The sequence below is a fragment of the Mauremys reevesii genome, linkage group 12 (assembly GCF_016161935.1).
Source record: "Mauremys reevesii isolate NIE-2019 linkage group 12, ASM1616193v1, whole genome shotgun sequence".
In the NCBI taxonomy this organism is placed as follows: domain Eukaryota; kingdom Metazoa; phylum Chordata; order Testudines; family Geoemydidae; genus Mauremys; species Mauremys reevesii.
The window spans coordinates 46,350,573-46,420,543 of record NC_052634.1 but is presented as its reverse complement, the minus strand read 5'-3'; the positions used below and the strand labels follow the sequence as shown (position 1 = coordinate 46,420,543).

Here is a 69,971-nt window from a genome sequence, read left to right as displayed (position 1 = left end):
TTGAGGAGCAGCGTGAGGCGGGGGGGCCTGTGGATTGGGATTGAGGGGCACCGGGAATAGGAGGGGGCTGTGGGTTGGGACAGAGGAGAAAGGTGAAGAGGAGCAGGCTCTGGTTGGGATTGAGGGGCGCTGGGAATAGGAGGGGGCTGTGGGTTGGGACAGAGGAGAAGGGTGAAGAGGAGCAGGCTCTGGTTGGGAGTGAGGAGCAGTGAGCATAGGAGGGACTGAGGGTTGGGACTGAGGGGCACTGGGAAAAGAGGGGACATGGGTTTAGGCTGAAGAGCATCTTCATTTGGGGATCCAGCAGGACAGGGGAAGGCAGCAGGTGATTCTAATTCCTTAGGGATATTCTGTGTGTTTGTATGTGTGTGTGTGTGCAGGGAAGGAAGATGCTCTATGCCCAGAGGCCTTTATTCCTCCAGGCTGCAAGGACAGAGGGGCTGTCAGGAAGTTGCCCCTTCAAACTCACACACAAAAAGGCCCTTCTGAGGAAAGGGAAAATCCTGCAGAGAAAAAGTAACATCAAAGAGGATGTGAGAAAGACAGGTTAAGGTCTCGGGGAGTAGTTTATTATGTGGCCAGGGACTTGAACCCTGGACCCTCAGATTAAAAGTCTGATGCTCTGCCAACTGAGCTAGCCAGGCTCACAAAGGGATAGAGCAAGTTGGTGCAGAGGAGAAACTAGTCAAGAAAACAAGAGCAGGAAACAGGGGAAACCTGCTGCTCTCTCTGGCCTGGTCAACACTACAAGTTTATATCAAATTTAGCAGCGTTAAATCGCATTAACCCTGCACCCGTCCACACAACGAAGCCCTTTATAGCGATATAAAGGGCTCTTAATACCGGTATCTGTACTCCTCCCCGACGAGGGGAGTAGTGCTGAAATCGGTATTGCTATTTCAGATTAGGGTTAGTGTGGCTGCAATTCGATGGTATTGGCCTCCGGGCGCTATGCCACAGTGCACCATTGTGACTGCTCTGGACAGTAATCTGAACTCGGATGCACTGGCCAGGTTGACAGGAAAAGCCCTGCAAACTTTTGAATTTCATTTCCTGTTTTCCCAGCATGGAGTGCCGATCAGAACGGGTGACCATGTAGTCCCAGAATCCAAAAAGAGCTCCAGTATGGACCATACAGGAGATACTGAAGCTGATCTCTCCATGGGCAGATGAATCATTTCTATCAGAACTCCGTTCCAAAAGACAAAATGCCAAAACATTTGCAAACATCTCCAAGGCCATGATAGACAGAGGCCACAACGGGGACTCAACACAGTGCTGCGTGAAACTTAAGGAGCTGAGACAAGCGTACCAGAAAGCCAAAGAATGAAATGGACCCTCGCGGAGGGAGGAGCAACTGATGACTGTAGCTATCCCACAGTTCCTGCACTCTCCGAAAACCATCTGAATTCTTGGCTGAGTTCCCAAAGCCTGAAGGGTCACAAACATTGTCGCGGGTGGTTCAGGGTATATGTCGTCGCCCCACCCCCCGCCCCCCCATGAAAGCAAATGGAAAAAAATTGTTTCTCGCCTTTTTTCAATGTCACAGTATGTCTACTGGATGCTGCTGGCAGACGTGGTGCTGCAGTGCTACACAGCAGCATCGCCTTTCCTTCCCTTGCGGACGGCAGACGGTACAGTAGGACTGATATCCGTCATTGTTGTCCCGTGAGTGCTCCTGGCTGGCCTTGGTGAGGTTGCCCTGGGGCGCCTGGGCAAAAATGGGAATGACTCCCAGGTCATTCTCTTCTTTAAGCTTTGTCTAATGGAGATTCAGTCCTGCCTGGAATATCATAGCAGCTGGAGGCTGCCCTCCTCTCCCCCCTTTAAGCTCTACTTGCAGAGGCAATAAAGTCAGTGTTGTTTCAAATTCCTGCATTCTTTATTACTTCATCACACAAATGGGAGGATAACTGCCACGGTAGCCCAGGAGGGGTGGGGGAGGAGGGAAGCAATGGGTGGGGTTGTTGCAGGGGCACTCCCTAGAATAGCATGCAGCTCATCATTTCTGTGGGATGTCTGGGGCTCTGACCTGGAGCGGCCGTTTGCCTCTCTGGTTCTTTAGTAGGCTTTCCTGATAGTCTAGACAGGACTGACTCTCCCTTTAGACAAAACTTAAAGAAGGGAATAACCTGGGGAGTCATTTCCATTTTTGTCCATGGGCCCCCGGCCAACCTCACCAAGGCCAGCCAGGAGCACCCATGACAGCAGTAGATGGTACAGTGTAACTGTCACTGTCAACTTGCAAAGCAGCAGACAGTACAATATGGCTGGTAACCATCTTTACTAACTTGCAGAAGGGAAGGGAATGCTGCTGTGTAGCGCTGCAGTACCGCATCTGTCAGCACCATCCAGTAGACATACAGTGACAGTGTAAAAAGGTTGAATGGACTCCATGGTTGCCGTGCTATGGCGTCTGCCCGGGCAATCCAGGGAAAAGGGCGCGAAATGATTGTCTGCCGTTGCTTTCACGGAGGGAGGATTGAGTGACGACATTTACCCAGAATCACCCACGACACTGTTTTAGCCCCGTCAGCATTGGGATCTCAACCCAGAATTCCAATGGGCGGGGGAGACTGCGGGAACTATAAAAGCAGCAAAGAATCCTGTGGCACCTTATAGACTAACAGATGTTTTGCAGCATGAGCTTTCGTGGGTGAATACCCACTTCTTCGGATGCAAGTAGTGGAAATTTCCAGGGGCAGGTATATATATGCAAGCAAGAAGCAAGCTAGAGATAACGAGGTTAGATCAATCAGGGAGGATGAGGCCCTGTTCTAGCAGTTGAGGTGTGAACACCAAGGGAGGAGAAACTGGTTCTGTAATTGGCAAGCCATTCACAGTCTTTGTTTAATCCTGAGCTGATGGTGTAAAATTTGCAGATTAACTGGAGCTCAGCAGTTTCTCTTTGAAGTCTGGTCCTGAAGTTTTTTTGCTGCAGGATGGCCACCTTAAGATCTGCTATTGTGTGGCCAGGGAGGTTGAATATCTGATTTGCGTCCATTTATCCTTATCCTTTGGACAGTCTCTACGGAAAAGGATAAATGGACACAAATCAGACATTAGGAATGGCAATATACAAAAACCTGTAGGAGAACACTTCAACCTCCCTGGCCACTTCACTGGCAGAGCAACATCTCTCAGGGTGTGACCCCTCCCCAAACCTATAGAGTTCAGGTGACCTAAGCCCTGGTTAGATAGTGCTAAAGAAAAGGAAGAATTGTTCTGTCCATGTAGCTATTACAGGGATGGGAAAACCCCTCCAGTCACTGTCTACTCCAAAGTGCTATAGCAGTGCCACAGCAGCATTTTAAGTATAGACAGAGTGAAATTAGATCTGGCTCCAGTTTGCACTGTGGATGCTCAGCTACTAATAGCGACAACAACAGCACAGCGCTTGCGTAGTTGGCAGGATTTGAACCTGTGCAGGGAGACCCCAAGGGATTTCTAGTCCATCGCCTTAACCACTCGGCCACAACTACTTAACATATAAAGCCATTTTACTGCATGATGATTCTGTTCTCACTGAATTGTCACTTCAAATTGTTTGCTCAGACCAGCTTCCCCAGCACACTCATGGCTGCATTAGTGTAAGTGTGTCCTTGGCTGAACAGCGAGAATTCCTGCCCATTTCCCTTCTGGTTGGAGCATGATTAGAGTGTGTTTGTGTGAACGACATTGCTGTAGATTGTTGTTCATTCCCCACTCTGACAATTCAGACAGTCCCTTTCCTAGTCAAATCTCCAGCACATCGTTCCAATAGCAGGGGGCAGGATTTCTCTGGGGCACTGAGGGCTGCTGCGTGAACTCAGCCTTGCATTCCACCCTTGGTGTTTCATGGACTAACAACAGCAGCAGAAAGAAAGAGCCGAGCCAATATCTCCCTGGCAGGGATGCAGGTGCCACGTCCCCTCTGTCTGACCATCGCCATTGCAGAAGAGAAGGGTTCACTGGAATCGAATGCCCTGGCTCAGACCAGAGACACAGGAAGATTTTGCTGTTCATGGATCTGTGCAAATGAAATTTTGTCTCTGTGTGAAACTGAGGTCGGAAATGAAACATCCACATGGTGGCCCAATGCTCTAGGGAAAATGGGTGAAGGACTCGGGCTGAGAAATTATTTAACAGGGGGTTGTTTCAATTTATTGCCCCAATTAAAATCTATGGCAGCCATTGTTGTTAGTATTTGTACCTGTGTTGGGACACCTCAGTGGGTGTCAAGTCCATTGCCTTCACCAGGGGCAGTCGATTATTTTATCAGGGTACAAATTTCTTGGCCAAGGTATAGTCAAGGCCTAGACTCCAGAGAAAACAATACGCTGCTGCTACGAAGAAGTACCTAAAAAGATTTTGCAGCCACCAGGGGCATAACTATGATGTGTCGTGTTTCTCTCTTTATATCTGGCACCACCTCCTTTCCCTTTAGCCTTGTAGTTGACCAAGGGCAAAAATGACCATCTCCTCAGATACCAGGGAGTGTTTATGTCCATTCCTGCGAGCTACACAGGGGTTTGATGTTGCTGCTTTCAATCCTCCGGCTCTGCCGGGATAAGGAACAATTCAGGCTGTAACTGAACTGAAGGAGGAAGATCATTTTTTGACAGGGAGAGGGATGCCTCCTCTTAAAGGTGTTTGTCTAGCAGGCAGTCCTGGTCCCCAGGTCTCGCCCGTGGGGCTCCAGCAGTTTTGGGACCAGGTCACTCCCTTGGCCCCACCTGGCGCTCCCCCTCAGGGGCCTCAGCAGTGCAGCGGAGTTGAGCACCTCCTCCCCCTTCCCACACACCCCCTCCCGCCTGCCCACAATCTCCCTCCCAGAGCCTGCAACCCCACCCCTCCTCCTGTTCCCACTACCCCCTGCCCCAGCCCAGAGCCTGCACCCTGCACCCAAACTCCATCCCAGAGCCTTCACCCCAGAACCTCTCACCCACACAAACTCTCTCCCAGAGACCAGCCTCTCACCCCTTCTGCACCCAAACTCCCTCCAGAGCCTGCATCCCTCCTGCACCCCAATCCGCAGCCCCAGCCCAGGGCCTGCACCCTAGACCTCCTCCCCCCACCCAAACTCCCTCCCAGAGCCTTAGGCAGGTGAGGGGTGGAGTTTTGGGAGGCGGGTTCTGGGCAGTATGAGTGACATTATTGGCCCACTGGGAGGACTGGAGGACTGGCCCTGGCCCTAAGGTAAATTGAGGTTGAGACCCTGCTTTAAGGGATTGGAGCAACACTGGAGAGACTGACGGGCAGGGAGCTGGGGAGCTGGTGACACAGAGCGGGGGTGGGGAGTTTGTAAACTATGGTGTTTGTATAGAGATAAAGTTTACTAACCCCCAGGTTAAAAACTGTTCCTGCTGTGGGCTATACAGGACCCTCTCTGTTGTGAGGGTAGCTCAGTGGGTGAATGTTTCCCTGCAGGGTGATGGGTTCCTAGTTCCAATCCAAGTGATTCCCTTTAAAAACTTTTTTGAATGAAAATCGATTTCCAGACCCATCTCCAGTATGTTCAGGAGTTCGCTGAATGGGGGCAGGGGATTTGAAATGAATTTAATCACTCAGCATTTTCCTGTGCAAATGAATAAAGACCTAGCAGAGCTGTCCAGCAGCTGAAATCAGTTCCAGCCCTCGGCGTCTCTAAGAGGGACACTCGGTAGCTGAGGCGTGTGGGACACCTCTGTGGTGAGGACAGGTGAAAAAATGCTGGATTCAATGAACGCTGAGCCCATAGGAGGGGAAGGTGAACGGCAGCACCACACAGGGTCATAACACTCAGACACGGGGCTTCACTGTCCCTGCCCCTGTGTTTTCCATCATTTCTATCCTCAGGACCACACCCTCCCCATCCCCCCCACACTGTCACACACAACCTTCTCCTTGAGCCCCATCCCACCCCTACCCCTCTCCCCACCCGCCATGGGACACAGCCTCTCGGTGACTCTCCCAGATGGGGGCTTGTCTCTGCATCTCCCCAACAGGGGAGCAGGGAGCCAAAAGGGCCACAGGAGACCAATGGAGCTAGGCAGGGATAGAAGATACTTCCCCTCCCTTCCCAAGAGTCCCGTTAATCTCACCCATGGGACATTCCAGCACCAGGTGGGCTCAAAGCACCAACCTTCCCCTCAGCAACGGAAGGGGGAACCAGCTCTATGACATGGAATGAGGCTCCCCACCTCTGCTGCTGCCATCCTGCAGCCTTTAATATGGATTTGTTTTAGCTAATGCACCCCCCCCCAACTCTGCTAATCCATCCGTGAAACATGGAGACAAGCTGCTGAAAGCAGGGTCCAGTGGTGCAATGGGTTAGTGCCCAGTACTTACAGAGCAGTGCTGAGTGGAGTCATGCTGAGGTTGTGAGTTCAAACCTCACCTACAGCACTAGTTTCCTTTAAGCAAATAGCTTCTGCCAATCATTTTGCCTGCAGAAAATACAAGTGCAGCTCAGAAGACACCGAGGTCCCCTTGCTTTACAGAGAGCAGGGCAGATTCCACAGATCTACCAGGCTCTGCTCCCCACCAGCCGCCTGTGTCAGGAGGGGTCGAGCAGAGCCCAGAGCACTGCCCCCGACTCCCCCTCAGTCTTTGCTCCCCAAACCAACTGTGTGCTCACCCTCTTCGCTGTGAGACTCAAACCCTGCCTGGCTTTCTGTATGTTGGGGGTTTTTTTTGTCTGTCGTGTTGATGTGCATGTGGGTCCTGTGTGATTTTTGTGGATGCCATATAGTTTTGTGTGTGTGTGTGTGTGTGTATGACTTTTGCATGCAGATTGTTTTTGCTTAGTATTCTTTTGGTATGTGGGTTTTGTGCTTTCCTGTTGTGGGCTTTGCTGTACTTTTTGGTGTGGATTTGTTCTATGTTTTGTGTGGCTTTCCCTTATGTGTCTATGGCTCTGTGTGCTGGGTGGGTTTGGTTTTTGTTTATGTCTGTGTGGGCCTGTGCAGTCTGTGATGTTCTCTTTCTCTCTAGTTGTCTCTCTGTTTGTATCTTTATGTGTAAATTCACTGGAACTTTTCAAACTCTCCACAGCTTTGCCAATTTTCACCAGGAATTTTACTCATTAACAAATTCTCACTTGTTCCCTACCAGTTGGTGACCATTGCCCCAGGGGCCTGTCAGTCTCAGGGGCCTGATTTCCCATTGACCCTTCCCCCTTCTATTGGGACTGGGAACTAGCCAACCAAAAAAAACCCACTCAGTTTTAGTAAAGGGCCAACAGTCCCTTACACAAGCTGACCCTGTGAGAAAGGAAGAGCTCAGTGGTTTGAGTTTTGGTCTGCTAAACCCAGGTTTGTGAGCTCAGTCCCTGAGGGGGACATTTAAGGATCTGGGACAAAAGTCTGTCTGTGGATTGGCCCTGCTTTGAGCAGGGGGTTGGACTAGATGACCTCCTGAGGTCCTTTCCAAGCCTGGTATTCTATGATAGGGTCACCAATGTTCAGAGAAACTAGCACAAGCTAGTCCCATGGTGTAATGGTTGGCATGCTGAAATCTAAGTTCAAATCTCAGTGGGACCTTGTGGTAAATCCCTGGAGAGCCAAGTGCTTTCCTGTCTCCAGCTGTATAAGAATGAGTTGTTTACCTTGTGCTGAGTGATTCATACCCACTGGAGCCAGGTCTTTGGTTGGAAGGGGATCTAGAAGTGACTATGGGTTGACTGGGTGTTTGGGATTTCTGATGTCCACAAGTTTGGCCCTTGTGTTTTCTACCACACTTTTCCTCTTGCCCACATGGCGCTTGAAGAAAGGAGTGTCAGGGCCAGGTTTCATAGTCAGGGAAAGGCAGGAGGGAGGCAGAGTCCCAGGCTGGAGCCCAGCACCTCTCCCCCTCTGGGCACCTAGGACAGAGGCGGCTGGTGCTGACAGCCCCAATGGAAGGCTTAAAAGCCACAGAGCAACCGAGGGCAGGGCAAGAGGAGGGGAGAACCATGCCTATGCATGGCCAGCAGACAGCCACAGAGACACCCAGCCAGGCTGCTCCCTGCTCCCTGGCATGCCGAACCCCAACTGAAAACCACCCACAGCCAACTGCTGATGCTCTGTGGCCAACATCAGAAGATGGTAGGAAAGCAGGGCCAGCCCCCCTGGTGGGGCCTCTTACCGTTCCCACTCAAGGTGCTCACTTTGGCAGTGGGGCAGGAGATTTTACCCCAAGAGGCTTTTCCCCAGCTGGCGAGAAGCAGAGAAACACCCAGGCTCCCCAGGTGCTATGTAGCAAGTACCCTCCAGCACAGGGACAGGCGCACACTTGGAAGAGGGAAACTGCTCCACACGCTAGCCCGGGCAGCCGCCCATTTTCTTTGGCAAGTCAGGAAGGGCAAAGGCGGGACTGGAAGCACCTGGGACTCAGGTCCCAGCCTTTGTGACGCCCAACCCCCAACTCCTTCCCGGGGCTCTAGCTGAAGCCAGAGCATTGGCCTGAGCAGCCAAGAAGAGGTTCCAGCCCTGAAGGGAGCAGGACTTTCAGCTCAAAGGTAAAATCGCACAAGCACAACCACGAAGGGACTTGAACCCTCAATCGCCTGATCCGAAGTCAGACGCCTTATCCATTAGGCCACGTGGTCACAAGAACAAAACCTTTCCAGGCACTTATTTGGAAAAGGCAGACACTGTGTTTCTCAGGTCCTCTGCTGAGTGGGGCCGAGACTCTGGGCACAAGAAGTCGAGTTCCCAGCGAGATGTGAGACAATTCTCTTGAGCCAGGTACAGGACTTTGGCAGGAAGGCTCAGGCATGAGGGATTGGGGTGCAGCAGACAGACCAGCTATCTAGGTGCTTAGATTTGGTCTCACTGAGGAGAAGGAGGAATCCTGCTGACAGGCAGTGGCTGTGGAGAAAAAGTGGGATGTCCAGGCTGCTCAGGTCTCCTTCTTCCAGCTCCTCATCTGGCTGAGCTTCTCCAACGGCCTGGACAAGTCCTCTGCATGCTCAGCAAATAGCCCAAGAGCCATTGCTGCCCAAACCTGTGCTGGGGGGTGAGCGTCTGTCTTCCCTGTCCCATCTGCGCTAGAGCAGACCACTAGATTGAGAGAGACAGTCAACAACTATTAAGGCTAAGATTATATAAAGGGGGTCACAGAATCTGTGACTGTCAGAGATCTCAGTGACATTTTCCGCCTCAGCCCTGGGGCAGCAAGACTGGAGCTGTCGGCCGGTGGGGGCCCCACAGCTATTAGCCACCAGTGTCGGAAGGGGCTCCCACAGGCCCATGCCACCACAGATGGACCCCACAGCTCTCAGCTACTGTGAGTGGATCCCAGAGCTCCCAGGTACCACATGTGACAGGGGGACCCTGGAGCTCCCAGTCGGGTGACTGCGTTATAAGTCCGGTCAGCGATGCTGCGGGGCTCAGGCAGGCTGGTCCCTACGTGTCCTAGGGCACCGCACTGCGCCCTGGAAGTGGCCAGTAGGTCCCCCCTGCTGCACCGCTGACCAGGAGCCGCCCGAGGTAAGTCTGCACCCCAACCCCCTGCCCCAGCCCTGAACCCCCCCAGACCCAGAGCCCCCTCTTGCACCCCAGAGCCCTCACCCCTCTGCACTTCAACCTCCTGCCCCAGCCCAGAGCTTCCTCCCACACCTGGAACCCCTCATCCCTGCCCCCACCCCAGAGCCATCACCCCGTCCTGGACCCCAACCCCCAGCCGCAACCCACAGCCCCCTCCTGCACTCTGAATCCCTCGGCCCCACCCTGCAGGCTGGAGCCCCCTCCTCCACCCCAAACCCCTCATCTCCCCACAGCTCCCGCAGGCAGACCCTGGGGCTCCCAGCAGCCATGGGTGGCCGGGGAGCCCCCACAGCCCCACCCCACTGCCTATGGACCCTGCAGCTCCTACGAGCGGACGCCAGAGCTCCCAGCTGCTGCGGATGGACCCAGGATTTCCCAACAGGCCTTGATGGCGGGAGGACCCCGCAGCCCCACGTCGTTGCTCACAGACCCTGCAGCTCCGAAGCCCCGGGAGCTCCCGGCTGCCCCGGGCAGGAGAGGAGCCCCCGGCGCTCAGACACCGCAGGCAGAGCCCGGAGCTCCCAGTCACCGGGGGGGGGGGGTGAGGAGAAGCCGCAGCCCCGGGAGCTCCCGGCCGCCCCGGGCAGGAGAGGAGCCCCCGGCGCTCAGACACCGCAGGCGGAGCCGGGAGCTCCCAGTCACCGGGGTGAGGAGGAGCCGCAGCCCCGGGAGCTCCCGGCCGCCCGGGCAGGAGAGGAGCCCCGGCGCTCAGACACCGCAGGCAGAGCCCGGAGCTCCCAGTCACCGGGGTGAGGAGGAGCTGCAGCCCCGGAGCTCCCGGCCGCCCGGGCAGGAGAGGAGCCCCGGCGCTCAGACACCGCAGGCAGAGCCCGGAGCTCGCAGTCACGGGGTGAGGAGGAGCCGCAGCCCCGGAGCTCCCGGCCGCCCGGGCAGGAGAGGAGCCCCGGCGCTCAGACACCGCAGGCAGAGCCGGGAGCTCCCAGTCACCGGGCGGGGTGAGGAGAAGCCGCAGCCCCGGGAGCTCCCGGCCGCCCGGGCAGGAGAGGAGCCCCGGCGCTCAGACACCGCAGGCAGAGCCGGGAGCTCCCAGTCACCGGGCGGGGTGAGGAGGAGCCGCAGCCCCGGGAGCTCCCGGCCGCCCCGGGCAGGAGGAGCCCCGGCGCTCAGACACCGCAGGAAGAGCCCGGAGCTCCCAGTCACCGGGGTGAGGAGAAGCCGCAGCCCGGGAGCTCCCGGCCGCCCCGGGCAGGAGAGGAGCCCCCGGCGCTCAGACACCGCAGGCAGAGCCCGGAGCTCCCAGTCACCGGGGGCGGGGGCGGGTGAGGAGAAGCCGCAGCCCCGGGAGCTCCCGGCCGCCCCGGGCAGGAGAGGAGCCCCCGGCGCTCAGACACCGCAGGCGGAGCCCGGAGCTCCCAGTCACCGGGGTGAGGAGGAGCCGCAGCCCCGGGAGCTCCCAGCCGCCCCGGGCAGGAGAGGAGCCCCGGCGCTCAGACACCGCAGGCAGAGCCCGGAGCTCCCAGTCACGGGGTGAGGAGGAGCCGCAGCCCCCGGCCAGGGCGGGCGCCCCCGCCGCGCCCCGCCGCCGCGGGCGGGCGGCCGCCCGGGCCCCCCCCTGCCATCCGGCCCCCGCGGCCGCCCCGGGCAGGACCCGTCACCCCGCGACCGGCAGGAAACAGCCGCGCGCGGAAGCGCCTCGCGCCCTGTGACCCCCCCGGTGCTGCGGCTTCTCGCCAGGCGGGAGGCGGCGCCGCTGCTGCGGTCTCGGTCCCTCCGCCCGGCAGCGGGACCCGCCCCGCGCGGCCTCGCGCCGCTTCTCGCGGGCGGCGCTGAGCTCTGAGCGCACAAGGCCCTGGCGGCTCCGCCCCGCATCGCTGTCAGACAACGTCACCAATGGGAGATGAGCCTGTCATAACCGTCAGTTGGGGAGGGCCCAATGGGAGACCAGCTTTCAGAGACCCGCCCCGCACGAGGGCCAATGGGAGATCAGCTGTCAGAAAACACTAGGCAGGCCAGCACCAGCCAATCAGGAACCGCCCCTCATCTCAAGGACCCAGACAGCCCCGCCCCCACCTGTCCTATGCCCCCCAGCAGCAGCCAGCGCTGGGGGGCTTGTGTCACACCTCACAGCAACCCCCAAAGCAGAGTCTCAATTCCCCTCCCCCACCGTTGCTCTGCATTAGATAACAAGAACCCAGCCCAGACACCAAAAAAGAAAGAGAGAGAGATTTTCTACCTTCCACAACGGTCCCCGCAGCCCCCTCCCCATGTCTGGCCACATGCTCCCAGCTCAGGGTGACCACACACACACCCCCCCCTCCGTCGGGGCAGGCTCTGCTCAGCCCGGCTCCCCACAGCCTGCACTAAACATGTGGGGCCCAACCCCAAAATTTACTCCTATTTTACCCCAATGGCCCCAAACTGCCGCTTTTAATATGCAAATAAGGTGCTGCCACACTCAGGCCACGCCCCAGCTCTCCAGTGGAGCCACCCGGCAGAGAACCAGGTGATATTTAAATTAGCCAGGACGTCGCTCAGTCATTGCCCTCTGCTCCCAGCAGGTGGCGCCGGAGAGCTCCGAGCTCGCTCACTTCCCTTTCTCGCGTCGGCTTCAGCCCCCGGGTTACAAACGCACCAACCGGGGAGCAGGAGTGCGGGGCTGCTCCAGGGTGACCAGATGTCCCATGTTTCAAGGGACAGGCCGGTTTGGCTGGACTTTTTCTTATATAGGGGCCTATTACCCCCCACCCCCATCTTGTTTTCCACAGTTTCTTCAATGTCACCCTATGGGGCTGCTCTGCGGGGACGGACTCGCACACTTGGGATGTTAGTGCAAAAAACTCCCCCTGGGCTGAGTAAAGGGCAGAGACCCGCCCTTAGCCTGCCCTGAGTGGGGGTCACCCAAACCGACCCTCACTCGCCAGGCAGGTGTCACCCTGCTGCCTGGGGAAAAGGCAACACGCCCCCACTCCCCAGCTCTGTGTGGGCAGAGAGCCAATGAGAACTTCTATTAAAAGGGGAAGAGAATCAAGCCTGAGTTTGGGAAAACCCCACAACCACATTCAAATCTACACTCATCAGCAACCCCCTCACCCCAGAGTACACTGGGCAGTGCTGTGCCTCAGTTTCTCACCTTGCGGTGTGACAGGCCAATCTAATGTTCCTTTAACAGACCCCTCCGCTCTCCTTCCCCCAACCCCCACTCCCCTTGGGCAGCAAAGCCCCAGGGGTGGGGGAGGGAAGGGAAGGCATTAAGAGAAACCTCAGCTTCTGCTGCTGACACTCCTTCAACTGGCTCTCGGTTTGCCCTGTTCACTCTGCGTCGCTGCCGCTCCACGGCATTGTCCGTCACCCTGCTGCTGAGAGCTCCTGTGTTGCCACTTCCCCTGCTGCCACCTGCCTGTCTCCTGCAGCCTCTGTGCGGCCACCTAGTGGGGGAACCTCACTACAAGTGCAGCCTGGGCAGCCTCTGTCATTGCAACACCATGGGCAGGGCGTGAACCGCCAGCTGGGGGAGACTAACGCCCTGCCCCGCCCCTTCCACCTGAGGCCCCGCCCCTTCTGCAAACACCCCTGTGCCCCGCGTACACCAGCCCTTAGATCCCTCTTGGTATTTCAATGCAGGCACTGACCTGTGAGAGGAAAACATCAGCTCACAAACACAGAGACTGAATTCCCCACATTTAATCTCGCTGCACTTTCCAGAAAGTCAGAACATTCATTTAATTCTTCCTAGGACAGAGAAAAAAATAAGTGACACTAAGTTTTTGGCTTAGTTAAATAAAATTACATGTTTAATTAACATAGTAAAAATATGTCCTGATTCCACTAAATAACACCATAACATGAAATAAGAAGAGACAAATCTTGTCAGTGACGACTAATTTCACAAATGATCTTCCCATTATTAATTTCCATGCCGCCCCCGTTGGAGGTCTGGGCACCTCCAGTGTCACTGCTCTGCATTCACCTTCCCCTTAGAATTGTTCTCGGACATTCCCAAATTTGGAAAATTGTGCAGTTCAGAATGTGAATAGTGACCTCATCTCCTTCCTGCACCTGCTCTACATTGCTCCACAGCAGCTTCTCCCCCTGCAGAGTCACCCCAGCACTGCAGTGCAGCCGCCCAGGGTTTTGCAAAAATTAATAATACAGAGTTTGGAGGAAAGTAAACATTTGTGAGTTGTGGAAATAGTAAAAGGCAACAGTTGTGGTGTTACAAGAAGGGCAGTTTTTGGTTTAATAATAAAACCTAGTTATATAAATGTAACTGTATGTGCAGCTCTGTGCACTCACGTTGGATGGAAGCTTAGTAATTAAATTATACAAGAGGGTCAGGTAAAGTGGCTGCTACCACCACTGTGTTTTGTCCCAAGAAGCCTTTACAGACTTTCTGAGGGGAAATGGGCCCTTTGCCCACAGAAATGGTCTATGGGGGATGGCTGCAGGCAGCAGGCGGAGAGATAATCTCATCAAAATGATTTGACTCCTGGGTAATGTAAGCAAAATCACTAAAGGAATGTCCGGGGTTTCTATTGGAATTTAACTTGGCTACCCCTGGCTGGCTCTGGCTGTACAAGATGGACGTGTAATTGGGGTTCAGTTGTGCAAAAAAAATTATTGCAGTGCAAGGGATGTTACACAAAACAAAATGTTGTGTGTAATTGTGTAAGGTTTTAAAACCTAAACTGAGACTTATGGTTTGTAATATAATGTTATGAAGGTTAAACTATGGAAGAAATGTGCATTTTCCCAGGACGTGTGCAGTGTATATTGGAGAAGGGGTAAAAGAAATGCAAACAAAACATGGTACTTAATTCAAACCCTATTAGGGCTCCAAAGGAAGCCACAATAGGTTGTGGTTTCTTTTTCAGATCTGTGTGTTTTGAAGCAGAAGATGAAAGTGGAAAGTAATCAGAACTCGGATGGAAGTTGATTGTGTCCCTTTTAAGACAGTCTCTGAGCTGCTGATGGCTTTGGATCCAAAAGCAAGCCCGAAAGCCGGTGTGAATGCAAATGACCTAGCTGATGGGGGAAGGAGAGAACTGCCCATCAGTGGCTGCACAAAGGAGCTGCAAATAATAAATACATCTGGTCAGCAAACAAGCTACTGGAAGACTCAGATTGTGCCCTCCAGGAAAGGGAGGTGAAAAAACAAGTCAAGCCTGAAAATAAGGGGGACAGGTTAACCCTAAGGAGTGTGTGGGTGTGTATACAGTGCTAAAGCTAAATCTAAAGCTGTCTCTCAGCTATTACCTGAGGATAAACTTAAAGCTTGGTGCAGCAGAGAAACTATTGCAAACTGGGTCTGTTGTACAAGAGGGGAAACTGAGGCACACCACCTCATGAATTTCATAAATGACCAGTGAGTGGGGTAATTCACTATCTAACTATAGAACAAAATAAGGACAGCCTGGAGGTAATTCTTCTGTTTTTCCTGCAATTAGCAAGGAAATTTGTAAAAGGAAGTGGTATTATTATTATTAAGCACTAATCTGTCCCCACTGGGGGTGTGTGTGGAAATTGTTTCTTTTGTTTTTCAGACACTCTACAAGCAAGCTGGTGCCAGCAAAAGACTAACCCAGAATACCATGAATCTATGTTTTGTGTTGTTTGTCTGTGGTGTTTGTCTTGTTGTTAGCATTGTTGTGTTTCAATGAACAGAAAACCTCATGACATGGATGGGGATGGCTTCAAAAGGCTGACCTGGGGGAAGATGTGTATGGAAATTCAAAATGCTCGACTAGGAGGCCAGCACCTGTGTAATAGCTACCGTGGTATCTGGAAGTGAATCGGCAGCTGAGGTGGGCCCCACAAGCCCTATGGGAATAATGAGAAGGGGATTTGCTCGCTGGGAATCAATGGAGGGGTGTGTAAAATGGTGTAAATCCAGAGAAGATGTTTGAATGTGCCCCTCCCTGATGGCCGTGGAGGAGCACACCCAATGGCCCATGGCAAGGGGTGGACAATTGCGTGTACTGTGTATGAGGTGTTTTGCTGGAAATGTACATATTACTGGGGGCACAATTACACCAGCCCCTAACCAAATTCCACACTACACGCTGCTCTCTGGGCTTTGGCACACAGATAGATCTGTGAATCTTACTGCTGTGAATAATCGAACCAGCGCATACAGCCTGATTCCACACCATGTGGTTAAGTTGGTTTTGACAATAACCCATTTCTCTGTGGACATTCAATGGACTTATGCTATGGACAAAAGCACGAAAACCTGCAGCGGCAGCGTATTGCAACTGCCAGCAACTGGACATGTTAAGGGCTTGACCCCGTCGAAGGAGGAGAGGAGGTGTTTCGGTGGTGGCCAGGATGTTGGACCATGCGGCTAGTGCTCAGGTCTCTCGGTGTTGCTGTGGATTGTTACAGCGGCTGGTGTATTGCTAAGTATACTTGTGTTACGTTGCCTATGAAAATAACCTAGAAGTAATGGAGTAAGCCCCTCCCCCCTGTACTAGACAACCTGGACCCAACCTTCCCAGGCCCACTATAGTGGGAAGTCTGGAACACTAATTGGAACAGGTGTGGCAGCCCCGTACGAGAGAAGGTGCAGGGCACTGCACTACGCACGGGGACAAATGGAATATCAACACCTTCCACCTTGAGGCCTGGCCCTATCAGGAAATGTGTCACCATATGTCCTATGTTTTGCTAAGGGATAGAATGGGAACAGGGACACAGGCAAGGCTCTGTGGCGTCAGGGCTGGGATGGGGACACTGAGGAAGGAAACTGGAATCATTGCTTGCTGGAAATTCAACCCAATAAACATCTAATTGTTTGCACCTTCGGACTCTGGGTATTGCTGCTCTGTGTGTATGCAAGACAGACCCAGTAATTGGAGGGTGAAGGGATAAACCCTCTAACACTAACTTACATCTAACACCCATTTGAACCCCTTCTTTTCACACTGCTGCTCATTCTCAGGGGCTGCTTTGTCTCTAGACAGATCCATTCACTGTCAGAACAGCCTTCCTCTTTCTGTCTGTTTCACTCACTGAAGTGTCAGAGTAAACACTCCCCTTCCTAGTCTCAGACAAGCACTAGTATTAACTGTTTGCTACTGATGGGTTTAGAAAGCATTTGTCAAGATGCCATTTCTGGGGGATTGTTCCCAAGATCCAGTATTTTGTGTTCAAACATCTCCCAGCTTCCTTGGTGAAAATAAGGCCAAGGTTTCCTTGCAATGTAGAGGGAGTTTTTCACCCCAGATGGGACTTGAACCCACAATCTCTGACTTAGAAAGCCATTGCCTTGTCCATTAGGCCACTGGGACCCTGTGAAAAAAGGGAAATTCCATCTCCTAAATGCATATTTCTCATATTAACTTGGAAGCCAAATACCCTCTTTCTGCACCTTACAGAAATGTCTGCATCCCCTGGCAGCGAGGCTACTGGGCAGGTCACTTACAGAGCTGAGCACCACCTTTCTGCCAGCCATCTTTAGAGAAGAAGGCTCTTTCCCCTGACAGCCACACACACAGCGCTGCCTAGCATCCCGAGAGCCTCCCTCGTGTTCTCCCGCAGCAGCCGCCTGCCTGTGTGGGTGGGAAAAGGGGACCAGGAAGCAGTGCGGCCTCATTACGGGACAGGAGGCCCTCACCACACCCAGGCCTGCCTCTTGCCTTCAGCCCAGGCAGCCAGAGGTGCCAGGGAGCTCCCTGGCAGGCCGCCGCCTCAGCCAGGAAATAAGGAAAAGGCGATGAATGAAGAAGTCAGGAAATAACAAGGAAATGAAGAGGTTTGTCGAATGGGTTTCTGCCCGATTTACCATCTTCTCAGCTACCGCTCAAAGTTAAAGACCTAAAGTCGACCTATCGGCATAAGTACAGATGGTTGGATCGGAATTAAAAGGAGCTGCTGTCGCAAGTGTTAGGTGCCTGCAAGCAGCATGCAGACTGTTTAAAACCGCCGCAATTAGAGGCTCAGATGAAACGTTTGCCCTAAATCAGAAACGACAATAGAAGGACCAGCAGAACGCCACTCTAGGTTCATGGCAGAGTAATGGAGGCTGTTAGAGGCAAAAAGTCATTCCTCAAAATTTGGAAATCAGATCCTAGTGAGGATAATAGGAAGGTGCACAAACTCTGGCCTGTTAAGTGTCAAAGTGTAACAAGTCAGGCCAAGAAAGAATCTGAGAAGCAACATGCTAAAGATACAAAAGCTAAGCATAAATCCGGTCAATGCGAGTCCTGGCCTGTCCCCGCAGAAAGGTGAACCCCCTCTGTGGCTGGAGTGAGCTCCTCTAAGCCGACCTCACCACAGACCTGTGACAGGTAGTGCTCATTGTAAAAATGTTTCTTCTGAAGGTTGGAAAAACGGGACCAGCGGTGCTCAGGCCGGCTGACACAATTAAAATCCCCCCCAACACCAAACATCATGCAGTCCAGAGGAAGGGAGCCTTTGATCTTCCCTCTCATGCCTTAACTGGGGACCATACACACTAATATAGCAGTAACCAGTGCCACAGAGCACAAAGCCCACCAGTAATGCCCTCCCTGGTTGGAGCTCCAGCCCCTTCTGTACTCGCACCGCCAACGTGAAGAACAAGACTCCAGCCCCATCGTTCTTCCCTGGCCAGGAGGCCCTTCCTCCAATCACCCTCTGCCCATTGATCTACCCTAAAGTCATGAATGTGCATTTCCTGAACACTCACCATGTCCAAGTCCAGCTGCTCCAAGGCACTGAACATCAAGCGCCTCCTCCTGGGCCCCCAAATCCCTGCCACCTTCCACAGGGTCACTTTTACAGATGCCCCTTCCCTGGTACTGCCCTCGCTCAGCTGCACAGAGGAGCTTCCATCCCCAATCCCTGCCTGTCACTGCCCAGCAGCCCTCTGGCACCATTCCTGAGGGTCACCCTGCCTCGCTCTCTTCCTGCCATGTTGGGAAAGACAGCTCCCATCTCTCCTTGTTAAAGGTCAGGTGGGCCAACTAGGGGCAGAAGCCCATTCTGTGTTTTCCTACTGCAGAGCCCAAGATCAGAGACTCACCTTCAGTGCCACCCACAGGGGAGGCAAGTGGGGCAATTTGTCCCAGGCCCCACAGGGGCCCCATGAGACTACAGCATTGCAACTTTTTTTTAATGGAAGGGGCCCCCAAAATTGCTTTGTTCCAGACCCACTAAATCCTCTATGGCAGCCCTGCTCATCTTCGGTGCAGACACCACTGTGCTCCCAGAGAACAAACTGCCCCTGCACAAAGAGGGATGAAAAGACCTGTTAAAGCCTGGGATTGAACAAGGAACCTTTAGATCTTCAGTCTAACGCTCTCCCAACTGAGCTACTTTGGCAGCTGCGTGTGAGCATTTTGGCCTGTTGCCTTTCTGCCCAGGAGGTTTTTGCAGCAGTTGCACACAAAAAGGATGTCATTGGGAGCGGCCCATGAAGACAAGACTCACTTTTGCCTGCCTTGCTCAGCTTGACTTGCTGCCTCACCACGTTCCTGCCCTAGTGCCTGGGTTGACCTGGTGGTGGAAGGGGACTGGGGGCCAGTGGTGCGGGGAGGAGGTTGAGCTGGACCCTGAGCTAGACTAGACCCTGGCGGTGAGAGTCTGGCCACCACTTGCCACCCCACCCTGTTGTCCTGGCTTCCCCCACTGGGCGTCATGTCGGGAGGGACATGGGGCTTCTGCCTCCCCTCCCCGATTTTCACACCGCAGAGGAGTGCGAACAGGAAAACGAACGGCTGCTCCACACCCCCACCGGAGGAACCCGGCGCCCTTAGCTGTGGGGAGTAAGAAGTGGCTGTTGGCTGACAGGGCCTGTCCCCGAGGAGCTGGAACAGCAGCTGCCGCCTCCCCCTTGGCTCCAGGCTGTGGGAAATGCTCATTGCCTGGCTGCATGGGCGGCTGCTGCTCCGTGCTCTGGAGAGCGTCTGTATTGCTCTGTCAACCCCCCGTCTTCACTGAGCCAGTCTGGTAAGGTCCCAAGTGCCCCCTCCGGCCTGGCAGCTGAGAGTCTGTGCAGACATCAGCCCCCCTGCCAGCCCCACAGGCAGCAGCAGCACCAGCCCCCCCAGCACCACAGGGGCACTCGATGCACTTCCTGTGGGGAAATGGCTCCTTGGCATCCAGCTGCTAGAGTGAGAGCCAGGAGAGAGCAGTGTCTGGCTCACCGTGGGGGAGAGAAGAGACCTGGTGAGTGCGGATCTCCCTCAGCCTCCCCCGCAAGGCTGGTCAGTTGTATTGTCAATGTGATAGTCGGTGCTTCCCTTCAGGGCCGGCCCTAGAGGGATCCGGAGTATGGGACAAATCCCCCCTTTCCTCCCCAGGCCCTGCCCCCACCCCTTCCCCCACACCCCCACCCCTTCCCGCCCTGCACCTTCCTACCCCATTCCTTTCCCTCTCCCACTCTCCCTGCTCCTCCCCCTCCCCTCCCAGTGCCTCCTGCACCCCACTGAACAGCTGATCACTGGCAAGTGTGAGGAGCTTGTCAGCAAGGCCTGTAGTGGGGGGGGGGAGGTGGCTGCCAGTGGGCGCTGAGCACCTTTTTTTCTCTCTGTTGGTTCTGCAGCCCCGTAGCTCCCATGGAGTCGCTGACTCAGCTCCTTTCGCACTCTAGAGAGAGGAGCAGAACCAGGGCTATGGCTTATCTATGGGGCACTAGGTGAGTGGCAGAGGCTTCAGGTGCTGAGAGTTTGCCCAACCCCTCAACAACACAGTGTGAGGGGGTATCCCAGGCATCTCGATGAAAGGAGCAGAACAGAATTTACTTGGGGTGGGGAGAGAATTGAGAGTGTCTCAGGGGGTTGTACAGAGGTATTGCCCGGGTGAGAGACTGGCTAAAACACAGGCCTCGCTGTGAGCAGGATTTGAACCTGCGCAGGGGAACCCTATTGGATTTCAAGTCCAACGCCTTAACCACTCGGCCATCACAGCTGTGAGCACAAAACTTCCCCAATGCCAGAGAAACTGGTAAATAATCCCAATGCCCAGGCGTGAAGTCATCTGAACTACAGGATTCCCACAGCAAACCTGGCTCCCAAAGCACAGGGGGGATTTGGGGTTTGTTCTGTGTGCTTAGCCAGGTGCCACAGGAGTCTTTGCTGCTTTTACAAATCCAGACTAACACGGCCCCTCTGATACTCCTAGTGACACTCTCCAATGGATCCCCATCCTCCACCCACCTTGAGCTAGGTAGGAGCGGATCATCATTATCCCTACTTGAGAGAGGGAGAAGCTAAGGCTGAGAAAGGAGAATTGACTTGTCTTAGGTCACACAGTCAGCCAGTGGCAGAGTTGGGAATAGGACCCAAGAGCCCTGATTTTGAAACTAACCATCAGATCATGAATTTCAAACACTGAATGACCTGAATAAAGTGCTCTCAGATGAGCTCCACACCAACAACAGTTCACAGTAATTATTCAGCAAGTATTTGAGGAGAACTGCAATGTTAGAGAGAATCATGAACTGCTCAGAGACCATTAATGCAGCAAAGCAGCAAAATTTGTCAAACATATAAGTGGCTATGACTTATTTCCTTGGTCTTAAAAGAGAACAACAAGGACCTGAATCTCCTCCCTGTCAATAACCCCCTGCTCAGCCAATCAGGGTAGAGACTGAAGACGGGAGGCTGAGGGTTCTCACCAGAGAGCCCAAAGGATAGCCCAGGTCACCGGTGGGGATCACTGCCCGAGCACTATTTCAGCCCCACATTTTTGGGTGGACCTCCCACAGTGGGAGCTGCAGAGCACTCCCCCGCAACACACACATACACACACACACACACACACACCGCTCCTGGTGATGGGAGGGGAACAGGTGAAAGGACAAAAGAAGCAAGAGACAAAGAGAAAGGAGGGAGGGATGGATGGATGGAGGAAAAGGTGAAACAGAAAGGACAAACCCTAATGACCCCAGTGATTCTAAGGGACAAAATCCCAGGTGCGGAATAAAATTCTGCCTCCTTAAGTTCGTGTTTTCCATGCCTAGAATTCAACTGTCACCAGATGGATCAGACTGAACAGGTTTCAAACCTCGAGGAGGCTTCAACCTTCTAAACAGGGATGGCTGTTTTCTAGTAAAATCAGGAAAAGGGAAGGAGAAAACTCAAAGAAGCTTCCTCCTGGCACTCACGTCCGTGAACCCGAATACTCTCTCAGTCCTCAAAGAGAGACCGGGAGAAGGAGACTTGCTGAAGCAAAGCCACAGGGGTCTCTGAGGTTTCCCTGGCCCCTCGCCCCTGTCCTGCCTGGCTGATGTCAGCATCTCTCTGTGAGGTCACCACCTCCCCACCACCTTGGACCAATAGTCTGAGGTCCTGCAAAAGGCCTTTGTGATGGACAGCTTTGCTAGGTTTTTATGCATTTGGACAGCAAAATGTTGAGTGTTTACATTAATATCAAGCACTCCTGTATAGAGGAGCCCCTGAACATAATGGAGAATGGAAATGAAAATGTTTAACTTTTTAAAAAAAAAGAAAGAAGGTTATAAGAGAACATGGGGGTTTGAACTGAGGACTACGTGAAAACGGCAGTTAAGCACTCTAACACTGAGCAATATCCCCAATGACAACAGGAGTATGGAATTGTGATGTCCAGGACTTTGAAGGACAAACCCTGATTCATCGAGCTCCTTTGCCATTCCCAGACCACAGGTGGTTTTCAAAATGGGGTTTGATTAAACTTCTTAAATGTGGTAAACACCACAGCTTGCACACCCACCGATATAGCTTCTCCCACTGACATAGCTGCCACCTCTTGGGAAGTGGATTAACTACACCCCCAGGAAAACTCTCTCCCATCAGCCTAGAGCAGTGGTTCTCAAACTGTGGGGCAAGACCCCAAAGTGGGTCATAACCCTGTTTTAATGGGGTCGCAAGGGCTGGCATTAGACTTGTTGGTGCCTGGGGCTGAAACCAAAATCTGAGCCCCACCACCCAGGGCTGAATCCCTCAAGCTCTGGTTTTGCCCTCCCCCAACTGGGGCAGGGCTCAGGCTTTGTCTCCTCTGCCTCTGCTCAGTGTAGAGGGGCTTGGTGTGTCTTTCTAGGGTCATGTAGTAAGTTTTTTGGCAAAAAGGGGTTGTAGTGAAAGGAAGTTTGAGGAACCCTGGCATAGAGCCACTGAGTATGTCTAGACTTGGCTCCCTGTGGCAGATCAGACACTGGAAGTACAGCCATGGAGACACCACACCCCAGCCTGGCCCAGCAGGCAAGAATCAAACCTCCACAGACAAGTGTCTGTTGTTTTCTAACCCATCTCCCTAAGCCCTCAGCCACCACCACTTAACAAAGGGGCTTTTCTACACTGTGGTTCTGGTCTCACTGAAGGGTCATTTCCAATTGTTTGCTCAGACCAGCATTAGGGAAAATGGTGCCCTGGGCAAAGCTTGTACTTTGGCACTTCCCCATTGCCCCTGGACGATCCCCACTCCCCCTTTACCACTAGCTCCTGCACTCCCAACCCTTGCACCTCCTTCACCCCTAAGTCCTGCCCCCTCCTGTGCCCCCTTTGCCCTTAACTCCCTGGGCCACCAGCCATTGCCCCTCTCCTGCAGCCCCTTCACATGGCTCCAGTGCTGGGGGCCCCGCACTTGTTCTCCCTTTCCCTGGGCTTTGGCATCACTAGCTCCTGCTTAGCGAGTAGGGTTCAGTGGTCTCCAAAATGTGGGGCATGACTCTTAGGGGGACACAGAGGAACATTCATGGAGTCAATGAAATCAATTGAGCTTCTTCAGTCTCTCGCTGCAGATATTTCCCTTGTTTTTAAAGGCAAAAATCCTGATCTTTCCAATGGGAGCTGCTGCTTCAATGTTTAGTTTGGGGAGGGATCTGGCTGCACTCAGAGATCTGCCCGTGGGTTACAATCTGCGATCCGAAGGGCCGAACGCAAACAGCGTTTAGATGGGACCGTTAGTGCCGCCCCCGTGTGGCCAAAGATCAGAACTGACCAGCAGAGTTTACAGCTGGAGCCTGGGACACTCCTGAACAAACTGGGCCTAAAGCCTCTCGCGTGGGACCCTCGCTGTGCAGCAGGAGGCGGAGGGAAGCTGGTTGTCAGGTCTCAGGGCAGCACCCTGCCATGCTGAGCCGGTGTCTGTGCTAAGCTCGGCATCAATCAGGTGATTCTGGGAAGTTCGGGGTCCCCGGGCTCCCACAGGAGGGTGAAGCAGGTCACCCCTGGAGCAGGTTAAAGCTGCAGGTTGACAGTGGGGCTGCTGCCCCTGTGAACAGCTGCTGTAGCACCGCCTGGGCAGGACAGGAGAGCCAGTTATACCCCCAGCCTGTATCGGGGATGGGAGCACTCACACCCTGGGGACCCACCCACCAGAGATCTACGGGGGGGAGAGTGGCACCCACACACCCAGGATGTTGTAGGGGGGGACAAGGGCATCTACACTCTGGGATCCTCTGCAGAGGGACGGACACCCACACATCCAGGATTCTGTATGGGGGGCAGAGGTACCCGGACACCTGGACGGGGGATGGGGGCATCGAAACATCCGGGATCTTACCTGGGAGGACAGCGGCGCCTGCAGTTCGACATGAGACGGGGGCGGGGGGAGCAGGAGCATTTCCCAGTTCCAGGCTGTCCCCGTCTGGCCAAGGCACAAAGCTCACAAGCAGAGTTTAAAGCTCCAGCTGCAAAGCAAGCCAGGCCCCGTGGCTGGTGCCTGTGATCCCAGCTCATGGGGAGGCTGAGGCCAGCGGATCGCTTGAGCTCAGGAGTTCTGGGCTGTAAGGGGCTGTGCTCATCAGGTGTCCGCACTAAGTTCAGTATCAATATGGTGATCCCAGGGAAGCTTGGGGTCTCCAGGTTGCCTAAGGAGGGGTGAACCGGCCCAGGTTGGAAACGGAGCAGGTCAAAACTCCTCTGCTGATCAGTAGTGGGATCGCACCTGTGAATAGCCCCTGCAGAGTAGCCTCAGTGAGACACAGTCTCTTTTTATACAGACACCCCCCGCAGAGCCTGCAGGGGGGGATGGGAGCACCCACACGCTGGGGATTCTGACTTGGGGGGAGTGACGCACCCAAGCAACACAGATCTTGAAAAGGGGCACAGAGACACCCACAGATCCCAGATGGGGGCATGCAGGGGAAACCACACACTGGAGCTAGTTCATGGGGTGGGGGAGAGAGACACCCACCAGAGATCCTGGATGGGAGCACCCACATGATGGGGATCTTGAACTGGGAGGAGGGAAGCACCATGTACCAGAGGTTCTGAAGGGGGAACAGGGACACCCACACACCAGGTGTCTTGCAGCAAGAGCTGCGGTCTTCATTTACACAGGGCAGTGATGGGGAATTAACCACGTCCCTTGCAGAGCTTGTTCCACTAGATGATTAGCCTCAACTGGGATAGCAGCGGCTGAGGGTCGGGAGTGAGGGTCACCACCAGCACAGTGACTGGGAAGCTCAGTGGGGAGCCCAGGGTGCTGCGGGTCAGGAGTGAGGGGCACCATCAGAGCTGGAGGGAGCCCAGGGGGCTGCAGGTCGGGAGTGAGGGGCACCAGTAGAGCTTGGGGAAGCCCAGGGGGCTGCGGGTCGGGAGTGAGGGGCACCAGCAGAGCTGTGAGTCTGGAGGTCAGGACTGGGCTAGAAGGGGCTGCGGGTCGGGAGTGAGGGGCACCGGCAGCGCAGTGACTGGGGAGCTCAGCAGGGAGCCCAGGGGGCTGTGGGTCGGGAGTGAGGGGCACTGCTAGAGCTGTGAGTCTGGAGGTCAAAACTGGGATAGGACGATGGGCAGAGGGTGATTGGTGGATGGGCCCATCTCTCTGGTCCTCCGGGCCAGGGAAGAATGATGGGGTTGGAGTCTTGTTCTTCACATTCACGGTGCGAGTACAGAAGGTGCTGGAGCTCGGACCAGGGAGGGCATTAGGAACCCATTATCATGCAGGGAAACATTCAACCGCTGATCTATACTCTCAACAGAGAGTGTCATGTATAGCCCAGAGCATGAACAGTTTTTAACCTGGGGGTTAGTAAACTTTATCTCTATACAAACACCACAGCTTACAAACTCCCCACCCCCGCTCTGTGTCACCAGAGCACAACAACAACTCTCCTTGGGGCACACACAGCTCCCCAGCTCCCTGCCCGTCAGTCTCTCCAGCATTGCTCCAATCCCTTAAAGCAGGGTCTCAACCACAATTTACCTTAGGGCCAGGGCCAGTCCTCCAGTCCTCCCAGTGGGCCAATAATGTCACTCACACTGCCCAGAACCCGCCCCCCAAAACTCCACCCCTCACCTGCCTAAGGCTCTGGGAGGGAGTTTGGGTGGGGGGAGGAGGTCTAGGGTGCAGGCCCTGGGCTGGGGCTGGGGACTGGGGTGCAGGAGGGGTGCAGGCTCTGGGAGGGAGTTTGGGTGGGGGAGGGGTTCTGGGGTGCAGGCTTTGGGATGGAGTTTGGGTGGGGGAGGGGTTCTGGGGGGCAGGCTCTGGGAGGGAGTTTGGGTGGGGGAGGGGTTCTGGGGTGCAGGCTCTGGGATGGAGTTTGCAGCGCCGTTACATAGACGAGGCGAGTGAGGCACTTGCCTCGGGTGCGCAAAGTGGAGGGGCGCAGCTCTACCCCGATCAGTGGCGCTTCGGCGGCAGCTCTACCGCTGCTGCTTGGTCTGAGCAATTTGAAGTGACTATTCAGTGAGGACAGAATCATCATGTAGTGAAACAAATGTATGTCAAGTAGTTGTGACTGAGTGGTTAAGGTAATGGACTAGAAATCCATTGGCGTCTCCCTGCCCAGGTTCAAACCCTGCCAACTATGCAAGCACTGCACTGTTGTTATTATTACTGTAGTCTTAGCGCCCGAGCATCCAGAGTGCAAACTGGCACCAGATCTAGTTTCACTCTGTCTACACTTAAAACACTGCTGTGGCACTGCTATAGCACTTTGGAGTAGACAGTGACTGGAGGGATTTTCCCATCACTGTAATAGCTACATGGACAGAACAATCCTTCCTTTTCTTTAGCACTATCTAACCAGGGCTTAGGTCACCTTAACTATATGGGTTTGGGGTGGGGGTTTTTCACACCCTGAGAGACGTCGCTCTGCCAGTTCAGTGCCCAGCGTACACCAGCCCTTAGATCCCTCTTGGTATTTCAATGCAGGCACTGACCTGTGAGAGGAAAACATCAGCTCACAAACACAGAGACTGAATTTCCCACATTTAATCTCGCTGCACTTTCCAGAAAGTCACGAAATTCAATTCATTCTTGCTAGGACAGAGAAAAAATAAGTGACACTGAGTTTTTGGCTTGGGTAAATAAAATTAAGTGTTTAATCAATATAGTAAAAATCTGTCCTGATTCCTCTAACTAACACCATAGCGTGAAATAGGAACAGAGACAAATCTTGTCAGTGACGACTAATTTCACAAATGATCTTCCCATTATTAATTTCCACGCTGCCCCCATTGGAGGTCTGGGCATCTCCAGTGTCATTGCTCTGCGTTCACCTTCCCCTAGAATTGTTCTTGGACATTCGCCTTCCTCTGCGGCATGGGGCACGGGTCACTTGCTGGAGGATTCCCTGCACCTTGAGGTCTTTAAGCCACGATTTGAGGACTTCAGTAACTCAGACATAGGTCAGGGGTTTGTTACAGGAGTGGGTGGGTGAGATTCTGTGGCCTGCATTGTGCAGGAGGTCAGACTAGATGATCATAATGGTCCCGTCTGACCTTAAGTCTATGAATCTATTCCCAAATTTGGAAAATTGTGCAGTTCAGAATGTGAATAGTGACCTCGTCTCCTTCCTGCACCTGCTCTACATTGCTCCACAGCAGCTTCTCCCCCTGCAGAGTCATCCCAGCACGGCAGTGCAGCCGCCCAGGGTTCAGCAGGGGCCCCTGGCAAGGACAGTGGGTGCAGCTAACAGCCCGGTGTGCCTGGCAGTGAGGCAGCTGTAAAAAAGCAACCCACCCCCCCAGAAGTACAGAGACTGAATTCCCCAACTTTAACATCATGACCCCCTGTAGAAAGCCACACGTGTCAGTTGCATTGTCACAGGAGATGCAAAATCAAGTGACACCAATTTTTAAGTTGAGTAAATAAAGTTGAGGAGATAGTTATTAACCTCCCAAAAATATACTAAAGATCCCTCAACATAACACCTGAAGGTGAAATATGAACAGAGACAAACCTTGTCAGCAAAGGCTCATTTCCCAAACGATCCTCAAAATGTTACTAATTCCCACCCCTCCTCCACAGGAGCTCTGTGCAGTGTCACTGTTCTGCAGGCAGCTTCCCATTCAATGCTGTTGTGGGACATTCCCAGGCCTGGAAATGTACCAACGACAGAATTTGAAGAGCAAACCTGGCTCCCCGCACCAGGCGGGATTTGAGTGTTTTGTCCCTGTCACTAAGTCTTTGTCAATAGTACAGATGCCAGGGGCAGGACTCCAGGCTCTGCTTGAGGGATCCTGGCACATGGGCTGGGTGGGGAGAAAGGATTGTAGATTCTCACCTGTGCTCTGGAGAGCAGGTAATAAGTGAAGGGGGCATTTCTGACTCCTCCCCTGCCTCAGTGTCCCAGGGCTGGAATTCTACATTCCACAGGGCCAAATGAGGGGGTGATGCCACTTGGCTAATGAAAACCAGTGCTCCAGGTGAGGCTTGAACTCACAATCTCAGCATAGCTCCTCTCAGCACTGCCCTATAAGTACTGTGCGCTAACCAATTGCGCCACTGGAGCACCTATTAATTAAGATTTTCTGAGACCCCCCTAGGTTGATACAGGCGAGGGGTGACCCCAAAACATTCTCAGTGCGGTTGAGAGCAGGTAGCGACAAGTGTTGTACTTGGTGGGGTGGATTCTTCTTAAGGGTTCCAGGCCCCATTTCACCCTTTTGTTCTTCCCTGTGTAATAACTCAATGGAGAGTCTTGCTGCAGACCAACGGATCTGAAATCACTGATAACCAGCTCTAAGCATTAGTCCTGCTTTGGGACAGTGTCTCTCATGCAACAAACTGCCCAGTCTGCGCTAGCAGTGAGGCTCCCTCACTAACAGCTGAAATCAGGGAGAGCTGTGTGACGTGCAGGGCCCCAGAGGTGCCTGAACAGGGGGGGAACAACACCCCAGGACTTTTAAAATGGGAGGGCTCTGCCTTGCCACTTTGTAATGACCGTAAGGGCGAGTGAGGGTGGGTAGGGGACGGAGAGCAGTGAACAGGAGGTGGGATCATGGGGGAAGAGGCAGCGCAGGAGCAGGGTCTTGGGGAGAAGGGGTGGGGCAGGGGCGTGGCCTCGAGTGGAAGGGATGGGGCTACTGTTTGGGTTCTGGTGTCCACTACTTTTAGGGAGCCTGTTCCGCTCCTGGTGGGACCACAAGACATCCCAGAGCAGAGAGGGTGGCCAGCAGAGCGGTGACAGGGGGGAACGGCAAGTGGCCGGCAATGTGGCCAGACAGCGGAGGGAGAAAGGGGCTTTCCCCCCAGGAGGTGAGAGGTGAACTCTGGGTTTTCACTGACCCAGGACAGCAGCTGTGGGTGAGGTGCAGTGAAGGGAGGGGCACATCCAAAGAGCTTCTGGTGTCTGGATTTAGGAGCCCGAGGCAAAAGGCCACTGCCCAGCGCGCTGTGGGGCGGGTGTTTTGCTCATAGTGTTGTGTTATGATTGTGGTGTTTTCCCAAGTTAATACAAGGTGATTTTCCTCCTTTTTCTTAAAGTTTCTTTTCTACACTCAGTGTGTGTGAGTGGGGAAAGTATCGCCTCTTAGAGGCACCCAGTGGCCAGGGTTAGTTTCCCCAGGTTACTGGGTGGGGGCTTAGGCACATTGTGTGTTGTATTGTTGAAGAGGAGCCCCAAGCACCCAAACAGGGAATTGTAACTTCAACCTTCAGAGTAAGAGCCAGAGGTGCTGCCAGCTGAGCTAGCCAGGCCGCCTAAATGTAGGCCATTTTCACAGATGCCCCTTCCAGGGTACTGCCCTTGCTCAGCTGCACAGAAGAGTTTTCATCCCCTATTCCTGCCTGTCACTGCCCAGCAGCCCCTCTGGCACCATTCCTGAGGGTCACCCTGCCTTGCTCTCTTCCTGCCATGTTGGGTCCACCAATAACTCCTGTAGGAGAGACAGCTCCCGTCCCTCATTGTTAAAGGTCAGTCAGCCAACTAGGGGCAGAAGCCCAGTATCTTTTCCTACTGCAGAGCCCAAGCTCAGGGACTCACCTTGGGTGCAGGCACTGCTGTGCTCCCAGAAAACAAGCCACCACTGGGCAAAGAGGGATGAATAATCCAACAAAACCTGGGATTAAACTAGGGATCTTTGGATCATCACTCTAACGCTCTCCCAACTGAGCTACTTAGGCAGCTGTTGGGGACTATTTGGGCCTGTTGCTTCTCTGCCCGGGAGGTTTTTGCAGCAGTTGCACACAAAAAGGACGTCATTGGGAGTGGCCCATGAACACAAGACTCGCTTTTGCCTGCCTTGCTCAGCTTGACTTGCTGCCTCACCCCGTTCCTGCCCTAGTGCCCGGGTTGACCTGGCGGTGGAAGGGGACTGGGGGCCAGTGGTGTGGGGAGGAAGTTGAGCTGGACCCTGAGCTAGATTAGACCCTGGCGGTGAGAGTCTGGCCACTACTTGCCGCCCACCCTGTTGTCCTGGCTTCCCCCACTGGGCGTCATTTCGGGAGGGAAGTGGGGCTTCTGCCTCCCCTCCCCGATTTTCACACCGCAGAGGAGTGCGAACAGGAAAACGAACGGCTGCTCCACACCCCCACCGGAGGAACCCGGCGCCCTTAGCTGTGGGGAGTAAGAAGTGGCTGTTGGCTGACAGGGCCTGTCCCTGAGGAGCCGGAACAGCAGCTGCCGCCTCCCCCTCGGCTCCAGGCTGTGGCTCATTGCCTGGCTGCATGGGCGGATTCTGCTCTGTGCTCTGGAGAGCGTCTGTATTGCTCTGTCAACCCCCCATCTTCACTGAGCCAGTCTGGTAAGGTCCCAAGTGCCCCCTCCGGCCTGGCAGCTGAGAGTCTGTGCAGACATCAGCCCCCCGCCGGCCCCACAGTCAGCAGCAGCAGCGCCAGCCCCCCAGCACCACAGGGGCACTCAATGCACTTCCTGTGGGGAAATGGCTCCTTGGCATCCAGCTGCTAGAGTGAGAGCCAGGAGAGAGCAGTGTCTGGCTCACCGTGGGGGAGAGAAGAGACCTGGTGAGTGCAGATCTCCCTCAGTCTCCCCCGCAATGCTGGTCAGTTATATTGTCACTGTGATAGTCAGTGCTTCCCTTCAGGGCCATCCCCGAACAACTCCCCCCCTTTCCTCCCCAGGCCCTGCCTCCACTCCACCCCTGTCCCATCTCTTCCCGCCCTGCACCTTCCTGCCCCATTCCTCTCCCTCCCCCACCTCTTTCTATCTCTGCTCCTCCCCCTCCCCCGCCCAGTGCCTCCTGCACCCCACTGAACAGCTGATCACTGGCAAGTGGGAAGTGCTGAAGGGGAAGAGGAGGAGCTTGTCAGCAAGGCCTGTAGTGGGGTGGGGGGGGGAGCTGGCTGCCAGTGGGCGCTGAGCACCTATTTTTGCTCTGTTGGTTCTGCAGCCCTGTAGCTCCCATGGAGTCGCTGACTTGGCTCCTTTCACACCCTAGAGAGAGGAGCAGAACCAGGGCTATGGCTGATCTATGGGGCACCAGGTGAGTGGCAGACAGTTCAGGCGCTGAGAGTTTGCCTGACCCCTCAGGGACACAGTGTGAGGTGGTGACCCAGGCATCTCTATGAAAGGAGCAGAACAGGATTTACATGGGGTGGGGAGAGAATTGAGTGTCTCAGGGGGTTGTACAGAGGTATTGCCCAGGTGAGGGACTGGCTAAAACACAGGCCTCGCTGTGAGGAGGATTCAAACCTGTGCAGGGGAACCCTATTGGATTTCAACTCCAACAACTTAACCACTCGGCCATCACAGCTGTGAGCACAAAATTGCCCCAATGCCAGAGAAACTGGTAAAGAATCCCAAAGCCCAGGCGTGACGTCATCTGAACTACAGAATTCCCACCGCAAACCTGGCTCCCAAAGCACAGGGGGGATTGGGGGTTTGTTCTCTTTGCTTAGCCATGTGCAGTCGCACAGAGAGCGCGTTGAAAAGTCTCCCCTCCCACAGAGTGGGAAGGAGAAATAATTCTCAACTTGAAGCCTGATGTAGGGTGACCAGACGTCCTGATTTTATCGGGACTGTCCCGATATTTGCTTGTTTGTCCTGTGTCCCGACCGATGTTTGGTTGGGACACTGGACAAATAAATAATTTTGCCCTTTTCTCCGGCACACAGGCAGAGCCCGGAGGGACAGTCGCCCCTCGACTCCGCCCCCTCCTTCCCCCATTGGATCCCTCCCCAAAGCCTCGCCCTGGCCCTGCCTCTTCCCCAAGCACGCGGCATCCTCCTCCCTCCCAGGTTTGCAAACAGGCCATGGCCATGGCCGGGAGCGCAGCACGGAGGCTGCTCCAGCCCTGGAGCCTGCAGGGCAGCGCAGTGGGGCTGGGGGCAGTGCGGAGCGGGCAGGACCCATGTGGGCGGGGGGCGGAGACACACGTGGGGCAGACACGCTCCTGCTGGGAGGGCCCGGGCCCGGCTGCCTGGTTCGCCCCTTGCCCGGGAGCTGCAGGAGGGACCTGGGGCACGGCTCGGCTGCAGAGCTCGGAGCCCAGGCTGGGCCCAGGAGCGAGGGGATGGGGGAGCTGGGGGTGTATTGGGGACCGGAGCCGAGAATTGGGTGGAGACGGGGCTTTGCCACTGCCGCCTGGTGGGGGGGGCGGAGCCTCCGGCTTTTTTTTTTTGGATGTGCCGCCGGCTTTTTTTTTTTTTGCTCCGCCCCCCGCGTCCTGATATTTCATCTTTGGCATCTGGTCACCCCAGCCTGAGGTGAATGAGGATGTCTGGACCAAGGGGCCAGGGACTGGCCTTTGCTAGAGAAACCACTGTCAAATTTTAACCAATTAGGACAAGTCAGCAAATAAGAACAACCTCAGGTGTCAGTAACTGCTGCAGCAAAGGTAGCAAAGTCCTACAGGGAGCAGTTTCTGGCACTACACCTGTGCAGCTCTGCTCCCTGGCTCTTCTCGGGCTCCTGCTCTCTCCTTAGCTCTGCCCCACTCTGGCCCAGGCAGTTCCAGCTCCCACGGAGGATGGGACCCCCTGGCCTGGTGACTCCCTCATTACACTGCCTGGCCTGTCAGTGCGGCTAACTTGGAGCTTTGGCCTCTCCCCATTGCCCAGGGGACTGTCAGTCTCAGGGCCTGATTTCCATTGGCCCTTCCCTCTATTGGTGCTGGGAACTAGCCAACCAAACCCCACACACACACTAAGTTTTAGTAAAGGGCCAAGAGCCCCCTTACACGAGCCAGCCCCGTGACGGTCACCGATGTGCAGAGAAGGCAGCCTGAGCTGGTCCCATGCTGTAACGGGCAGCCCTCCGGACTCTGAATCCTGCAATCTGAGTTCAAATCTCAGTGGGACCTTGTGTTGGCTTGTGGTGAAGCCCTGGAGCTCACAGTGCTCAACTTCCTTGTCTCCAGCTGTGCAAGAGCCAGTCTATCCCCTCCTGCTGGGTGACTTACACCTTGTAGAGCCTGGTCTTTGGCTGGGAAGGCCACAAAGGGTTGGGGCTGTGGAACTTGCTACCTTGATGGTTGGGCTTCACCTGCTGCCCACAAGTTTGGCCCTTGTGCTTCCTGCCACACTTTTCCTCTGGCCCACATGCGCTTGAAGAAAGGAGGGTCAGGGCTGGGATTGATAGTCAGGGCTTGGCAGGAGGGAGGAAGAGCCCCAGGCTGGATCCTGTCACATGGTCCCTCCTCTGGGCACTGTTCTCTATTTGGTTGTCATGGTTTTTGTTGCTATGGCAACTGGGTTAGTTTATTAGGGGATAGCCCAGCCTGTTTCGGCCGGTTGGGTGAGCTGTGTGTCTGTAAATAAAATGGTGGCTTTGTTAGCTGTCTCCTGTCTGGCCTCAAGTGATTTCTTCCTAAACTGCCTGTCCCCAAGGATATAACAGTAGACATCTTGGCTCAGGCTCAATACCGGGCTCTGGGAGCCCTCAAGGTTGGGAGGGAGTTTAGCCAGCAAAAAAGGTAAAATGGCAGTGGAGTATTACCCTGGACTCAATGGCATTTCTCCATTGGTCTGTCTGCTTTGGGGCAGGGACAATAACACGTCCTGCTGCTTTCGTTATTTCAAAGGGCAGTTTAGGATTTTCATTCTCACACACGGTGCACAAAGCAGGACTCAACCCTCAGTGCAAACTAAATGAGCTGCTCACAGATTCTGGCAGCCACAATGAGCATTTGGTGTGAGAGCCCAGACCTGCCCCTGTCCCAGAGAGAGGGGGGTCATCTGTGACAGGCTGGACCACTGACCTATCAGCTCTTAACTCCCAAACTTTCAGTAACTCTATCATCAGTGCCTGTGAGTGTAATTTAAACCATAAAAACAGCTATACCGGGCTGGACCAAAGGCCCACCCAACGCTCTGTTTTGTTCTCTGACAGTAGCTAATACCAGGTACCCCAAGAGTTACTCAACAAGGCACTACTGGTAGTTGAACCTAGGATCTCCTATTTATAAGGCAGGTGCTTTAAGCCAGCTAAGCCATGGTGCCTGCTTATAACTGAGGCTTTGGCTACACTTGCATTTCAAAGCGCTACCGCGGCAGCGCTTTGAAGCGCTACGTGTAGTCAAAGCGCCAGCACTGGGAGAAAACTCTCCCAGCGCTGTCCGTACTCCACCTCTCTGTGGGGAATAACGGACAGCTCTGGGAGCACGGCTCCCAGCGCTGGGGCTTTGACTACACTGGCGCTTTGTAGCGCCGCAATTTGCAGCGCTGCAGAGGGTGTGTTTTCACACCCTGCTGCAGCGCTGCAAATTTGTAAGTGTAGCCAAGCCCTAGGACACAGTGTCTGCCCACACCTGACTCCCTGCCAGCCCCACCGGGGCCTGACACACTTTGCATGTGTTTGGATACTGCAAAGCAGAGGAGCAAGTGACGTTTTCCTTGCAAGCTGTGTGTGTGTGTGAATCTTTGGCCAGGTCTGCACTAATTCTTTCAGCAGAATTATATTGCTCAGGTGTGTGAAAAACAGACAATGCTCCCTCGTTCGGCAGCTTGTGGCTGGTGCACACACTGCAATGCCACGTCTGGCGACAAAACTGCCCTGTTTTGGTGACAAAATAAAAACACCTCGACGAGAGGCCTAGAGCTTTTTGCAGCAAACTTCAAGTGATAAATTGTCAGTGTAAATGCTGCTGGTCATTATATCACCATGACTGGTCTCCACCAGTATCCCACCATGCCTGCTGTGAACTCGCCTGCCCTGTATTTCTGCTACAGAGGCTGGGTCCCTCCCCTTTCAGTGTCCCCCTGCTCCAAGGGAAAGTTCTGACAGCTGAGCTGCTATCTGCACTGGGATTAGATTGATAGAACTGCATTGCCAGCCTAAGTAATGTAATTACACCAACCTAATTTTGTAGTGTAGACCTGTCCAAAGAATCACACACACACCTTGGGAGCAAAACGTCACCTGCTCCTCTGCTTTACAGAATCCAAACACGAGCAACACTTGTCAGGGCTCAGTGGGGATTGGCAGAGAGTCAGGTGTGGGCAAACATGATGTTTTAAGTAACAGCAGGTACCATGGCTTAGCTGGTTAAAGCACCTGTTTCGTAAACAGAAGATCCTGGGTTCAACTCCCAGTGGTACCTTTGGGAGTGGCTTTTGGGGCACCTGGTATTGGCTACTGTCAGAAGACAAGTTTCAGAGCTAGATGGACTCCTACGCTGCCTCTTTCTCCAAGACACTGCTCTCTGCCCCCTCCCCACCCTTATGGTCATCACAAAGTAGCAAGGCAGAGCTCTCCCATTTTTAAAAGTCCTGGGGTGTTGTTCCCCCCTGTTCAGGCACCCCTGGGGCCCTGCACTTCACACAGCTCTCCCTGATTTCAGCTGTTAGTGAGGGAGCCTCACTGCTAGCGCAGACTGGGCAGTTTCTTGCATGAGAGACACTGTCCCAAAGCAGGACTAATGCTTAGAGCTGGTTATCAGTGATTTCAGATCTGCTGGTCTGCAGCAAGACTCTCCATTGAGTCTTAACCAGCTCTGTTATTACACAGGGAAGAACAAAAGGGTCAAATGGTGCCTGGAACCCTTAAGAAGAATCCACCCCACCAAGTACAACACTTGTCGCTACCTGCTCTCAACCCCACTGAGAATGTTTTGGGGTCACTCCTTGCCTTTATCAGCCTAGGGGTCTTGGAGAATCATAGCTAACAGGTGCTCCAGTTGCACAATTGGTTAGCACACAGTACTTATAGGGCAGTGCTGAGAGGAACTATGCTGAGATTGTGAGTTCAAGCCTCACCTAGAGCACTGGTTTTCATTAGCCAAATGACATCACCCCCTTGTTTGGCCCTGTGGAATGTAGAATTACAGCCCTGAGGAGGGGAGGATTTAAAAATGCCCCTTCACTTATTACCTCCTCTCCAGAGCACAGGTTAGAATCTACCTTCCTTTCTCCCCCCCCCCCCGCCCCGGTGCCGGGATCCCGCAAGCCGAGCCTGGAGTCCTGCCCAGGGAGTCTGTACTATTGACAAACACTAAGTGACAGGGACAAAACACTCAAATCCCGCCTGGTGCGGGGAGCCAGGTTTGCTCTTCAAATTCTGTCGTTGGTACATTTCCAGGCCTGGGAATGTCCCCCAACAGCATTTAATGGGAAGCTGCCTGCAGAACAGTGACACTGCACAGAGCTCCTGCGGAGGAGGGGTGGGAATTAGTTACATTTTGAGGATGGTTTGGGAAATGAGCCTTTGCTGACAAGGTTTGTCTCTGTTCATATTTCACCTTCAGGTGTTATGTTGAGGGATCTTTAGTATATTTTTGGGAGGTTAATAACTATCTCCTCAACTTTATTTACTCAACTTGAAAATTGGTGTCACTTGATTTTTGCATCTCCCTGTGAAACTACAACTGACACGTGTGGCTTTCTACAGGGTGTCATGATGTTAAAGTTGGGGAATTCAGTCTCTGTACTTCTGGGCGGGGGGGTTGCTTTTTTACAGCTGCCTCACGGCCAGGCACACTGGGCTGTTAGCTGCACCCACTGTCCTTGCCAGGGGCCCCTGCTGACCCCTGGGCGGCTGCACTGCCGTGCTGGGGTGACTCTGCAGGTGGAGAAGCTGCTGTGGAGCAATGTAGAGCAGGTGCAGGAAGGAGACGAGGTCACTATTCACATTCTGAACTGCACAATTTTCCAAATTTGGGAAAAGATTAATTGATTCATAGACTTAAGGTCAGAAGGGACCATTATGATCATCTAGTCTGACCTCCTGCACAATGCAGGCCACAGAATCTCACCCACCCACTCCTGTAACAAACCCCTAACCTATGTCTGAGTTATTGAAATCCTCAAATCGTGGCTTAAAGACCTCAAGGTGCAGGGAATCCTCCAGCAAGTGACCCGAGCCCCATGCTGCAGAGGAAGGCGAATGTCCGAGAACAAGTCTAAGGGGAAGGTGAACGCAGAGCAATGACACTGGAGATGCCCTGACCTCCAGTGGGGGCAGCGTGGAAATTAATAATGGGAAGATGATTTGCGAAATTAGTTGTCACTGACAAGCTTTGTCTCTGTTCCTATTTCACGCTGTGGTGTTAGTTAGAGGAATCAGTACAGATTTTTTTACTATATTGATTAAACACTTAATTTTATTTAATCAAGCCAAAAACTTAATGTCACTTATTTTTTCTCTGTCCTACCAAGAATGAATTGAATTTTGTGACTTTCTGGAAAGTGCAGCGAGATTAAATGTGGGGAATTCAGTCTCTGTGTTTGTGAGCTGATGTTTTCCTCTCACAGGTCAGTGCCTGCATTGAAATACCAAGAGGGATCTAAGGGCTGGTGTACGCTGGGCACTGAATTGGCAGAGCGACGTCTCTCAGGGTGTGACCACCCCCCCCAAACCCATAGAGTTAAGGTGACCTAAGCCCTGGTTAGATAGTGCTAAAGAAAAGGAAGAATGGTTTTGTCCATGTAGCTATTACAGGGATGGGAAAACCCCTCCAATCACTGTCTACTCCAAAGTGCTATAGCAGTGCCACAGCAGCATTTTAAGTGTAGACAGAGTGAAACTAGATCTGGCTCCAGTTTGCACTGTGGATGCTCACGTGCTAAGACTATAATAACAACAGCAACATAGAGCTTGCGTAGTTGGCAGGATTTGAACCTGCGCAGGGAGACCCCCAATGGATTTCTAGCCCATTGCCTTAACCACTCGGCCACAACTACTTAAGCTACAGTTGTCCCACTATATGATGATTCTGTTCTCACAGAATTGTCACTTCAAATTGTTTGCTCAGACCAGCTTCCCCAGCACACTCATGGCTGCACATCAGTGTAAGAGTGTCCTTGGCTGAACAGCGAGAATTCCTGCCCATTTCCCTTCCGGTTGGAGCATGATTAGAGTGTGTTTGTGTGAACGACATTGCTGTAGATTGTTGTTCATTCCCCACTCTGACAATTCAGACAGTCCCTTTCCTAGTCAAATCTCCAGCACATCGTTCCAATAGCAGGGGGCAGGATTTCTCTGGGGCACTGAGGGCTGCTGCGTGAACTCAGCCTTGCATTCCACCCTTGATGTTTCCTGGACTAACAACAGCAGCAGAAATAAAGAGCTGAGCCAATATCTCCCTGGCAGGGATGCAGGTGCCACGTCCTCTGTCTGACTGTCGCCATGGCAGGAGAGAAGGGTTCACTGGAATCGAATGCCCTGGCTCAGACCAGAGACACAGGGAGGTTTTGCTGTACATGGATCTGTGTAAAGGAAATTTTGTCTCTGTGTGAAACTGAGGTTGGAAATGAAACATCCACATGGTGGCCCAATGCTATAGGGAATGTGGGTGAAGGACTCGGGCTGAGAAATGATTTAACAGGGTTTGTATTTATTGCCCCGATTAAAATCTATGGCTAAAAGGCAGCCACTGTTGTTAGTACTTGTACCTGTGTAGGGACACCCCAGTGGGTGTCAAGTCCATTGCCTTCACCAGGGGCAGTCGATTATTTTATCAAGATACAAATTTCTTGGTCAAGGCCTAGGCTCCAGAGAAAACAATACACTGCTGATAAGAAGAAGTACATCAAAAGATTTTACAGCCACCATGGGCATAACTATGATGTGTCGTGTTTCACTCTTTATACCTGGCACCACCTCCTTTCCCTTTAGCCTTGTAGTTGACCAAGGGCAAAGCTGAACATCTCCTCAGATACCAGGGAGTGTTTATGTCCATTCCTGGGAGCTACACAGGGGTTTGATGTTGCTGCTTTCAGTCCTCTGGCTCTGCCGGGATAAGGAACAATTCTGGCTGTCACTGAACTGAAGGAGGAAGATCAGTTTTTGACAGGGAGAGGGACGCCTCCTCTTAAAGGGGTTTGTCTGGCTGGCAGTCCTGGTCCCCAGGTCTCGCCCGTGGGGCTCCAGCAGTTTTGGGACCAGGTCACTCCCTTAGCCCCACCTGCTGCCCCTCAGGCGCTCCCCCCCAGGGGCCCCGTCAGTGCAGCGGAGCTGAGCAGCGTCTGCCTGCTCGCTCCAGTGGCTGCCGGCCCCTCCCCATGGCAGGGTGGGGCTGTGCCTCCGCATGCTGCCCCCACCCCGAGCCCTTGCAGCCAATGAGATGCTTTGGGGGCGGTGTCTGGGGGCAGCAGCACATGGAGGCCCCCCAGTCCACCCCGCCTTGGAGCCCCAGGTAAGTGCTAACCCTAACCCTGACCCCCTCCCAGAGCTTGGCACCCTCCCCCCTCCCCACATACCTCTTCCCACTCCCAAACTCCCTCCCAGAGCCTGCTCCCCCCTCCACACACCCCTGCCCCCAACTCTCTCCCACAGCCTGCACCCCCTCCCTCCATGCCCCCAGCCCCCAAACTCCCTCCCGGAGCCTGCACCCCCTTCCCACACCCCCTCCTGCCCGCCCCAAGCTCCCGCCCAGAGCCTGCACCCCACCCCTCCTCCTGTTCCCGCTACCCCTGCCCCAGCCCAGAGCCTGCAACCAGCACCCACTCTCCATCCCAGAGCCTGCACCCCACAACCCCTCCCCACCCAAACTCCCTCCCAGAGACCAGCCTCTCACCCCTTCTGCACCCAAACTCCCCCAGAGCCTGCACCCTCCTGCACCCCAATCCCAGCCCAGGGCCTGAACCCTAGACTTCCCACCACACACCCAAACTCCCTCCCAGAGCCTTAGGCAGGTGAGGGGCAGAGTTTTGGGGCAGGTTCTGGGCAGTATGAGTGACATTATTGGCCCACTGGGAGGACTGGAGGACTGGCACTGGCCCTAAGGTAAATTGAGGTTGAGACCCTGCTTTAAGGGATTGGAGCAACGCTGGAGAGACTGACGGGCAGGGAGCTGGGGAGCTGTGTGTGCTCCAAGGAGAGTTGTTGTTGTGCTCTGGTGACACAGAGCGGGGGTGGGGAGTTTGTAAGCTGTGATGTTTGTATAGAGATAAAGTTTACTAACCCCCAGGTTAAAAACTGTTCCTGCTCTGGGCTATACCTGACACTCTCTGTTGTGAGGGTAGCTCAGTGGGTGAATGTTTCCCTGTAGGGTAATGGGTTCTTAGTTCCAATCCAAGTGATTCCCTTTAAAAACTTTTCGAATGAAAATCGATTTCCAGACCCATCTCCAGTATGTTCAGGAGTTTGCTGAAGGGGGGGAGGAGCTTGAAATGAATTTAAACACTCAGCATTTTCGTGTGCAAATGAATAAAGACCTAGCAGAGCTGTCCAGCAGCTGAAATCAGTTCCAGTCCTCGGCGTCTCTAAGAGGGACACTCGGTAGCTGAGGCATGTGGGACACCTCTGTGGTGAGGACAGGTGAAAAAATGCTCGATTCAATGAAAGATGAGCCCATAGGAGGGGAAGGTGAACGGCAGCACCACACAGGGTCATAACACTCAGACACGGGGCTTCACTGTCACTGCCCCTGTGTTTTCCACTATTTCTATCCTAAGGAACACACCCTCCCCCTCCCCCACACACTGTCACACAGAACCTTCTCCCCTTGAGCCCCATCCCACCCCGACCCCTCTCCCCCTCACACGCCATGGGACACAGCCTCTCGGTGACTCACCCAGATGGGGACTTGTCTCTGCATCTCCCCAACAGGGGAGCAGAGAGCCGAAAGGGCCACAGGAGGCCAATGGAGCTAGGCAGGGATAGAAAAGACTTCCCCTCCCTTCTCTTCTCTTCTCTTCTCTTCTCTTGTATCCGAGGGGTAGCCGTGTTAGTCTGGATCTGTAAAAGCAGCAAAGAGTCCTGTGGCACCTTATAGACTAACAGACGTTTTGCAGCATGAGCTTTCGTGGGTGAATACCCACTTCGTCGGATGCAAGTAGTGGAAATTTCCAGGGGCAGGTATATATAAGCAAGCAAGAAGCAAGCTAGAGATAACGAGGTTAGTTCAATCAGGGAGGATGAGGCCCTGTTCTAGCAGTTGAGGTGTGAAAACCAAGGGAGGAGAAACTGGTTCTGTAATTGGCAAGCCATTCACAGTCTTTGTTTAATCCTGAGCTGAAGGTGTCAAATTTGCAGATGAACTGAAGCTCAGCAGTTTCTCTTTGAAGTCTGGTCCTGAAGTTTTTTTGCTGCAGGATGGCCACCTTAAGATCTGCTATTGTGTGGCCAGGGAGGTTGAAGTGTTCTCCTACAGGTTTTTGTATATTGCCATTCCTAATGTCTGATTTGTGTCCATTTATCCTTTTCCTTAGAGACTGTCCAGTTTGGCCGATGTACATAGCAGAGGGGCATTGCTGGCATATGATGGCATATATTACATTGGTGGAAGTGCAGGTGAATGAACCGGTGATGTTGTGGCTGATCTGGTTAGGTCCTGTGATGGTGTTGCTGGTGTAGATATGTGGGCAGTGTTGGCATCGAGGTTTGTTGCATGGGTTGGTTCCTGAGCTAGAGTTACTATGGTGCGGTGTGCAGTTACTGGTGAGAATATGCTTCAGGTTGGCAGGTTGTCTGCGGGCGAGGACTGGCCTGCCACCCAAGGCCTGTGAAAGTGTGGGATCGTTGTCCAGGATGGGTTGTAGATCCCTGATGATGCGTTGGAGGGGTTTTAGCTGGGGACTGTATGTGATGGCCAGTGGAGTCCTGTTGGTTTCTTTCTTGGGTTTGTCTTGCAGTAGGAGGCTTCTGGGTACACATCTGGCTCTGTTGATCTGTTTCCTTATTTCCTCGTGCGGGTACTGTAGTTTTGAGAATGCTTGGTGGAGATTTTGTAGGTGTTGGTCTCTGTCTGAGCTGGACCAAAGACCTATCTCCAGTGGGCATCAGTGACCCAGGAGGAGGAGAAAAAACCCATCACTTTAGCTCAGCCAGGGAGAAGATAACCAAGCCTGTTGAGCTCCAATGGTTTGCAGCAAATCAACATATCTCCAGAAGGTCCCACTGAGATTTGAACTCAGATTCCAGGATTCAAAGTCCTGAGTGCTGCCCATTACACCATGGGACCTGCTGCTATTTCATTTGCTAGATCCCTGTGACTCTCATCTGGCTGGTTTGCACTCTGCACTTATTGCTTCCCACCAGCGGCTTCCTCTCGCAGGACTCTCTCCTCTCCTCCAGCAACTGTGGTCCTGCACTATCAGATCTGTGTGTCCTGCCCTGAGTCCCCGCATCCCCCTGGTTTGTCTCCATTCCCTGCAGGCCGCAAAAATGTCAGGGGAAGCCACCCCTCCCTTCACTCGGTGCTCCTGCTCATATCGGCCAGCTGCAGCCTCATCTCCTGGAACTCGGGCAGCTGGCGCTTGATCCAGTCGTAGTCACACACTGACTGGCTCCCCAGCCTGGATGCTCTTGTGGAAATCCCACAGGCAACATTGCAGGACTTGGCGCTGTTGGTTTCTTTAATGTTGAGATGTTTCCCCAGCCACTGGAACAAAGCCGCCAACTCCTCCCTCACCGACTCCCACCAATCCCCCTGGTTGCCATAGAACCCTCTGATGCTTTCCCGTTCTGCCAACACCACCAGGCCTCGCCCCCCTGCTCCTTTATCTTGCAAGCTCTGGATGTTCAGCTTCCAATATCCTCTGCCCTGGGTCAGGGACAGGGGTGGCTCCAGGCACCAGCGCAGCAAGCTGCGGGGGGTGGCCTGCCGGTCGCTGTGAGGGTGGCAGTCAGGCTGCCTTCGGCAGCCTGCCTGCAGGAGGTCCCCTGGTAATGCGGATTAGGCGGCATGCCTGCGGGAGCTCTGCCAGTCCTGCGGCTTCAGCGGCAATTCAGTGGTGGTTATGCCGAAGGCGCGGGACCGGCAGACCTCCCGCAGGCATGCCGCCGAATCCGTCTTACCAGAGGACCTCCGGCAGGTGTTGGGATAGATCTGTATTACATTATACACTAATGTTAGATGTGTAGAAAGTGTGACTAGAAAGGAGCAGTGTGACGGTGCTGCCCGTGGGAGCCAGCTGAGGTCACTCAATCAGGGTGAACTGCAAACAAAACAGGGCAGACAAACCCCAAACACTGGTGGTTATTCTAATACTTAGATTTACCAACCAGCACAAAACAGCTTCTGTAGCATCTCACTGGTTACTCAGAAGTCCAAACCACGCAGTTCCCTTAAAGTGCCCAGCCTCAGGCCTCCGTCCAGACACACACGTCAGATATGATGATGATTCCTGAAAATCTCATCTCATCATATAAAAGAAAAGGTTCTTCCAATCCCAAAGGATCAGCCACATACCCAGGTCCAATTATAACTTAGATCTTACCCAAAATACACGCCATAGCCAATTGTTATTAACTCAGCTAGAATTTATTAAAAAAGAAAAGAGAGAGAGTGTTGGTTAAAAGATCAATATACAGACAGACTTGAATTCAATTCTTGAGGTTCAGATGCATAGATGAGGTGAGCTCATAGTTGCCAAAAGTCCTTTTAGAAATGGTCGAGAGGTTATAGTCCAATGTCCATATTCAGGGTGACCCCAGTCACTGACTCGGGATCTCAATCCTTATGGCTTAAGGTTTCCCCCTCTTGAAACCCAAAGCATATCTGAGATGAAGCAGGATCATGTCCCAGGGTTCTTATACATTTCCAGCAGCGTTGCGGCCTGAGAAAACAATGGGCTTAACTCCTTCTCCCAAACATCCTGGCAATTAGCACAGGGTAATTTATCCATTAAACAGTTCAGATCCAGGTTAGCACAACCTTCAAAGAGACACAGAGACAATAATACTATTTCACTCAAGTATCATCATAAATATTAATATTCCTTTTTTGATCTTTGAATTAAAACTACAGCAATAGACAAGACTTGTTCGCTGACATCACAAGCCCTGAGCAAACATCTCCCCTTCTACCTCTAACAATGCAGACTTGCATTTCAAAGCTCTGTTCATTTACAGATCTTCCTAACCAGTCCGTAAGGTTCACCCATGGGTCAGGTCAGTGGGTGAGGTGAGTAAATTAACTCTTTCTGGCCCTGTCACCTTTCAATGAAATATTATATTATACTCATAACGTCACAGGAGGTCAGGAATAGGATAGCAGGGGCTGCGGGTCGGGAGTGAAGGGCACCAGCAGAGCTGTGAGTCTGGAGGTCAGGACTGGGATGGGAGGGGCTGTGGGTCGGGAGTGAGGGGCACCGTCAGAGCTGGAGGGAGCGCAGGGCGCTGCGGGTCGGGAGTGAGAGGCACCAGCAGAACTGTGAGTCTGGAGGTCAGGACTGTACGACTCTGGCAGGGTGGCCATTTAGAAATCTTTTCCTTGCTTTTCTTTTTCGCCTGGCCCCAGCGTTAGGACCGTTTGGGTGTTTCAGTGTGTGTGTTTTCCCATTTGGAGGCATTTGGACGTTTGGAAGGGGAGCCGAAAGAGGAGTCTTTTTCACAAGCAAGTTGGCTTTCTGCACAGGTAGGGCCCTTGGCCGTAAAGCTTAGCTCCGTCAGTGCGTCTGCATGGGGTTCCTCCAGTGCCTCAAGAGCCCGTGCTAAACTCTCGGTGTGGGCATTTGGCTTCCGCCAGTCAGAGTGCCATGCCTGCGTCTTCCCAGGGCCGGCTCCCATGAGGCGTGCATAACTTGGGAGGAAAGGGGTAGAAGAGAAAGCAAGTGAAGCTGACTTGGAGTGGTGGTGCCCCTGGGCGGAGTGGTCCTCCTGCTCCTTCCTGTCGGAGGGGTGGGCTCGAGTGTGGGCTTGGGGGGTCTGGCTGTGGGCGGTGGGAGGATGGTGTCCAGGGAAGTCCCAAAGGTCACCCTGCGCCGGCGGAGTGTGAAGCCTCTCCCCTAGGTTGGGGTGACGAGTATTAAGCCTTCCTCTGTGGCTTGGGCTGGGGAGCATGATCCGGCGTCGGGTCCATTTGGGTGGAGCTGGCGGCCGGCAAGAATTCGGGCCATCAGGTCAACCCTCTGTGGAAATGGGGGTGAGCCGGCAGGCCTGCGATTTTGGCTTTGCGGGCGGGCAGCTCAAGCCTGGCCTCCTATGAGCCTGGAAGGCAGCCGGCTGGGCTCACCCGTCTCCTCCCCGGGCCCAAGTTCCTTTCAGGCAGCAGGTGGAGCGAGGAGCCCAGGGAGGGGAGAGCAAGGAGGTGTCCGGAGCCTCGTCCTGCCCGGGGCCCAGCAGGGCTCTTGCCCGCTCCCGGCCCACCTGGTTTTGGCCTCTGCCACCCCTAGCAGTCAGCCAAAAGAGCAGAAGTCACCCTCTCCCTCCCGCAGTGGCCAGCATGGGGTTTGAACCCATGACCTTGGCGTTATTAGCACCACGCTCTAACCAGCTGAGCTAGCCGGCCTACGGGAAGCCCTTCCTTGCCTGACCCTTTTGGAAGGAGTCACCGGCTGGCGCGGGGAACGATGTGGCCTCCGTTATCGAATGGATGGATCAAGACACCATCCACCAAGGTAGGGGAATTAGCTCAAATGGTAGAGCGCTCGCTTCGCATGCGAGAGGCAGCGGGATCAATGCCCGCATTCTCCAGCGGCGAGGCAGCCACAGGACCTTCTCTTGCCCTTCTTTTAGAAGCCATGGACAGTCAGCCGGCTCAGCTCCTCCAGTGGCCTCCATCCCTCTCCCCGCTTGGCCTCCCAAAAAGCCAGCCCTTGCGGAGCACAAAACTCTTCCTCCCCGGCCCTTCTCCCCCTTGCGCTGACTGGGAGGCTGGCGACAGCTGGGGGAAGTTAGCTCAAATGGAAGAGCATGGGAGAAGTAGTCAGACCCATACACACATTCTCCAGCCTGCTCTGCTCTGCTCTGCTCTGCTGTGCTGGGCTCTAGTGGGGGGCCTGCACATTTCTTTCTGAGCTCTCACTGGAGCACAATCCCTTTCCTCCTCCCTCCCTGCTAGTCTACGCCAAGCTCATTGGCCGGGAGGGAGAGCCACTCAAATACAGAATTACTCACATCCCAGGGGTCCATGAAGGGAATGAGGAGATGGGCGGGGTGGCATGTGATACCAGCTCAGCTGAGACCGTGAGACCTCGCAGCCTCCTGATCTCAGGCAGCATGGCAGCCGTGGAGCAGAGCAGAGCACGCAGACAGCTTGGAGACAGCCAAAGTGGGGAAGGGCTGCGTTGGTCTGGAAGAGGGAGTCGGTGGCTGTCTATCCTGGCGGAGGCAGGGTCGTTTTGCTGTATGCTGGGCCAGGGGCCAGGGAGTCTGCTAGAGTTGCTGAGCTGGGCCTGCTCCTGGCTTTGCTTGGGTTAGAGGAAAGTGGTGAAGATAAGAACGGGCCTCCTGGGTGAGACCGATGGTCCATCTAGGCCACTATCACGTCTTCTGACAGTAACCGATGCCAGGCGCTTCAGAGGCAATGGCCAGAGCAGGCAATCGTCGAGTGATCTATCCCTGCGTTGTCTTCTGAAGTTTGGTGCTTGTTTCAGGGGCTAACTCTCAGCCCAGACACACTCCAGGGAGGGAGCGTTGGTGTTTGTGCCGAGGAGCGTGGCTGGGACTCGGACCCCCTTCCCCAGCTCTGGGTAGCGCCCCGCCCCCACTCCCCCATTTCAGTCTGTGTTCTGCTTAAGGCCGTAGAGCCCTTGCCTTTTGCCCGGTGCCTGAGAGTCAGGCCAGCTGCGGGGAATTAGCTCAAGCGTCAGAGAGCTCGCTTTGCATGCAAGAGGTAGAGGGGGGCTGTCATAAACAGATCTGGCAGGAGCAGCAGGCAACCCTAACCAAGAGGCTCAGCCAGAGCCTGAAATATCACGTAGTGCACCAGCGGAGAGCAGTTCACAGTCAACGGAAACAACGTCATCACCTACATCGCTTCCAGAGGGACCAACCCCAAGTCCACAGTCTACCTGGAGGAACTGGTGTCTCCAGCCTCAAGGGGACAATTCCAGACTCAGCATGAAGCCGATGACAGCCTCAAAAGACTTGGGCGGCGGCACAGAGCAACCCACCACCTCTCAGCTCTTCTAACTGATCCCGGTTTGTTGTAGAACAAGGACTTTTATACAAGGAGATTCTTTCTGGTGGACACCAGGAAGGCTGGCATCCTCAAAAACAGTTGGTAGTTCCAACTAAGTACCAGGAAAAGCTCTTAAGCTTGGCCCATGATCATCCCAGTGGTCATTCTGGGGTGAACAGAACCAAAGACAGGTTGGGGAAGTCCTTCCACTGGGAGGGGATGGGCAAGGATGTTGCCAATTATGTCTGGTTTTGTGAGGTGTGCCAAAAGGTAGGAAAGCCCCAAGACCAGGTCAAGGCCCCTCCAGCCACTCCCCATAATTGAGGTCCCATTTCAGCGAGTAGCTGTGGATATTATGGGTCCTTTCCCAAAGAAGACCCCCAGAGGAAAACAATACATACTGACTTTCGTGGACTTTGCTACCAGATGGCCGGAAGCAGTAGCTCTAAGCAACACCAGGGCTAAAAGTGTGTGCCAGGCCTTAACTGACATTTTTGCCAGGGTAGGTTGGCCCTCCGACATTCTTACAGATTCGGGAACAAATTTCCTGTCAGGGGCCATGAAAGACCTGTAGGAAGCTCATGGGGTGAATCACTTGGTTGCCACCGTACCACCACCAAACCAATGGCCTGGTGGAGAGGTTTAATGGAACTTTGGGGGCCATGATACGTAAATTTGTGAATGAACACTCCAATGATTGGGATCTAGTGTTGCAGCAGTTGCTGTTTGCCTACAGGGCTGTACCACATCCCAGTTTAGGATTCTCACCATTCGAGCTTGTGTATGGCCATGAGGTTAAGGGGCCATTACAGCTGGTGAAGCAGCAATGGGAGGGGTTTACGCCTTCTCCAGGAACTAACATTCTGGACTTTGTAAGCAACCAACAAAACACCCTCCGCCATTCTTTAGCCCTGGCTAAAGAAAACCTAAAGGATGCTCAAGCAGAGCAAATGGCCTGGTATGATAGACATACCAGAGAGCGTTCCTTCAAAGTAGGGGACCAGGTTATGGTCTTGAAGGCACAACAGGCCCATAAGATGGAAGCGTCATGGGAAGGACCATTCACGGTCCAGGAGTGCCTAGGAGCTGTTAACTACCTCATAGCATTTCCTAATTCTTCCTTAAAGCCTAAAGTGTACCATGTTAACTCTCTAAAGCCCTTTTATTCCAGAGAATTACAGGTTTGTCAGTTTACAGCCCAGGGAGTAGATGATGCTGAATGGCCTGAAAGTGTCTACTACGAAGGGAAAAGTGATGGTGGCATGGAAGAGGTGAACCTCTCCACAACCCTGGAACGTCTATAGCGGCAACAGATCAAGGAGCTGTGCACTCACTTCACCCCTTTGTTCTCAGCCACCCCAGGACGGACTGAACGATCATACCACTCCATTGACACAGGTAATGCTCACCCAATTAGAACCCCACCCTACCAGGTGTCACCTCATGCCCAAGTTGCTATTGAACGGGAAATCCAAAACATGCTAGAGATGGGTATAATCCGCCCCTCTAACAGTGCATGGGCATCTCCAGTGGTTCTTGTTCCCAAACCAGATGGGGAAATACGCTTTTGCATGGACTACTGTAAGCTGAATGCTGTAACTCGCCCCGACAACTACCCAATGCCACGCACCGATGAGCTGTTGGAGAAACTGGGACGTGCCCAGTTCATCTCTACAATAGATTTAACCAAGGGGTACTGGCAAGTACCACTAGATGAACCCGCTAAAGAAAAGTCAGCTTTCATCACCCATGCAGGGGTGTATGAATTTAATGTGCTTCCGTTTCGGACTGCGAAATGTACCCGCCACCTTCCAAAGGCTGGTAGATGGTCTACTAGCAGGATTGGGAGAATGTGCAGTTGCCTACCTCGATGATGTGGCCATTTTTTCTGATTCATGGCCCGAACACCTAGAACACTTGGAAACAGTCTTTGAGTGCATCAGGCAGGCAGGACTCACTGTTAAGGCCAAAAACTGTCAAATAGGCCAAAACAGAGTGACTTACCTAGGGCACCAGGTGGGTCGAGGAACTATAAACCCCCTACAGGCCAAGGTGGAGGCTATCCAAAAGTGGCCTGTCCCAAGGTCGAAGAAACAGGTCCAATCCTTCTTAGGCTTGGCCGGGTATTACAGGCGATTTGTACCACACTACAGCCAAATCGCTGCCCCACTAACTGATCTAACCAGAAAAACACAGCCAAATGCAGTTAAGTGGACTGATGAGTGTCAGAAAGCCTTTACCCAGCTTAAGGCGATGCTCATGTCTGACCCTGTGCTAAGGGCCCCGGACTTTGACAAACCCTTCCTAGTAACCACCGATGCATCTGAGCATGGGGTAGGAGCAGTTTTAATGCAGGAAGGACCGGATCACAACTTCCATCCTGTCGTATTTCTCAGCAAGAAACTGTGTGAGAGGGAAAGCCACTGGTCCATCAGTGAAAAAAGAATGCTACGCCATTGTGTATGCCCTGGAAAAGCTATGCCCATACATTTGGGGACATCGGTTCCAGCTACAAACCGACCATGCTGCGCTAAAATGGCTCCATACTGCCAAGGGAAACAACAAAAAACTTCTTCGATGGAGTTTAGCTCTCCAAGATTTTGATTTTGAAATTCAACACATTTCAGGAGCTTCCAACACAGTAGCTGATGCACTCTCTCGTGAGAGTTTCCCAGAATCAAATGGTTAAAACGTGTTCTTGAAATGTGGAAAATCTTGTAGTTTTTACATAATTAATAGTATATGTAACGGTGCATGTGATTTATTACTGTTTATTTTAAAGTTTTATGTAGAAATCACTCCTTGAATAAAAACAAAGAGGGATTCACCCCCCCTCCTCCTCCCCTGAGGTTCCAAACAAGGGAAGAAATCAATCAGGTCCTTAAAAGGAAAGATTTTATTAAAAAGAAAGAAAGTAACACTATCTCTGTAACACCAGGATGAAAATATTACAGGGTCTAGCTTATGAACCTAGAGGACTCTCCCCACCTTTTTCAGAATAATCAAAAGTAACAGCAAACAGAAATAAAGATATTTCTCCAGCAAACACACATTTGCAAATACAGAAATTAATTATAAGACTAATCCGCCTTTCTAATACTCACTATACTGAATAGATTGTTCATTCCCTGCCTTGACAATTCAGACAGTCGCTTTTCCGTCATATCGCCAGCACCTCTGATTCCAATAGCAGGGCAGGTTTTCTCTGGGCACTGAGATTTTTCAAGGAGTTGGTGGCTCCTTTCTTTCCTCACCCTGAGTAAACTCAGCTTTTATTCCATCCTTGATGACTCATGGAATAACAACAGCAACATGAAGAGGAGAGGGAATATCTCACTGCCGGGTGGGGAGGAAGGTGGACACATCCCTCTGTTTGAGCATTGCCATTGCAAGAGAGAAGGTTTCAATGGAATCGAATGCCCTGGCTCAGACAAGAGACATAGGAGGTTCTGCTGTTCATGGATCTGTGCAAAGGAAATTGTGTTTCTGTGTGAAAATGGGGAGGGAAATGAAACACCGACATGGTGGTGCCTAAGGCAGAAGGGACCCCTATAGGATTAGAACAGGATAAGTTCTCAAGCAGCATGTTTCTTACTTTGCCCATCTGTCAATTTTGATTATTATCAATGGAAATATTTTGCCATTGGGTCGTGTGTTTACATTACATTTACCAACAAACACGTAATTCTTCCAGTCCTACCGAGTCTGCCAGTGGTGAGTTTAGAGAGACACACTCACTCTTCCCACTCCCTATGCCAGGCCTGTGCTCTCCAGAGTGTCAACTTCCCACACAGCTGGGATCCTTCCCTGGTCTCCTCTCAGACGTCTGCCCCCCACCCCCCCTTCTGGGATCCCCTCTGAACACTGTCCAACTCCCCTGCTGGCAGGATCCCTCTCCATTCTTTTCATTTCCTGCCTCCCCTCTGAGCAAAATCTCTGGCCTTTTCCCACACTAGGAAATGAACCCAGGCCACCTGGGTAAAAACCAGGAATCCTGATCACTAGACCATATGGGTCTGCACAAACAGCAATCCATTTACACATTCACTAACCCATTCACACATTCACATTCATTAACATTTAAAAGTAGCCATTCAAAAAACTTCAAAAACAGACTTCAAAGAGAAATTGCAGAGTTACAATTTATTTGCAAACTTCACACCATTAATTTGAGCTTGAATAGGGACTGGGAGTGGCTGGCTCACTACAAAAGCAATTTTCCCTCTCTTGGTATTGACACCTCCCCAGCAATTATTGGCAGTGGACTGCATCCACCCTGACTGAATTGGCCTTCAAAACTGGATCTACCCTATTAAGATAATATGAGGAATATGGGGTTACAGCCCGCTCCGCAAAGGTATAGAATGTCACACTGAGATTTCCATTTATGTAACCAACTTTGACCTCTCTGCCTAACACTTATAATCACTTAAAATCTATATTTCTGTAGTTAATAAACTTATTTTAATGTTTTACACTGACTTGTGAAATTGTCCAAAGTGCTTGGGAAAGCTGCTCAGATTAAAAAGGCTGGTGCATATTCACTTTCTTTTTGAGGAAGTGGTGAATTAATTAATGAGCTTGCACTTTTCAAGCGGTTTTGAGCAGTGTAAGACGGTACATTTCTGAGGTGCAAGGCTGAGGGCTGGGGAGATATGCTGGTGTCTCTCTATGTACAATTGAGGAGTGGCTTTTAGAGCATTCATGCAACTTAGTTGGGTGCATTGCTGCATGTTGTTGGCTGAGTGATCACAGCACATGGAGGGGGTTTTGCTGCTTGCCACTAGTGCAGCATTGTAAGACACAGCCCAGGCTGGAGAGAGAAGAGAACAGAGCAGTTCCACAGTTTGGGATTGTTCCCCGTGGATCCCACCACACAGAGACCCTGCTGTGACCAGCCGTGGTAATACTGTGCTTAGTGCTCTGCCTTGTAGCTTCAACAGCTGCACATGCAAGATGAGTTACAGTGACCTTGACCTTGTTTCCATGTTTATCCAAAGCCTCCTTTTGACAGTTGTCAGCAAAAAGACCCGTTTCTTTTGCAAGCATTTGTATAGCTAGCAGCTCTCTTGGCAAGCCCTGCCATGGTGCCATGCTCTGGGACTTCTCCCTTAACTGTTCCATTTTTCATCAACACTAACATGAAAGGTGAAAGGACAGTAATTCTCCATTTCCTGCAAGCCCTGCAGAGAACCCTCTAGAAGGGGCTCTGTGCATAGATATCCCCATGGGAGCACGACACAGGCTCTCCTGTCACAGCAAATTGCAGCCGGAGCAACCTCCTTGCCAATGCCAATGCCAATGCCAATAGCCTTTTGATCAACTCCAGACTGAGGATTTGATTCTCTCCAATGCTCTGCTGGAAAGAAGCCTTTTCCTTCACAAGCAATTACTTGGATTGTCAAGGGAGGTCTCTTCTGTTTCCTAGAAAGTCACAGGAAAATGTGAGCAAAGGAGATGAAAGCTATAGAGCAAGGCACCACTGGGAGTTGAACCCAGGATCTCCTGTTTACTAGACAGGTGCTTTAGCCAACTAAGCCATGGTGCCTTCCCCAAGAGAACCTTTGCAACCACTACACTTGATGGTCCAAGACTACACCTTCAAATGCCAAAGTACAGACATTCCCCATTTCCTTCAAGACTGCAGACTTTTTGCTGTCTGGCTCTCTGTGCATGGAAAGCCACAGCTGAGTTGACAGAGGGCTACTAACATGCACTTCTTCCACAAGCTGCCATGATCAGATACTGATTAGTGCTCTGTGTTTCACTCACAGCAGCTTCAGCTCAACTTGAGTCATGGTAACCTTTCCATCAGCTTCAGATTTACCACTTAACACTTTCCACAAGACTTAGCTGCAAGGGAGGGTCTCTGTGACTTGAACAAGCACTTACAAGGATTGTGCAGTGAGGTCTTTTCTTTTCATGAGAAGAAATAAAAGAAAGGAGCCTGACAGAAAAGCCAGGTTCAGCAAGGAAGAACTGGCAGGCCAAGCCAGGATCTTCTGGTGAGTAGAAAGGCTCTTCAGCCAGCTCTGCCCAAAGATCACTATCTAGAGGCCACTTCCCACAGAGACTGATTATGGTTACAGACCCATCCTGAAATTAGAGCAGGATATTTTAAAGCTTTATCTCACAGTACAGTAACACAATTCAACCATGTCGGTACAGAGGAGAAAGCACTCCTTCATTTCACAGTTATTGCTACTGATCTCACTGACAAAACTTTCTTTTCTCAGGGCTGCTCCCAGCACTTTAGGGAGTTTTTCCTCTTCTCCCTTCCAGCTGTGGTGATGGGACTGCAGCAGCTCCCCGGATGGCCAGCTTTGCTCTGTCACTTACATCCTTCACTTCTTTGGCTGAAGCTGTGTTTGCCACCAGTTTAATCCATAGCTGAGACCTGAGCAGCTAGTTACAAAGGCTCAATTCCCATCACCATCAGTGGGAGGTTATCCAGGGCTGCCAGGGCTGCAGGATTTGGCCCATGGACAGTCAAGGTGCTACAGCAGCTACATTCTTACGTGGTGAGTCCTGCAGCCTATTACCAAACTGCTCTGCCATAGTCTGCAGGGCGGCCTGACTTGCTGAGAATCTGGCAGAGGAGAGACCCTGGAGTAGAGAAGGAAAATGTCCTCAGCAGTCACAGCCGGCAGGAGCAGCAAAGACTGAGTATCAGACACACTTTTTCACCAGGACAGTAAATGTGCATAACCCCCTGATATATTCTCTGTTCACTCCCCCTCCCAAGGAAGCCCTATTCTGCTCTATTACACTCTCGTGGGATGAGAGGGAAGGTCCTCTCATGGGTAAATAACTGGTTACAAGGTAGGAATAAATGGTCAGTTTTCAAAATGGAGAGAGGTCAATAGTGGTGTCCCCCAGGGGGTCTGGGACAAGTACTATTCAACATATTCATAAATGATCTGGAAAAAGGGGTAAACAGCGAGGTGGCTAAATTTGCAGATGATCCAAAACTACTCAGGAAAGTTAAGTCCAAAGCAGCCTGCGAAGAGTTACAAAAAGAACTCAGAAAACTGGTTGAAAGGGCAACAAAATGGCAGATTTGTTGATAAATGCAAAGTGATGCACATTGGAAAACATAATCCCAACTATACATATAAAATGATGAGGCCAAAAATAGCTGTTGCCACTCAAGAGAGGGATCTTGGCGTCACTGCGGATAGTTCTATGAAAACATCCACTCAGTGTGCAACGACGGGCAAAAAAGCAAAGAGAATCTTGGGGATCATTAAGAAAGGGATAGAGAATAAGACAGAAAATATCATATTGCTTATGGCCAACCACATGCATTGGCCTCCCCTCAGGCAGGGGACTTATAGGCCCTTCTGCCAGTTGGCACTGGCAGCAGCAAGGGCTGGGTTCAGTGTCTAGGGGAGGAGAGCAGCAGACAGGGAGGAGAGAGAGTCCCGAGAGGGAAGCAATGAGAGCAGATTGCAAACCGACCAGCTGAGGGTCTCACAGGAGTCCTGAAATAACAGTAGCTCCAGGTCCCATCAGGGCTGCCAGGGAGGGGTGGGTAAGTGGGGCAATTTGCCCTGGGCCCTGCAGGGGCCCCCACAAGAGTTTTTCAGGGCTCCTGGAGTGGGGTCCTTCACTAACTCCGGGGGCTCCAGAAAACTCTCGTGGGGCCCGGACCCCCGGAAATTCTTCCGCTCCAGGTCTTCGGTGGCAATTCAGCAGCAGGGAGTCCTTCCGCTCCGGGACCCGCCACCGAAGTGCCCCAAAGTAATTTTATTCGAATTTCCTGCATCGAGGTCATACATTCAATGTTATGTCCCCACTAAAGCACGTGAATTCGGGGAAGTGCGTCCACAATACCGAGGCTAGCATGGAGTGGCGGAGCATTGCACTGTGGTAGCTATCCCAGGGTTGGGGCAAAAATATTCTCGCAGATGTTTCTGGGTGTGTGCCGTCACTCGCTCCTCCTCCGTGAAAGCTACAGCAGACGTCATGCTGTCAGCAGACGGTGCAGCACTGTGCACCACCTGTCTCCTGGTATGTTGAATCCACTTTGAATGTCCTCTCCTCTTTCTATCTACTCTTTCAACTAACCATTTCGCACCATTTCTCGGCCATCGTGAACAGAGCCGCACAGCTTCCGCCGCAAACTCTGCAGGTCCAAATAAAGTCTATGGAGTACATCCATAGTTGGGATGGGTCATTCAGTCCTTTGTATAGAGCTTCAGTTTGTAGCAAAGTCCCTCCACCGGTATCTGCCTTCTCTCAATGGGTCGATTGTATAGCTGATGGTCCTTAATGGGCCATCAAGCAGGCTAGGCAGAACTGACACCAACTTGTCTGGCTGGAGTGTTCCCCGGAAGCAGAGCACAAGTTTGAAATACCGGCAGCATAGAGCCAATATTCATAACCTTAACTATAAAAATGATACACATCTAGAGATAGCATCATTATAATCAGCCAATCAGAACAGCTCCACAGACCCCTTACATGACAACCTTTCTACAATATTGGCTGCAAATATAGAATAGTGGTTGCAACGGTGATCTATACAGTTACAGATTATGTCAATAACATCACAGGAGGTGACATGGCATCAGTGAGACTGATATTGGAATAGCCTCCAGTTTTGGTGTCCTCATTTGAAAAAGATGTTGTGAAATTGGAGCTGGGTCAGCAAAGAGCCACCAAATGTTCTGAGGGCTGGAGAAAAATGCCTTCTCGTGAGCTATTGAAAGAGCTCAACGCGTTTAGCTGATCAAAAGAAGATTGCAGGTGACTTCATTGAAGTCTTGAAGTATCTTAATGGAGAGAAAAGATTGGGTATTAAAGGGCTCTTTAATCGAGCAGAGAAAGGCATAACAAGACCCAATGGCTGGAAGGTGGAAAGACATATTACATATTACATATTATAACTGAGGCACAAATATTCAACAGCGAGGATAATTCACCACAGAACAAGCTACCAAGGAAAGTGGTGGATTCTCCATCTCCTGATGTCATTTAATGAAGACTAGATGCCTTTCTGGAATGTGTTTGCCCCAAAAGTAGCTATTGTGTCATACAGGAGGCCTGTGATATGCAGGGGGGCAGGTTAGATGCTCTAATGGTCTCTTCTGGCCATAAAGTCGACTAATTTCTGAAAAACTGAGTGTAGCGTTGGGAGCACCGTCTGATGTTTTCCTGTCTAGCCGGCTTGCTGCCTAGAACAAACGCTCCTTGAGTGGGGTGAGCCACAGGGACTAGTTCAAACCTCCAAAGTGCCTGGGCAGAGGCAGGACATTAGCACAGCAAGGGAGGGGTGTGGCAGTGACATCACAAAGGCCTTTTGCAGGACCTCAGACTATTGGTCAAAGGTGGTGGGGAGGTGGTGACCTCACAGAGCAATGCTGACATCAGCCAGGCAGGACAGGGGCGAGGGGCAAGGGAAACCTCTGAGACCACTGTGGCTTTGCTTCAGCAAGTCTCCTTCTCCAGGTCTCTCTTTGAGGACTGAGGGAGTATTCGGGTTCACGTACGTGAGCGCCAGGAGGAACCTCTTTCGAGTTTTCTCCTTCCCTTTTAGTGATTTTACTAGAGACCAGCCGTCCCTGTTTAGAAGGTAAGAGCCTCCTCGAAGGAATGGCTGTCCTTGGGGTGTCACAGTTCGGTTGCCGGTGCCCCCCCAATGTAAGGAAGTTCCCACCACCCTGCTCTGTGTTCGCAGTGTGGGAGAGAGCAGCATCCACGGCAGTGATTTGCTCCTGGCTGCCGGAGCAGAGCAGCAGGCTCAGCTGTCAGAACTTCCCGGAGCTATGAAAGGAGGGCCCATGGCTCTGTAGCAGGAATGCAGGGCAGGCGAGTTCACAGCAGGCATTGTGGGATACTGGCACAGGCCAGTTATGGTGATATAATGAACAGCAGCATCGACACTGACACTCTGCCACTTTAAGTTTGCTGGCAAAAGCTCTAGGCTTCTCATTGAAGTGATTTTATTTTGTCACCAAAACACAGGGCAGTTTTGTCGCCAGACGTGGCATTGCAGTGTGTGCACCAGCCACAAGCTGCCGACCGAGGGAGCGTTGTGTGTTTTTCACACACCTGAGCAATATAATTCTGCTGAAATAACTTTGTAGTGCAGACCTGGCCAAAGATTCACACACACAGAGAGCTTGCAAGGAAAATGTCACCTGCTCCTCTGCTTTGCAGAATCGAAACACAAGCAAAGCTTGTCAGGCCCAGGTGACGATGTAAGGACTCAGGTGTGAACATACACTGTACCTTAGTCACAGGCAGGCACGCTGGTTAACGTACCTGTTTTGTGAACAGGAGATGCTGGGTTCAACTCCCAGTGGTGCCTTGTTGAGATGCTTTTAGAACACCTGGTATTGGCTACTGTCAGAAGACAAAATACAGAGCTAGATGGACCTTTGGTCTAGCCCAGTGTGGTTTTTCTTATGGTTTAAATTACACTCACAGGTACTGATAATAGAGTTACTGATTGTTTGGGAGTTAAGAGCTGATAGGTCAGTGGTCCAAGCCCCTCACAGATGACCCCCTCCCTCTGGGACAGGGGCAGGTCTGAGCTCTCGCACCAAATGCTCATTGTGGCTGCCAGAATCTGTGGGCAGCTCATTTAGTTCATACCCAGGGTTGAGTCCTTGATTCACACATCAAGGATAACAACCCTTTATTTCTCCTGCCCCTATAACAAGGAGACTGGGAATCCAACACCAGCCAAAAGTGATCATTTCGGCAAGCAACCCAACCTATTTCCAACATACTGTAAAATCCACATGCAGACTCATACATGAAACCTTGCAAGAAAATCTTCCTGAGGGGGTCTGAAGCACCTGCTGCTGTGGGTTGGGATTGAGGGGCACTGGGAATAGGAGGGGGCTGTGGATTGGGACAGAGGAGAAGGGTGAAGAGGAGCAGGCTCTGGTTGGGAGTGAGAAGCGGTGAGCATAGGAGGGACTGAGTGTTGGGTCTGAGGGGCACTGGGAGTAGAGGGGACATGGGTTTGGGCTGAAGAGCATCCTCATTTGAGGATCCAGCAGGACAGGGGAAGGCGCAGGTGATTCTAATTCCTTAGGGGTGTTTGTGTGTGCAGGGGAGGAACATGCTTTATGCCCAGAGGCCTTTATTCCTCCAGCCTGCAAGGACAAAGAGGATGTCAAGGAGTTGCTCCTTCAATCCCCCCTCCACAAGGCCCTTCTTAGGAAAGGCAAAATCCTGAAGAGAAAGAGTAACACCAAAGAAGGTGCCTGAAAGTCAGATTTTTACAACCACAGTGAGAAGCTTATCACCTGACCAGGGACTTGAACCCTGGACCCTCAGATTAAGAGTCTGATGCTCTGCCAACTGAGCTAGCCAGGCTCACACAGGAAAAGTGCAAATTGGTGCAGAGGTGAAGCTAGTCAAGAAAAAGCAAGCAGGAAACAATAGGGGAAACCTGCTGCTCTCTCTCTCTTCGCAGCCCTGGCCTGGCCTGGTATTAGTGCTGGTTAAAAAGAGGGGAAAATATCGGCATCTACCAGCCTTTCATAGCTGTACAAGACTCAGGCACAATACAGAGGTGCCCATCTGCAAGTGCCGAATGGTTGGATTGGCTAATGCAACCTGTAGACGTCCAGGGCACACTGGGATATCGAGCCAAGTGTCCATCACCATCATCATTTCGAAGGGATAATGATAATGATGGGAAGGTTCACAACTGACTCAGTAGTTGCATACAAAGGTGCACGTTTGGCAGTTACATTGGGAAATTCTGGCTCCTTCTCAGGCTCAGGTTGGCCACCCCGGTCTAGATGTAGAAGTTACAACATTTAAACTTGAAAGAGGGGCCAATTTCCCCATCATTTCATACCTTTACATCCAAACACGATGACTTTCTGAATGAACCCTCCTCATTCAGCCAGAAGATCTTGGGGTGGTTGTAGGAGTCACTGGATAAAATTCTCTGGACTCTGTTCTGAATCAGGTCAGAGCAGAGGTATCTAATGATCTAATCTGGCTGTAAAATCTATATATCAACACCAAATATGGTGTGAAATTAATCCTCAGAAACGGCTGTTCCCCACCCGGACCCCAGCAAAGGGCTCCCTAGAGAAGGAGGCTGTTGAGGAAGGAAAGAAGAAAGATGTCCTTCTCTCCCTGGAGGAACTGGGCTCTGCGCTTTGGACAGAAAGGAGGGGAAGGAAATGGTCACACGATGGCAGCAGAACCTAAGAAATGAAACACAATAGGCTTCTGAGCACGTTGCTTCTGCACAGTGAACGAACCTGACTCCCGTATCATGAAAAGCCAAAAAGCCGTTTCTTTCTATGCCCAGGAGAAAAGAGTTCCAATCATTCCTGCCCGTTTACTTTTGAATTATTTTCCATTATAAAGAAAATTGTAACAAAATTAGTCTGAACTTGAGCTGCCTGTTATTAAAAGCTGGTTCCCCAATTCAGTTCCAACTGCCCTGCTAGAAACACCCCAGGTCCCTGCTCAACCCAGGAAGAGGAAAAAGAGAAACCCCCACTGGGCACTGCCCTTGGCGCCAGGCTGCTGTCCCGGGGTGCGGGTGGGGACTGATTGTTTGCTGCTGAGGAGGGAGCCAGTAGAGGCCTCTGGTGCTCTGCTCCTAGCATCTGCCCGGCCCAGGCTGTCCTCTGCCTCAGCTGCTGCTCCCGGCCTGCTCTAGAGTCAAACACGCAGGCCCCCAGGGGAACAGAGGCTGGGACAGGGCAGCAGCCTGGGCTGGGCTGGGAAGATGCTGGGAGTTCTCGTTCCCTGAGAACTGGCCCGGCTCCCTTCTCAACAGCAAACAAATCAATTCCACGTCCCTTCCCCAGAAAAACCAGCCTGGAGCCAAGGGCAGCAGGGGACGATTCCCTCCAGTTCCCACCGAGGCAGGAGAGAATCCAGGGTGTATCTAGCAGAGCTTATGGAACTGACGTGGGTAAACCAGCCTTTAATAACAGGCAGTTCCATTTTAAGCTAAGAGTTTTTAACAATTTTTACAACATTAAATAACCCTTCAGTCGTAGTGTCACCATCCATAACATTGCTTCAGCCTTACAGGTTCCCAAGTGCAAAACTAAACATCTCTTCAAATCCAAGGGAGTGGAGATCAGTCAGTGTTCAGAGTCATCCCACATAAAAGAACCATGTTTTCGTACACACTGGCCCCATCATGTGGCCATCACCTTTCCCTCCTCTCTGTTAAAAGTTTTAGTATTTTGCACAGAAACTTTCTTCCCTCAGGAGAGACCTGGGAACCAGGGCTGCCAGCCAGACAAACACTTTTAAGAGGAGGCATAACCTGTCAAAAAATGATCTCCTCTTCAGTTCAGTGACAGCCTGAAATGTTACTTATCCCGGCAGAGCTGGAGGATTGAAAGCAGCTACATGAAACCCCTGTGTAGCTCGCAGGAATGAACACAAACACTCCCTGGTATCTGAAGAGATGTTTAGTTTTACCCTTGGTAAACTACAAGACTAAAGGGAAAGGCAGTGGTGCCAAATATATAGAGTGAAACACGAAACAATCATCATAGTTATGCCCATAGTGACTGCAAAATCTTTCTATATACTTCTTATTATTTTCTCTGGTGTCTAGACATTGACTAGACCTTGACCAAGAAATTTGGCTCTTGATAAAATAATCAACTACCGCTGGTTAATCCAATGGACTAGAAATTGACTGGGGTCTCTCCACGCAGGTTCAAATCCTGCCAGCTACAGATGCATTAGTATATTGTCATTACTGTTGTCTTAGTGCCGGAGCATCCACAGAGCCAAACTGGAGCCAGATCTGGTCTTGCTCTGAGGCTGTCTACACTTAAAATCCTGCTATAGCACTGTGGCGAAGACCATTGCTACAGTGACTGGAGGGGTTTTCCATCCCTGTAATAGCTACATTCACAGAACAATCTTTCCTTTCATTTAGCACTATCTAACCATGGGGTTCTGGGGTTTTTCACACCCTGAAAGACATACTTGTTAGAGGGTTTATCCTATCACCCTCCCATTCCCTGGTCCTTCTCGCATGACCAGAGAGTAGCAATACACAAAGTTCAAAGGTGCAAACAATTCAATGTTTATTGGGGAAAACTTCCAGCAAGCAATGATTCCAATTTCCTTCCTCAGTGTCCCCCTTCCCAGCTCTGACACCAGAGCCTTGCCTGTGTCCCTGTTCCCATTCCCTGTTTCTATTCCCCCCCTTAGAAAACATAATTCCAATTCCCCTACCACCATCCCCATTCCCCCCTTACTTCCTGACTGACTGCAGACTATATAGTAAAACTTGAGTTCTGCTTAGCTATACCCTAACCACTCATTTTACTGAAATGTAACTAACCAATCCTAACATAGTGTAACATGATTATCTAACCAATTATACCCCACCACCTTAATTGGTTTACACCCAACAATTTAATTATACAGCAGACAGAAAGAATCACAGCACCAGACAGAGATTATACAGACAAGCAATAGGAAAGTGGGGACTACAGTGATAGAACAACAAAGAAATGAGGATTTCACACCCCAGCTATTGATCAGTGAGTTGTTCCTAGATAGGATGCTATCATGGTAGAGGTTGTGGGTGCTGGTTGCTTAACTGTCTGGCCCACAGGGCAGGATTTTGAGGTTCACCATTACTTTCTCAGAATGCCAGCACCCATCTTTTGTTCACTTAAAACGCGAGCAGGGAGATTACAACACCACAGAACTCATGGAGCTCCAGGAAATGTGTAACTTTAGGTGCGGGTGAGTGTGTCTAAAATTCAGCTGTGCTGTAGAAGGTCTCTAGGAGTTAAAAGTGATGTGCCATCTCGACCTCCCTAAAGAGTTCATCAACTATTAATGAAAACTAGGGTTGATAAGTCATGTTTTTTGTAGCAGGAGGATGGTGGACTGGTCTAAAGTGCCAGTTTTAAGACTCTTTTTTCCCTATCTCTTGGGTGTTCTGGTCTCTGCATAGAGATGTGGCTTCAAATCCCACTCCTGACATGACCATTTAATTCTATCTGGAGAAAATGGCCTCACTTGAATCTCCTGTGCAACAATAGAACCCCATTTGCTTAGCTTTGCTATTCCAGTAGTTGTGAGAGAAGCTCCAAACCAGGGGGAAACAGGGCCTGTTCTCTCGACCCATCAATTTTGTCTTCCTTCATTCCAAGCCATTTTCTCAGATACATCCGTATTTCCCAGACTATTTTGTTTAATGTTCTTTGCTTTTATGAAACTTTAGAGTCATCATTTAATTGCCACACAACTGTACTTATGAAGTGAAGTGAAACACAATATTTTTTGGATATTCTTGCAGAAGAGTTTTGCTTTCTGACCTGGAATTGAACAGGGGCTGCCCGAGGGGGACAATGCTACTCCCTTTTCTTGGCTCATCCAAAAAACATAAGTTCTTGGTGCCCTTTGTTTCCCTGTTCTTCAAAGGCAAATCAACTGGTGTAGCAGCTACTGAGAAAGCCTTAGAAAAGGGCCCCAAAATTGACAGCAGCTGGTTTCTGTAGTGTAGTGGTTATCACATTTGCCTAACTTGCAAAAGATCCCTGGTTTAAAACCAGGCAGAAACATTGATACTTTCCTTCCTTTGGTCTTTTATCACTCCAAGTCCTTTCTTAACTACATCCATAGCTTCTATGCTTTCTTCCTCATTATTTTTTTCCTTTCATGGAGCTTTAAATTGAAAAGGAGAGGCTTAGCCGGCATTTTGAGGGAAGGAACAGACCATCATTTGGGAGACTGCCAGCTACGTAACAAATCTGAGCGTAGAAGAATCCCAACCCTTTGTCCTGCATATTTAGCTCCCAGCCAGCAGTTTTTCCCTTGCCTTTTTTTTTTTTTTCTTTTGAGCTAACCTTGAGTCCAGGGCACACACATTCTCTGCCCCACACATCAAATCTGGCCCTGCTGCAAAGTGACCCCTAAGAACCAGCAACCTGCACGAGAGCATGACTGGGGGGAAAGGGTTTCCCATGAAGCTTATAACCCACTGGATGCGTTGGAAAGAGGCCGGCTCTGAGCGTAACAGTCAGCAAAGAAGGCCTGTTTGGGGATGTGGCTCAGTGGTACAGTGCCTGATTCGCATGTATAAGGCCCTGGGTTCACTCCCCACGTTTGCCTTTCACCTCTGCTGCTTTGCTCATGCCCAGTTGGCATGTGGCCCAGCCAGTCTCCCTGCACAGGTTACAGTCCTGAGCAGTGATGGCAAAGTGCCAATTGCATGGAAGCTCGGGGGGGTTCTGCTCCTAAAGCACCAGGGTGACTCTAAGATTCCCATCCACTGAGCTGCTTGATGAGGAAGGACTGGAGAGAAGGGTCCCATCAGCACAGAGGGAGGGACAAGGCCATGGAGGGGCAGTCAGTGCTGAGAGAGGTCAGTGATTTACACAAGACAGGGGACACTGGTTCTCAGAGGGGACAGGAGGTGAGGGCAGCTTGTTTACAATGATGCTGATGCTGAATAGAAGAAAAGGCTGGAGTCAATGAAACATGAGAGATAGAAGAAGGGCAGCTCCACAGAGGGCCCTGGGTGCTCATACACCCCAGTTCACAAGCACACAACATAAGAATGGCCACACTGGGTCAGATCAAAGGTCCATCTAGCCTAGTAGCCTGTCTTCTTACAGTGGCCAATCCTAGGTGCCCCAGGGTTCCACAGGTTGACTGTGTGTTATGTGAAGAAATATTTCCTTTTGTTTGGTTTAAACCTGCTGCCTCTTCATTTCATTTGGTGACCCCTAGTTCTTGTGTCTAGAGGAGTAAATAACACTTCCTTGTTTACTTTCTCCAACCCAATCATTGCTTTAAAGACCTCTATCATCTCTTTTCCAAGCTGAAAAGTCTCAGTCTTATTAATCACTCATCATATGAAAACTCCTCCATACCCCTAATCATTTTTGTTGCCCTTTTCTGAACCTTTTCCAATTACAATATATCTTTTATCAGGTGGGGTGACCACATCTGCAGGCAGTATTCAAGATGTGGGCGTGCCAGGGATTTCTGTAGAGGCGCCCTGGCTTGTCCTAGATAGAGAGACTAGACAAACAGGGACCCAGCCCCCCCTACAGTGATCCCATGGACAAGAACCTGGTTGTGAGTGGGGTGAAGGTTTCCTCTGGACAAAGGGGAGCTGAAATCCCTCAGGGTCCTGGAACTTAAGCAATGAAAGCTTCAAACCCTTTATAGCCGTGCGTTGAGGTGCATCAGCAGAAGGTTGGGCTGGAGCAGCGGTCGGCAACCGATGGCACGCGTGCCAAAGATGGCACGCGAGCCAACTTTTAATGGCACGCTGGGGCCTGCCGGGACTCCAGTGTGCCATTAAAAATCCTGCCAGCACAGCAACTTGCCGGCCCCTCCCCTGCCTTCCCCCGGAGCCCTGCCGCCGCGCGTGCAGCGCTCTGGGGGCCGGGGCTCCGCACTCCCGTGGGGCAGCGTTTGGCTCTGTGGGGAGTGAAAGAAGCTCCCCGCTCATCCAGCGCCCTGCTGCCTTGCACACAGCACTTTGAGGCGGGCGGGGCTGTGCGCAGCAGCCGGGCTCGAATGAGCAGGAAGCCTCATGGTAAGGGGTCCGGGGCTGGGGGTTGGGGTAAGCGGGGGCAATCGGGGACAGGGATCAGGGTGGGTTGGATGGGGTGGGATCCTGGGGTGGTTGGGGTGGGGGTCTCTGGAGGGGCAGTCAGGGACCGGGGTGGATGGGGCATGGGAGTCCCGGGGTCTGTTAGGGGGTGGGGGGGTGGATAGGAGACAGGGCAGTCAGGGAACAGGAATCAAGGAGGGTCCTGGGGGAACAGTTAGGGTGGGAGGGTCTCTGGGGGGGGGTCAGGGAACAAGGAGCTGAGGGGGTTGGATGAGTCGGGAGTTCTGGGGGGGGCTGTCAGGAGGTAGGGGTGTGGAGAGTGGTTGTGGCAGGCAGAGGGCTGGGGGGTGTATGGGTCCAGAGTTCGGGGGGGTCCTGTCAGGGGGCAGGGAGCGGTTAGATAGGCATGGGAGTCCGGGAGGTTCTGTCTGAGTGCGGGGGTGTGGATAAGGGTTGGGGCAGTCAGGGGACAGGTAGGGGGTAGGTTCCTAGGGAGGCAGTCAGGGGACACGGGGCAGGGAGGCTTAGATAGGGAGTGGGGTCCCAGGAGGGGGTAGTCAGGACAAGGAGCGGGGGGGAAGGGAGTTCGGGGGGGCAGTCACCCAGCCCTCTGCCCGGAGCCCTGACCCCCCCCATGCCCCCCAGGCCCCTGGCCTGAGCCTTGCACCCCCACACCCCACCCAGGCCCCTGCCCTGAGCGCTGTACTACCCGCCCTCTGTTGACTCCTTCACCCCTCCACCCCCCCCCGACCCCAGCTCTGACTCTGGCACCCCCACACACACCCAGACCCCCTACTCTGACACCTGCACCCCCTCACATGCCCCCAGCCCTGACTCTGGCACCTCCCACATCCCCAGCCTCCCCACATCCCATGCACCCCGCACATCCCCACCCCCACCCTGAGCAGCAAACGGGAGCTCCTGCACCCCTCTGCACACATTCCCACCTGCACCCCTCACACCAAATGGGAGCTCCCCAGGTAAGTGCCCCCACACCCAAAACTTCTGCCCCAACCCTGAGCCCCCTCCTTCATTCTAGCCCCTGGCCAGACCCTTCATCCCCAGCCCTGTGCTCAGTCCATTCCCATCCTCAGCTCAGTGCAGAGAGAGGAAGAGAATGGGCCAGAACCAGGGAGAAGGTAGGTACCCACTGTACGTGGGCAGAGCCGGGACCCCAGACCGGCGGCGGGCTGAGCGGGTCCGGCAGCCGGGATTCCGGCTGGCAGGAGCCGGAGGATGGAACCCCTGAGCGGCAGTGGGCTGAGCCGCTCAGCCACTGCTGGTCTGGGGTCCCGGCTGCTGGCCCTGCACAGCCCGCTGCCGGTCTGGGGTTCTGGCTGCCAGACCCTTCCCAGCTGGGGTCCTGGCCGCAGGCCCCACTCAGCCCACTGCCAGCCTAGGTGAACAGACCCCCAGACCAGCAGCAGACTGAGCAGGCCAGCGGCATAAGATCAACATTTTAATTTAATTTTAAATGAAGCTTCTTAAACATTTTGAAAACCTTGTTTATTTTACAATACAACAATAGTTTAGTTATATAATATAGAGACTTGTAGAGAGAGACCTTCTAAAAAACATTAAAATGTATTACCGGCACCCGAAACCTTAAATTAGACTGAATAAATGAAGACTTGGCACACCGCTTCTGAAAGGCTGCCAACCCCTGGGCTGGAGGAACCTGGAGAGTACATTTCTATTCTAATCTAATCTACATTTCTATTTGTTTGGTTTTTGTAGGTTAAATTAATGCAGCCTCTGGTCCACTCTCTCCCAAGGGTGTAATGTTGCTGTGCACAATGAGAAATCTTGGGGAAAGATTGAAATGAAATGGAAGCAGCATATGGTGGCAGAACCTAAGGAATTAAAAGCCCATTGATTCTTACGTGTGTGCACTGCCTCTGAACCAGAAGTGTAATTTTTCTCGCTTTGTGGCTGCAGACAGTAAAATATTTAAATATCTATCAGGGATGGTCTAGACAGTATTTGGTACTGCCATGAGAGCAGGGGACTGGACTCGATGACCTCTCGAGGTCCCTTCCGGTCATAGAGTCTATGAATCTATGAAACTCTGGCTTTTCCTGAATGCTGTAGACACTGGAGAAGAATAATGGGGGGAGAAGAAAGACAGAGAACACAGAGAGACAATCAATGACTGAAGATGTCCCAACTCCATCTTGCTCCTCACAGGTGTTCAGAAAGCTGGGTAGATGTAGGTTTCAAATATCAAGGGGCTCTCCACATACCTGATCTCTCTCCCCCGGCTCCCATTTTAGCATTAACTTTTATTTTGAAATGTTTGGCTTACCCCTGATCTTCTCTTTCCCTAACTGTATTGCAAGTTGGGTGGGTTTTTTTGTTGTTTTTTTGCTTCCCTTTTGTTGATATCAATATAATTGTAACAGCAAAGGAATCTGTAGGAGCAAAAACTGACTCAAAACTTTATTTCCCCATCATGCAGGAACATGGTACAAACAGCTCACGCAGCTGGAATCATCACACGGAAGCCAGGGGATGGGAGATGCAGGTTTCCAAGTGTTCTGTCTTCTCAGATGACACATTCCAGCCCCTTGTATTACTCCCTCCTGTGTGACCTGCTCGGCTTTGACACACTTATTGTCTCATTCTATTGATAATGTGATTGTAACACAATGTGACTGAAATTAAACCACTTCCAGACAAGGAACCAACAAAAGAGAAAAGCCATTATTGCACTGGTTGGGAATTGAAGCCAGGTCAACTGTTTGGAAGGCAGCTATGCTCACCACTATACCACCAACACAGCTGGCGGGAGCAGCTTTCCTGCAGGCTACGTGTGCTGGCAAAGGGGGTTACACGTGACCATGGAGCTAGTAAGCAGGGTGGATGGGCTGGAAGCCGCCTGACAGCTGGGAGCAGAGTTAGGGGGTAAAGGTGAAAACAGATCTCAGTGGGAGCTGACCCCACACCCAACCTGCCCCTAGGAGAGGGGAACTGAAGCTCAATTTCAATCATAGAAAAATCTTCCCTAAGAAGGAAGGGGACGGCTTGTTTTAAAGACAAGGTTTGTGGGTTTTGCCCACTACATACAGAGGGGCTGGATAGTGCTGAGTCCAGACAAGACTCTGGTAGGATAAGGAAGAAATTCAGGCTGCCAGTGAGCTGAAGGAGGGAGATGATATTTTGACAGCGATGGAAACCTCATCTTAAAGGCCTTTGTCTGCCTCCTTTCTAGTGACTGTTTGGCACAGGAATGCAGCCCCCACTCCTGGGTGTCTCCTGTGGAAATGATGTTTCTGTGCAAAACACAAAAGCTTTTAACAGAAAGGAGGGAAAGGAAATGGCCATGCAGTGGGACAGGAATGTAAGGAATGAAACAGCAGATACTTCTCCCACGTGCATTGACTTTGAACCTTGTTGTTTGCCGTGTTGTTATATCCCTGTTGTTCCCTGGACATGAGAGGTGGGGCAGGGAGGTGGGGGCTCACATATCGTCTTTCAAAGGACCAAGGAAGGGAGTGTTATTTACTCCTTCTCATAACACAAGAACTAGGAGGAGTCACCAAATGAAATGAATAGGCTACAGATTTGAAACGAAATATTTCTTCGCACAATGCACAGTTAACCTGGGGAACTCTTTAGCAGAAGATGTTGTGAAAGCCAAGACTAGAACAGAGTTCAAAAAAGAACTAGAGAAGTGCACAGAGGATAGGTTCATCGATGGCTATTAGCCAGGATGGGCAGGGATGGTGTCCCCAGCCATTGTTTTCCAGAAGCTGGGAATGAGCAACAGGAGAACCACAGAGCAATGACAAAGCCAGGTTGTCATGGGCGAGTAGTTAGGGGGATGCACTAAAAATCCAGTGGAGTCATCCCCCTCCTCTCCACCCCCAAGCAGCTCTGAATCTTGATGACTCTGATGCTGAAATTCCACTGCCTCAGCATCCTCAATCCCCACTGGAGGCCAGTGTAGAGTCTTTAGATCCCTGTTCGTATTTCATACTCCAGCTGATGCACCATTCCTGCCCAGCAACTCACCGTCTGCCCCAGAAGAACCAGCTGGTGGGCCGCACCCACAGGCAGACAACTTATACCGCTCCCCTCAGAGCAGCAGCCGCAGCAGTTGGCAGCTAATCCCCACCTAAGGCTTTGGGGAAGGAGATGGGGATCATGTGTTATTTCTTCCGTACATCGAGTCTCACGGTGTTTTAACATATTTCTCTCTAACACTGATTTAAATTTAGAGCCCCTCCCCCCAGTTCTGCTTTGTAAGAGCCTCATTTCTGTACATAAAACAGAAGAACAACCAGACTGGGTCAGACCAACGGTCCATCCTGCCAAGTGTCCTATCTCCCAAGAGCAGTCAAAGCCAGATGCTTTAGAGGGAATTAACAGAACACGTAATCATGAAGTGATCCATCCCGTTGCCCATTCCTAGTGTCTTTACAGATGTGACCACAAAGAGACACTTGCAGCTACTTAGAATCATAGAAGATTAGGGTTGAAAGAAACCTCAGGAGGTATCTAGTCCAACCCCCTACTCAAAGCAGGACCAATCCCCAACTAAATCATCCCAGTCAGGGCTCTGTCAAGCTGGGTCTTACAAACCTCTAAGGATGGAGATTCCACCACTTCTCTAGGGAACCCATTCCAATACTTCACCACCCTCCTAGTGAAAAAGTGTTTCCTAATATCCAACCTAGACCCCACCACTGCAACTTGAGACCATTGCTCCTTGTTCTGTCGTCTGGCCGAGCTCCATTCTCTTTGGAACCCCCTTCAGGTAGTTGAAGGCTGCCATCAAATCCCCTCATTCTTCTCTTCTGCAGACTAAATAACTCCAGTTCCCTCACCTCTCTTCATAAATCATATGCCTAGGTCTCCTAATAATTTTTGTTGCCCTCTGCTGAACACTCTCCAATTTGTCCACATCCTTTCTGTAGTGGGGAGACTGGATGCAGTACTCAGATGTGGCCACATCAGTGCCAAATAGAAGGGACTAATCGCTTCCTTCAATCTGCTGGCAACATTCCCACTAATGCTGCCCAATATGCTGGTAACCTTCTGGCAACAAGGGCACATTATTGACTCATATCCAGCTTCTTGTCCACTGTAATCCCCAGCTCCTTTTCTGCAGAACTGCCACTTAGCCAGTCTGTCCCCAGCCTGTAGCGGTGCATGGGACTCTCCCATCCTAAGTGTAGGAATCTGCACTTGTCCTTGTTGAACCTCATCAGATTTCTTTTGGCCCAATCCTCCAATTTGTCTAGGTCACTCTGGACCCAAACCCTACCCTCCAGCACTTGGATTCTTTATGTGCTTTCACAGAGCGAAGAGCACATGTTCCATGATTTCATACAGCAGAGTTTTATTCTATAGGGAGCTTTCCCTGTGTGGCTCAACACAGATGCACATTGTGACCCTTCTCAGGGTGCTGAGGGCCGTGAATCTCCTGGTGGCCACCTGCCACGAGGAAGAGGGACTTTTGCATTTGGCAGCTGGATGTTAATGACCAAACTCACCAGCCTGTCAGACAGTCAAGCACCCTCCTCTGAGCTACAGCAACCTTAACAATTGACAATAAAGGCACCTTAACCCCTGAGTTCCTTCAATGTGTCCCCCTCTGGGGTCCAGCTCCAATCATCAGATACTCGGGGTATGTCTATACTATCTGCTGAATTGGTGGGC

The 69,971-nt window shown here is 52.1% G+C and overlaps 11 non-coding genes across 11 annotated transcripts; 2 read left to right on the top strand and 9 right to left on the bottom strand.

Annotated features, from left to right (window-relative positions):
• Positions 1–3,400: 3,400 nt before the first annotated feature.
• Positions 3,401–3,482, bottom strand: TRNAS-AGA. Its single transcript has one exon. It is a non-coding gene; the product is annotated as a tRNA-Ser (tRNA).
• Positions 3,483–8,475: 4,993 nt separating this feature from the next.
• Positions 8,476–8,548, bottom strand: TRNAR-UCG. The gene has a single exon. It is a non-coding gene; the product is annotated as a tRNA-Arg (tRNA).
• Positions 8,549–20,254: 11,706 nt separating this feature from the next.
• TRNAS-UGA lies at positions 20,255–20,336 on the bottom strand. Its single transcript has one exon. It is a non-coding gene; the product is annotated as a tRNA-Ser (tRNA).
• A 7,659-nt stretch (positions 20,337–27,995) lies between these two features.
• Positions 27,996–28,089, bottom strand: TRNAI-UAU. Its single transcript has 2 exons — positions 28,052–28,089; positions 27,996–28,031 (listed from the first exon to the last, which is right to left on the bottom strand). It is a non-coding gene; the product is annotated as a tRNA-Ile (tRNA).
• Positions 28,090–35,003: 6,914 nt separating this feature from the next.
• On the top strand, positions 35,004–35,077 carry TRNAT-CGU. Its single transcript has one exon. It is a non-coding gene; the product is annotated as a tRNA-Thr (tRNA).
• Positions 35,078–37,572: 2,495 nt separating this feature from the next.
• On the bottom strand, positions 37,573–37,655 carry TRNAS-AGA. The gene has a single exon. It is a non-coding gene; the product is annotated as a tRNA-Ser (tRNA).
• A 4,151-nt stretch (positions 37,656–41,806) lies between these two features.
• On the bottom strand, positions 41,807–41,878 carry TRNAQ-UUG. The gene has a single exon. It is a non-coding gene; the product is annotated as a tRNA-Gln (tRNA).
• A 3,196-nt stretch (positions 41,879–45,074) lies between these two features.
• TRNAI-AAU lies at positions 45,075–45,148 on the bottom strand. The gene has a single exon. It is a non-coding gene; the product is annotated as a tRNA-Ile (tRNA).
• A 112-nt stretch (positions 45,149–45,260) lies between these two features.
• On the top strand, positions 45,261–45,333 carry TRNAA-CGC. Its single transcript has one exon. It is a non-coding gene; the product is annotated as a tRNA-Ala (tRNA).
• Positions 45,334–52,236: 6,903 nt separating this feature from the next.
• Positions 52,237–52,310, bottom strand: TRNAT-AGU. Its single transcript has one exon. It is a non-coding gene; the product is annotated as a tRNA-Thr (tRNA).
• Positions 52,311–58,023: 5,713 nt separating this feature from the next.
• Positions 58,024–58,096, bottom strand: TRNAK-CUU. Its single transcript has one exon. It is a non-coding gene; the product is annotated as a tRNA-Lys (tRNA).
• Positions 58,097–69,971: the final 11,875 nt, after the last annotated feature.